This window comes from Protopterus annectens, chromosome 5.part0 (assembly GCF_019279795.1).
Source record: "Protopterus annectens isolate FY-2018-M chromosome 5.part0, PAN1.0, whole genome shotgun sequence".
NCBI classification, from domain to species: domain Eukaryota; kingdom Metazoa; phylum Chordata; order Ceratodontiformes; family Protopteridae; genus Protopterus; species Protopterus annectens.
The window spans coordinates 1,519,552,715-1,519,624,803 of record NC_056735.1 but is presented as its reverse complement, the minus strand read 5'-3'; positions in this window follow the sequence as shown (position 1 = coordinate 1,519,624,803).

Here is a 72,089-nt window from a genome sequence, read left to right as displayed (position 1 = left end):
AGGAAGGTGTTGAAGAGGCTGCAAAGGGCAGGGATGACCATTAAGGCCAACAAGTTTTAGGTAGGTATTGCAGTGATATCTTACCCAGATCACAGAGTGGGTAGTGGACAGATATGGCCAGAACCTGACAAAGATGAAACTATTTGGGCAGGCTTACCTCTACTACCAAGAAACAGGTGAGGGCATTCTTAGGGATAGTAGGGGCAGTATAGGAGATTTGTTCCTCACTACAATAAGATTTATTTGTTTATGTATTTACAATTTTTTTGCCAGAATAGTCCAATTGGGCCACAAGGACCCCATTTTCAATGGAGTCCTGGGGAGAAAAGCTCCAGAAAAATACAAATGCATAGTACACATTGCACATTTACATTACAGATTATCTCACAGGAATACAAAGTAAATATAATAAGAAAAGGTTAACAACGATAGAATACATCAGTATAGTTTGTAAAACAGCAATAAAAAAAATTTTTTTTTGGGTAACTTAAGTAGTTGGTGAAACAGTTTAATACTGTTGTGAAATTATAGGAGGCAGTGATGGTGTATTTAGTTCTAGGAGAGTAGGAAGTGGTATTAGAAGGATTAGGTAGGATGGGACCAGGAGCACTTCCACTGTGACGTTAGGTGTGAGCGCAGGAAGGTTTTAAATGAGGAGAGACTGCTGTCGATGTGGACAGGAGATGGTAGAGAATTCCAGAGGCATGCAAGAGAGAAGGACATTAGGTGATTACCAGCTGGACGTGTGGGTTTGTGCAATTTAATTAGTTTTTGAGAATTAGATCTTAGAAGTCCTTCTGGTTCATGCATTTCAAAGGTAGTGGGTAGGGGGGACAAAGAGAGGGGTTGTAAATGAGTTTGTGTGCTTGGATGAGTTGGGTATAAGTGAGGAGGTTAGATAGCTCTAGCCAGTTTAGTTGGTACAGAGGATTACAATGGTGAGAAATGTCTCTGTGACCTGCTGCAAATTTTGATATCTTCTTATAGCAAGAGGAGAGTTTTGTTTTTATGGAGGATTGCAGGTTGGTGAGGATGGATGCACCATATAGGAGGGATGGGATGAGATAAGTATTGGCTAGTATGAGCCTAGTGGAAGGGGAGATACAACGATTATGGCTGTATAGCATACCAATTATTTGTGGGTTTTTTTGATATTTACTTGTAAATGTCAAATTTTAGTTGATCATCTATGAGTACTCCTAGTAGTTTAGTGTCAGAGAATATTTCTAGGGGAGTATTTTTTTGCTGGTGATTATGAGTGTTTATCTAGGGAGAAGGTTCCAGAGGCAGTGAATAACGTAAGTTTAGTTTTGGTTGCATTAAGAGCCAGATGGTTATCTAGCATCTACTGCTCAGTAGAGGAGAAGGTGGTTTGGGTAAGCTTATTTAGAGTTGGGATAGAAGGGGAGGAGCAGATAATGGTACAATCATCTGCATATTGGATGAGCTTGGAGTTAGAAATGGCTTGGTAGAAGTTGTTAATGAATATGTTGAATAGTAGGGGGCGTAAAATGAAACCTTGGGGGGGCACCTGTGGAAGTACTAAGGTAGGGTGAAGTGGCTTTATTCCATTTGACTGCTTGTTGTCTGGTTGTGAAGTAGCTGGAGAACCACTTGGTACAGGAAGAGGATAGGTTTAGTTTGGAGAGTTTATTAAGAAGCAGGTTGTGAGAAATTTTGTCAAATGCCTTGGAGAGGTCGAGGAGAAAGGTGGACATGAAATGGTTGGAATCATGGGCTTCATTAATTGTTTCAAGGAAGGAGAGGAGAGCAGTGGAGGTGCTATGTCCGGGTCTGAATCCATGCTGTGTGGGGGTAAGAAGCTGGGTGTTGATGAGATAGGGTAAGAGTCGTTGGTGGATACATTTTTCAAGAAGCTTAAAAATAGGGGATAAGACAGCAATACGGCAGAAGTTTGGAATGTCATTATTATTACCTCCTTTATGTAGAGGAATAATAAAAGCTTTCTTACAGACCTGGGGAACCTAGCTTTCTGAGATAGACCAATTAATTAGTATGCTGATAGGGAGAGCAATGGCTTCTGTGGCTACTTTTAGGAAGTAGGAGGGAATTAAGGGCATTGGAACCAGGTTTTAATTTTAGGAGAAGTTTTTTTATGGTGGATATAGAGATGAGATTGATAGAGAAAGGTGGAGGTTGGGGGCAAGGGATGCTAGGGGAAGAAGGGATGGGTGCATGCTGAGTAGGGGTTGTAGAGGTGTTGGTGAAGGATGATGTTAGCTTGCTTAATAACTTTGTGAAGAAAAAGTTAATTTGGGCAGCTAAGTCCATGTCAGTGGCTTCTGGGTTGGAGCAAGGGTTTTCTTTTTTTTCCCTGGGTTGAGGAGAGATGAGATTCCTTTCCAAAATAGTTTGGGATTGGTGTTGTGGTTGGTTTGGAGAGTAGAGAAATAGGCTTTACGGTCTGAGGTGATAAGTTTTTTGACTTTATTTCGTAGTGCTTTATATTCGTTTAGGGTGATAGTGGTTTTATTTTTATGGTAACGTGTCCAGGCTTTGACACTGAGTCGCATGATAGCTAAGGTGTTTTTTGGTTAACCAGGGTACAGGGTTACATTTTATATGTTTTGTTTTTAGAAGGGCAAAGGCGTTGACCAAGTTTGTGAAAGTAGAGTTAAAGTACGAGAGACCATTATCTAGTGGAAGAGTCTTTAATGGGTTCCAGTTTGTGTTTTTTAGTGCATTTGAGAAGGTTTCAGAATTGAAGTTCTTTAGGCAGTAAGTGGAAATATAGGTGTGAGTTAGTTGTATGGAAGAGGGGAGACGGTGGACAAAAGTGGGGAAGTGGCCATCTAGTGGGTTTGGGAGAATACCACTATCAGAGATATAGTGAGGATGGGATACTATAATCCAGTCTATTGTACTTTCAGTAATGGAGTTCTTGGAAGGCCTGGTAGTGGAATTGATTAGTTGTGTAAAGTTATATAAGTTAATATTGAGTGAGTTAGTGGGAGACTGGACTGTGGCCCTGTTTATGTTCACAGCTCCCAGGATTATGGTTTCGTGAGTAATACTGGTAGAGACCCAAGAGAGAGTATCTTCAAGGGATACAATATTGCCTCCAGGGTAAATATAGAGGGAGACAACAAATATGAGTTTATGCTTGTTTAGGTAGAGTAGGGATGGTATTATTTCTGCCTTGCCAAATTTTGGAAAGGGTTTGTATGGGGGGGGTGGTGACTAAGAGGGATGCCGAGTAAAGGAGTACTACACCACCCCGTTTTTGTGTTCTGTCATTCCTTAACATGTGGTAGTTGGGAGGATAGCTGGGAGGATTGGGACATAACTGTATCTGTTGTAAAGGGAGTAGCTATCTAGACTCCATCTTGTGAACAAGTATTTCAAAACTTAAGAGAGGCTTTGAGTCAACCACCTGTACTAGTTAGTCCTGATGATAGTCAAGAATTCATTCTGCAAGCCAGCACTGTGGCACAGAAGGATGAAGCCCTAACTAGGGCCCAGGTGACCCAGATTCGATTAATGGCTTTGATGTCTGAGACACTGGCAAAGAGGGATGAGTGTACCCATCCTGGTAGGGAAGGGTGCTTGTTAATTACACTCCTTGAGGGGGGAGGTGTGGTCCAAAGATGGGAGCAGCCCTTGGACATGAGTCAACAAGTGCAGGAGAAGGGGTAGAGAAAATGGTAGGTCATCACATAAAAAAAATCTCCTGGATGATGGTTGACAGCAAAGATGGCTAGATGCTTCCACCTATGGAATGGAAGCTGTACTTGGCTATGTCAGTATGTACCCTAGTATGTTTACCCCCACTATCCTTGACTCATCATCTATACAATGTCTCTCTCACCCTTCTAACTTCAACTATTATCTACCTACCAGCTGTTTCACACTCCTTACCTCTACTTTATTTACTCCTAACATCTGTACTATAACCCTCCTTATCCATGTCTTATAGGTTGTATCTAACATTTGCTAGTCACATACTTTGCATATGAACTGTTCACATACTAAATGCTTTATACTTTGAATTTAAACTCATGTACAATGTCACCAAAGCAGAAATACCTATTTTATCTCTGTTGAAATACCTGTTTTATCATTGTATAGTGTCACTACCAAACAATTGCCTGTTTGTATTTAGAAGCCTTTTTTTGGAGTCCTCATTGGGAAATCATTGTAACTGGCCTGGCTCTTGATGCCTCATGTCAGTGCCAGCTCTACTAGCTTATTTCTTGCCCCCTTGCTTACTCCAGTATAGCTCAGCCAGTCATGGATCCTAAGGGCATCCTTGGGGCTCGGACCTCTCAGCTTCATCCTGGGAAGGGTTGCTTACATGCCTTACTCACTCCTTGCCTTGCCTGATATGCTTGTTGATTACATTCAAGGGTAACTCCACTCTTTGAAATATGCCTTCCCTAAGGGAAGATCATTGACAAGTGTCCTCACACCCAGAATGGGCATGCCCTTCCCAACCTGCTGCTCCATAAGTCACCTGAGCCACTAATCAAACACAGGTCATCTGAATCATAGTCAGGGCTTTATCTCTCTCTGTCATAGAAGTGGCCCCACTGTTATTTAGATGTCTTAAGCAATAACCATATAATGTACATTTGTAAATAATTTGATCTGTCTTGAGTATCTTAAATGCATCTCCTAGAACTTTTCTCCCAGAGTCTCTACTGAAAATGTGCTTTACCTAGTCGGACTTCCCAAGTCAAAAAAATCAAATAAATAAATCATTAAATAAATAAATTATTCAGATTTCCTCAGAGGAGGAAGAAAAAAAACATATAGTGCACTTGAGATGCAGATTTCAACACTACGAGAAATGCAGCCATTGACAAAAAGTGTATGGTCTTATTATGGGCTCTGCAAAGCTAATATCCTACCTATATGGCAACACGTTCACTTGTAGTCACAAACCATGATCCTTTAAAGTGGTTACAGAGTGCAAGTGGGCACAATGGACAGCTTTTTAGATGGAGTTAAGCTTTGTAGTTTTATAACATGCCTTTCCATCACAGGAGTTTTACTGCTAATGCCAATGTTGATTGTCTTTCTAGAAAGAATATGGTGTTTATCAAACAAATCATCCTTGTCTTACACTTTGTTTTTTAAGGGAAGCTTCCAGAATAATTGTAAGAGTTTTTTTTTTTTTTTTGTGGGGGTGAGAAGAATTAGGGTACTGGAGGATGCCATACTAAAGAAAACTGACTTGAAAATGTGATGCATTTTTTCTCTTACAGTAGACTATTTCCACTTCTGTAAACTATATTAAATCTATGGTTTAATCTGCAATATGTTTGCTTATGTGGTCTGAGAACATGTGGCCCTTTCTCTTTTAAATCAAAAAGTAGATGAAAGGAAGAAAAATGCAAAAAAAATGTTTTTGAAATGTAAAGTGTAGATTGCTGCAGCTTCTTGGGAAAGACTTGAATGCATGTATATAATTAAGTCATACAAGGTATGACATTCCTCCTCTGGGCCAGTGATCAAGGAGCCTCAATCCTCACCACTGACACTGGTGGGGAGCATTCACTGAGAAAAAAAAACAGACACACAGTATTTTCAGATGCAGCTGTCTGCAGCAAGTACAATTTTACCTTAAGAGCACACAGGGAATACACCCTCCAGTCTTGGGGCGGGGTTTCTCTCAAGGTCCCAAATAAGACTGCCCACTAACCACTACAGAGCTAAGTCTTTATCCAGGTGTTTCAAGTCAAGTCCTCCACCACCCTGTCTGTGAAATAGGTGCTCTCAGTGTCCCTGTTCAAACTAGATGTCTGTCACACACACTCTCTTTTGAGATATAAATTTTCACACACACACACACACACACACACACACACACACACACACACACACACACACACACACACACACACACACACACCTGGGAAATACTGACACAGCTTACCCACTCTGACACTTCACCCAGACTATAAGGTAGATTCACTGCCACCAGAACACCAAACACCTGCTACTTTAAGGCTCTTAAAAGGGTACCCAATGACACTTAGTAAAATTAATACTTATACAAATGGTAGTGTTAACCAAAGCAGCAAGACTTTCAGGAATGTGGAGCCACAGTAGCACTAAATAAATGCAAGTACTTTCAAAGGTTAAATATTTTCAAAAAGACCAGCCACAATGAAGAATTTAGATACATTTAATAAAAAAAATACTGAATATCTACTTACAATAAAAAACAGAGTTTCAGAGACAGGAAATATAAAAAAACAATGCAGATGGAAAGTCCGAGACAGATACAGAAAAAAAACTACATTTAGCTAATCTCTCTGTATTTCTCTGACAGAAGAATTATTGTTGCCTAGCTACTAACTAAAGCAAAGCACATGAAGGTGGATGAGTGTCTTTGTCAGGTCCCAAAAACAGAGTGCACGTATCACATCTCCCACCAGTACTCAAATACAATTTCAGTGCTGGTTACAGAATTACATCACATCTGGTCACCTGACTTTGTGGTTCCCACAGTATCCCGTCACTAGAAACTGAGCCAGGACATGGCACTAATGTGACATGTGACACAACACACACACAACTTTAGTTAAGGTTTATTACAGCATCTGGAATCTGTAAAACAATTCCAACACTTCCACCCTTCCAGCAGAAACTAACATTCTCTGGCAGCATTCACACCTCCGAGGTAAAATCTTTATGCCCTAAACTAAGTAATTTAATTTCGGGCTACTTTTCTTACGGTTAGCGGCCTGAGCGTAACCTCTTCCCTTCAAATATCATCAGCATCGACAAGCGTTTCCATGTATGTGTGCCTGTTTCGTAGATCGGACTACAGTGCGGGTAAGGGAAAATTCCCTTTTCCCCACTGTAGTGCGATCTCAGAGTGAGAATAATAAAGTAGAGAGGGTGTGGGAGATGCAGGGGGGTGAAGCTCCCCTACAGAAACGTAGATTTTTTTTTTTGAACTACACATACAGGCGCTTTTGATGTTAAGCTTTCGTATGTGTGTTCGATGTTTTGTGATTTGGACATATGCTAGTCGAGCATGTGTCCTAGACCCATATATATATATATATATATATATATATATATATATATATATAAAATGTATGGGTCTATTCGTCGAAAACGCATTTGGTCGAAAGTCAGTTTCCCTAGCACACTTCACTGAAAGCTCACTTCATGGAAAACTAATTTAGCTGAAACTCATTTCGTCAAAAGTCATACATGGCCTTTTCCCCACTGTAGTGCAACCCTGGAGTTAGAATATTAAGTAAGAGGGGTGTGTGGGGCACAGCCCCCCGCTTTGGAGGGTGTGGGAGCATAGCCCCCCACATAGTTGAGTTATACGTTGTGTTTTGGAAAGAGTTATTTATTAAACTTGGAGGTATCCATATCTATGGTTTAAAACCCTTACTTAATATTCTAACTCCAGGGTTGCACTACAGTGGGGCAAAGGCCATGTCTGACTTGACAAAATGAGTTTCAGTGAAATGAGTTTTCGATAAAGTGCGCTTTCAGTCAAATGTCCTGGGGAAACTGAATTTCGACCAAATGTGTTTTCAAGGAAACAAAGTAGAGCCATACACACACACATATGTGTGTGTGTGTATATATATATATACACACACACACACACACACACACATACATACACGTGTATATATATATATAATATATATATATATATATATATAATATATATATATATATAATATATATATATACATATATATATAATATATATATATATATATATATATATATATATATATATATATATATATATATATATATATATATATATATATATATATATATATATATACACACATGCATACATCTCGGACCGAAATGAGGGAACTGTCTTGGTTTTGCTGAAGACACTGATGTGATCACTTCCAAGTAACTCCTATATATCATTTCTTCCTTCTGTACTTTAGAAACTTAGAACACTAAGGGTCCAGCACTCTAAGAGCTTAGAACAGAGCTTGGCGAAACACACCTGTGCCATTGGACCTCAAACACCCCTAGGTGGGTGTTTCTTCCCCAACAGCACCCACCCTGTCAAGCATTATTGCTTGCTTTGAGTGAACTAGTTTACATTATCAGCACATATTCCACATTTTGTTTGTTCCACAATTTGATAAGTACAGTTTTACATATTGTAGATAGTTTTGTTTATAAAACAAAGTATAAAATAAAATCACATGCAACCTGCAAGGAGCTTGTTTCTGCGTGGACTGGATGTGCTTCCATCACTGCCCCTATGAAGCACGTGCACTTGAAAAAGGTTAATGTTCACATTTTTTAATTGTTTTCTCGTTATTCAAACAAGCAAAGATCAGCAGATTTCAATGTTTCAGTCTTCATAGCCACGTTATCCACTCAGTGTAGCTTACACACCCCTGTTAAAATGCCAGCTTTTTGGGATATAAAAATTGAGACCACAATAAATCATTTAAAAACTTTTCCCACCTTTAATGTGACTTATAACGTGTACAATTCAACTGAAAAACAAACAAATTTGTTGGGGGAAAAATTTTAAAAATAAAAAAAGTACAATACGATACTTGCATAAGTGTGCACACCCTTAAACTAATACTTTATTGTGTGTACATACTTTGTTGAAGCACCTTTTGATTTAATTACAGCATTCAGTCTTCTTGGGTAGGAGTCTATCAGCATGGCACATCTTGACTTTGGCAATATTTGCCTACTCTTCCTTGCAAAAGCACTCCACATCTGTCAGATTGCCAGGGCATCTCTTGTACACAGCGCTCTTCAGGTCACCCCATAGATTTTCTATTAGATTTAGGTTTGGGTTCTGGCTGGGCCATTCCAAAGCTTTAATTTTCTTCTGGTGAAGCCATTCTTTTGTTGATTTGTATGTATGCTTGTGGTCATTGTCATACTGAAAGATGAAATTCCTCTGTCTTCAGCATTTTAGCAGACGCCTGAAGGTTTTGGGCCAAAAGTGACTGGTATTTGGAACTGGGCATAATTCCTCCAACTTGACTAAAGCCCATTTCCAGCTGAAGAAAAGCAACCCCAAAGCATCATATTGCCACCACCATGCTTTACTATGGGGATGGTGTTCTTTTGGTGATGAAGTGCTGTTTTTGCACCAAACATACCTTTTGGAATTGTTGCCAAAAAGCTCAATCTTGGTCTCAGTAGACCATAACACATTTTCCCACATGCTTTTAGGAAACTTGATGTATTGTTTTGCAAATTTTAGCCGGGCCTGGATGTTTTTCTATGTAGAAAAGGTGTCTTACAACCCTACCTCATAGTCTAGACATATGGAAAGTACGGGAGAATGTTGTCACATGCATTACACAACCAGTACTTGCCATAAATTCCTGCACCTCCTTCAGTGTTGCTGTAGTTCTCTTGGCAGCCTCCGTGACCAGTTTTCATCTGGTCTTTCATCAATTTTGGAGAGATGTCCAGTTCTTTGCAATGTCACTGTTGTCCCATATTTTCTCCACTTTTTGATGACTGTCTTCACTGTGTTTGCTGTAGCAGGCAACTGAGTAAATGTCAGGAAAAACCTACTAGGACAGTTGAACTTTATTTGGGGTTAATCAGAGTCTCTTTACGTTTGTACTTTTTATTTTTTATATTTTTCCCCTAACCAGGGGTGTGTACACTTTTTATATCATGTGTGTGTGTGTGTATACATATATGTCTACTTTCCGTCGAAAACACATTGGGTCGAAAGTCAATTTCTCCAGCACACTTCACTGAAAGCTCACTTCATCGAAAACTCATTTCACTGAAACTCATTATGTCGAAAGTCATACATGGCCTTTTCCCCACTATAGTGCAACCCTGGAGTTAGAATATTAAGTATGGGGTTGTGGGAGCATAGCCCCCCACATAGCTGTTATAAGTTGTGTTTTGGAAAGAGTTATTTATTTAACTTGGAAGTATCCATGTCTATGGTTTAAAAAATTCCATTTTGGGGGGCTGTGCCCCCCACAACACCCTTACTTAATATTCTAACTCCAGGGTTGCACTACAACATACATATATACACACATAACTACACACACACACACACATACACATATATCTGGGACTGAAATGAGGGAACTGTCTTAGTTTTGCTGGACACTGATATGATCACTTCCAAGTAAAGTACAGTTGTGTACACTTAACATAAATGTAGATGTTTGAGTGTATTCACTGTTGCAGTCATTACATTTGGGTTATCTGCTTGCAGGTAGCCCTCAGTCGGCCTGATTAACAAAGTCTTGGGTCCTGCATCGGTTGCTGTCCCTTCTTCCATGACGCCAGGTCGTCAGGGGTATAAAACATGCAGCCGACACCATTACATCAGTTTTTCTTGCCCCAGATGTCAGGTACCCCCCTAATGGGAAGCAATTAACTATAAAAGTACAAGGATATACCTCCAACAGAAAAGCAAATACACCAAAAAGGCTTTTAAGCATAGTAAAGGAAAGTAGAGGTATAGGTCAAAAGAGGTTAGGGGGCTGGAAGGAGGGTAACCAGGACGGCAACAGTGAATACACTCAAACATCTATATTTATGGTAAGTGTACACAACTGTACTATGTTCTTCGTGTTTCACTGTTGCAGTTATTACATTTGGGTAGATTCCCAAAGCTATGGTTGGGAGAAGGAATTTAAATAGCATTGGGGCCAGCTATAAGGCCCTGCAAGACTGCAGTGGCAAAGCCAGCTCTGGATTTAGAGAAAATTGGCAAATGATAATGCTTGGTGAAAGTATGTACAGAACTCCAGGTAGTAGCTTCTAGGATGTCCCTGGTAGGGACGCCTCTGAGAAAGGCTATGAAGGTAGATGCAGCCCTGGTGGAGTGAGGTCTGATCCCCTGGAGGATAGGTTTTCTATGGTGCTTATTGCCGAAATGAATGCAATGGCTTATCCATTTAGAAATGGTTTGCTTTGAAATAGCCTTCCCCTATGCCCCTGCAGCAAATGCCACCAGCAGTTGTTCAGATTTCCTTTGAGGTTTAGTCCTGTCCAAGTAGAATCTAAGTTGTCTGTGCACATCTAAGGAATGCAGTATCCATGCCCCTTTATTCTGCGGATTGGAAAAGAAGGTTGGCAAATGAATGGACTGATTAATAGCCACGCTGGATACCATCTTGGGCATGAAGGATGGATTGGTTCTGAAGGACACCCTGTCCACATGAAAGGGGGCCATAAGGGCCTGTAATTCAGATACCCTTCTAGATGAAGTGATTGTTAAAAGGAAAGCTGTTTTCCAAGAAAGAAATTTTAAGTCTGCAGTAGCAGCTGGCTCGAAAGGAGGTAGAGTGAGTTTCTCCAAGACAAAGTTAAGGTCCCAGGCTGGGGTTGGAGCTCTCCTGGGTGGTCTCAAATTTTTGGCCCCTCTGAGGAACTGCTTGAGCAGTGGATGAGAGAAGAGGGGAGGTTCTGTGTTATAAAGAGCTGAAATGGCTGAGGCGTAGATTTTAATGGAGGAAAAAGACAGGCCCTTGTGAAGCATCTCAGTTAAGTATTGCAAACTCCGAGGTAAGTTGGGCGCTGCTGTGCTCATCCCTTGAGATTGGTTCCAGGCACAGAATCTTTTTCAGCATAATATTTTCTAGTACTAGGCCTCCTTGCCTCTAAAATGATATCCATCACAGGTTTTCTGAGGGATGGTAAAGGAGAGATTAAGTAATTAGCCAGGCTGCAAGGTTCAGTGTTAGAAGCGGAGGGTGCAGAATCTGGTTCTCTTGCTGAGACAACAGGGAAGGAGTCTGAGGCAGGTGCCATGGAGATAACCTTGACACACTGCGCAGGAGGGAGTACCAGTGTTGGTGCAGCCAGTCTGGAGCAATCAAAATCATCCTTGGTTTGTCCTGTTTGATTTTTAGTAGTACTTTGGAGAGCAGAAGTGGGGGGGGGGGGGCACAGACTGATAGGTTTTTCCAGCTGAAGGGCAGAGCATCCACTTTCCAGGTTTGTTTGTGGGGAGTCCTTGTGCAAAATTTGTCCAATTGGTAGTTCTGGGGAGAGGCAAACAGGTCTATATATGGGCTCCCCCATTTGCTTGTCAAGATGTTGAAAATCCTTGGTTCCAGTTTCCACTCGTGGGTCCATGAGTTTTCTGCTTAGTCCGTCTGCCAGTGTTTTTAATTTTCCTGGCACAAATTGAGCTTGTAGGTGCACTTGGTAGCTCAGGGCTGTGTTCCACAATGCCATGGCTATTCTGCAGAGGGGGTAGGAATGTGTACCCCCTTGCTTGTTTATGTACCACATAACAGTGGTGTTGTCTGTCTTTACCCTTAGTTGTCCTGGAAGAATGTGGTCCTTGAAGGCCGTCAGAGCATTCTGTACAGCTAACATTTCTTTTTGACTGATATGCAAGTGCATTTGACTTGGGTTCCATTTGCCCTGAATGCACTTCCCTGCCAGTTGAGCCCCCCATGCATAGTCTGATGCATCTGTTGTTAGGGTTTGGGGCGGCAGGGGGTGGTGTGAAAGGTAGTCCCTTGTTTTGGTGGCAGGCCTCTGCCCACCAAAGGAACTATAGGCGTAGGTAAGGTATGATAAAAATCATTGTGTCTAGGTCTTGAGAATGTTGACACCATAAGCGTTTTTGGATACCACTGTAGTTTCCTCATATGCAGTCTTGCATATGGAATTAGAAGAATGCAGGAGGGCATGAACCCAAAGGCTTGCAGTATTTGTCTTGCAGATAGCAGGGTTTTAGTGGCCACTTGTTTGAAGTAGGTTGTCAAATAAATTTATTTCTCAGGCGTGAGGTAAAACATCTGGGAAATTGTATTCAAGCTTGCTCCCAGGAATATAATTTGTTGACAGGGTACCAGGTGTGATTTCTTTTTGTTTATGGTGTACCCCAGACAAGTTAGAACCCTTTGTACATAGGCCAGATGATTCAAAAGTATGTCCTGGCTTTCTGCCTGACTTAGACAATCATCCAGGTATGGGTATATTTGAATATTTATTTGCCTGCAAAATGCAATAACTGGAGCTAGGCACTTTGTGAATACCCTGGGCGCAGTAGACGAGCCAAAGGGCAGTGCAGAGAAATAGAAGTTATGTCCTTACCATAACGTTCCATGTGGAGTGTTCATCTCGCCTTTGTTCTTACACATGGGTTCGGAGCCGATCCTCAGCTCCGTGTCGGCCGCTTGCAAGCTCTGCATCGAGAAGAAGCTCGAGACAATCTAATACCCACAATCCCCCTCTGCCTTTACCTCAGATCTAGTTTGCAAGCAAACCAGTCTCTAGAGAGAGCACACTCATGCTTACATCACATATGCACAGAACTAAGAGTCTATATATATATACATGTCAACTATGTACACAACACCTGCAAAGCAGAAGCAGAATGCCCTAGGCCAGGCACCAAAAACTGAACGTTCTTCCTAAGGGCGGGAAGGTGGGAATGTAAGAACAAAGGCGAGATGAACACTCCACATGGAACGTTATGGTAAGGACATAACTTCTATATGTGATAGTGTTCAATCTCGCCATTTGTTCTTACACATGGGTAGCGTCCCTAGCTCCTTGTTCCTGAAGAACTCACGGAAGGACGTTCTTGAGCACAGTGGAACCAAAGGTTGCCCTGTCCCTAGAAACCTTGTCTACCTTATAATGAGAAATTAATGTATGTGGCTTAGACCAAGTAGCAGCCGCACAAATAGCGTCTAGTGGTAGGCGGGCTGCATGAGCCAGGGATGTAGACACTGACCTTGTGGAATGTCCTTTGGGTTTGTGTAAAAGAGTTTGATTTGAAGAATCATAGACATAGATTATACAATCCGTTAACCACTTAGAAAGAGTTCTTTTGGTAACCGCTAATCCTTTCCTGTTATCAGCAAAGGCCACAAAAAGTTGATCAGTTTTCCTGTGATCTTTTGTTCTATCCAAGTAAAATCTTAGCTGTCTGTGAACATCTAATTTGTGCAACATATACTCCATTTTGTTGGAGTGATTCTTGAAGAAGGTGGGTAATTCAATGGACTGATTAATATTGTTAATAGAACAAACTTTAGGGAGGAAGGATGAATTAGTTCAAGAGAAACTCTGTCAGAGTGAAAGATCAAATAAGGGTGCTTGATGGAGAGAGCTTGAAGTTCAGATACTCGCCTAGCGGATGTAATGGCTACCAAAAGAGAGTCTTCCAGGACAAAAATTTCAATGGGCAAGAGGAGGCTGGTTCAAAGGGGGGCAACATTAATTTAGATAACAACAAGTTTAGACTCCAAGGTGACGTAGGAGATCTAATTGGTGGTCTAATATGAAAACCCTTTTAAAAGGCTTTACAAAGTCTGTGGGCCATAACAGGAGCCCCACATTCTTCCACATGGAAATTAGAAATGGCAGCCAATTGAACTCTTAGTGTGGCAGGAGAAGCACCCTGATGGAACAAGTCCGTTAAAAACTCTAATATTTTATTCAAAGGAGCTATAAAAGGATCCACTTGCTGTGTATTCGCCCAGAATACAAATCGCTTCCATTTACTAGAATATGTTTTAGTAGTGGAAGCTTTATGAGAAGCCACCAATATATTCTGAACTGCCGGTGAAAGAAGATCAGACCTGGCTAAGTTGGGAATTGGAGCAACCAAGCTGCTAGGTGGAGGGACAAGAGCTGGATGGGGAGCCCTGACGAGTGAGTCAATAGATCTGGCTCTGGGTCCAGAATCCAGGGTCCCCGAATGCAGTGTGTCTTCAGGAAGGGAAACCAAATTTGACGAGGCCAGAATGGGGCAATGAGGATTATTGTCCTGTGTAGGTTTCTGGCTTTCTGGAGAAACTTTGATATCAGGAGAAATGGAGGAAATGCGTACAGGAGTCCCGGGGGCCAATCGTGAATCAGTGCATCCCTGGGGACTTCCCCTGGAGGGGGTAATAGGGCAAAGTAGCTCCTGCATTTGGCGTTCATTGGAGACGCAAACAGATCGCAGGAAGGCTGGCCCCACGTGCGAAAAATCTTTTTCGCCACTGACTGTTTTAGGGACCACTCGTGCGGTAACAGAATTGCTCTGCTCAGCCTGTCGGCTATGACGTTGGATGACCCCGGGATGTGCGTTGCTATTAGAAAGCGACCCGTGGACTCCGCCCATTGCCAGATTCTCATGGCCTCTCTGCATAGCTGATAGGACTTGGTTCCCCTTGCTTGTTTATGTACCAGACTACCGACATGTTGTCCGTCTGAACTGCAATAGTTCCCAGCGGAAGAAGGGGAGCAAAGTGTTGCAACGCTAGAAACACTGCCCTCAACTCTAGAACATTGATGTGCAGATTGTACTCCAAATTGGTCCATTCGCCTTGGACTGTCTGTCCCTGAAAGATGCCCCCCCACCCTATCAGGGAAGCGTCCGTGGTCACCGTAACTGTAGGCGGGTAGCACAAATGGTCTCCCCTTGGAAAGGTTGCACGTTTGAAGCCACCAGTTTAGGTGTGTTTTGCATGTGTTCGTTATAAGAATCTCGTGTGTTAGAGGTAGCTGTTGGAACGACCATTGTGCAAACAGTAGCCATTGTAGGACTCTCATGTGCAGCCTTCCCAAGGGTATTGCAATAAGAAAAGCTGACATGAGTCCCAAAACCTTCAGTACCAGTTTTGCTGGAGATTTCCTGGACAAGAGAAGAAGACGTATGTGAGTCTGAAGTGAAAGTATCCTTTTTGGAGGAAGTCTTAGAATTAACTGACGTGTGTTTAATTCCGCTCCTATGAACAAGATACTCTGTGATGGCTGAAGTAAGGATTTTCCGAAGTTTACGGAAATTCCTAGGTGAACACACAGTTGAAGAAGAGTATAGTCTCTGGCCTGTAGTAGTTGACGCTGGGTGGTGGCAGAAAGGAGCCAGTCGTCCAGATACGGAAACACCTGGAATCCTTGGCGTCTCAAGTGAGATGCTACCACTGCCATGCATTTGGTGAAGACCCTGGGTGCTGAGGTCAGACCAAAGGGCAGGGCTCGAAATTGAAAGTGACTGGCCCCCAGCCGGAAGCGCAAATGATCTCTGGATGCCCTGGCCATTTCGATGTGGTAGTACACATCCTCCAGATCTATTGAGCACATCCAGTCGTCCTTCTGTAAGAATGGAAGGATCGATTGAAGCGTGACCATTCGGAACTTTTCTTTCTTGACGAAGGTATTGAGGTCGCTTAGGTCCAGAATGGGCCTCCAGTCCCCTGTTTTCTTTGGAACTAAAAAGAACCTTGAGTAAGTCCCGAATCCTTGCTGGTCCGCTGGGACTGGTTGGATGACTCTTTTTTCTAGCAGCTTTGAAATTTCTATAGCTGCTGGCTCTCGGAGATGGGGCGGTACATCTGGGAGTCTTTTCTTTGGAATGGGATGGGATAGAAAGGGTATGTTGTAACCTCTGGTAACCACGCGTTTTACCCACTTGTCTGTAGTTATATTTTGCCAGGCCTGAGGGTATAAATCTAAGCGACGCCCGACTGCCTCCAGAGCAGGACAGTCGGGCCTCCTCTCAGGAGTGCTGGAAAGGTTTACCAGGGAGTGTATCCCTGTCACCTTGATGCTGCGGACCCCCTCTGCCGCCAGGGCGGCGTCTTCCACCTCTGCCCCTCCTCTGCCTCTAGAAGGGCATCACCCTGTGTGCCTGGGAAAGATCCTTGGGGTTTTCAAACCACATTTTTCCACCACGTTGCCCTTTGGGGTACGGTCTGGTTGGGGTGGAAAACGGACTCCGACAGCAGACAGAGTCTTTCCCTCCTGTTCACACCGGTAAGGGTCTCCTTTACTTTGGGGCCAAAGAGAGTGGCACCGTCAAATGGGGCGTTAGTAAAGGAAGACTTGAAGGCTTCCGCAAATGAACATAAGCGCATCCAGGATTGTCTGCGAAGAGCAATCGCTGAAGCTGCTGCCCTACTCGAACCTTCGCCGTAAGAAATCAGCCTCATGGACGAGTTCACAATGGATGTAAGGGTATTAAGTTGCGCTGTCACTTTCTCTGAGACAGCAGCATCTGTAGTACCCTGGAGGGTATCTCCCAACTCTTTGACTAGATCCCTCTGTAGTCGTGTAAAATGGGTCAAATAGTTCAGGGATCGCATGGAAAAAGACGCTGAACTAAAAATGCGCTTCCCGTACCTGTCCATAGTCCTAGAATCTTTATTAGGGGGATGGACAGATGAGGAAGATTCCGACATCTCCTTTTTCGTGGCCGCTGCCACCACCATAGTGTCCACTGGAACTCCTTTTGTTAAGTAGGTCTTGTCCTGAGGTGCAGTGATATACTTATTGGGTTTCCTTGGGACTGGTTCCACTGTGTCAGGAGCCTCCCGCCTTCGAGCAATAAGTTCCATTAATTCGTCGAAGGGCGGAGTGACCCAGGAGGAAGAAGGGCGAGCACCGAATGCCTTCAGCAAAACTGACTCATCCTCAGAAGGGGGAAGGGAGTGCCAGTCACCTCTCTGTTTCAGGATCTCCAATATGTCCGAAAAAGAGACATCTTCTGAAGGTGACTTAGGGACCCTTCTGACTCATCTAAGTCAGTATCGGATGTCAAGGATTCTTGTGGAGAATCCAAGTGTCTCCTCTTACACAATCTTTTCCTAGGGACTTCTTCGTGGGGAGCATCCAAGAAGCCTCCGAGGAAGAGGGGCACCTCCAGGGGTGGCTGAGACACTGGTGCTCGACGCTTGGATGTGGCCGTGGGTGCAGAGGAGGATAACGCCCTTTATGGGGAGGAGAGGTTGCTTCCACTGATGTGGTTGTCTGGGTAGACAACACCTTCCTCATTAGGTCGAACGCCCGGTCCCGAATCGAAGAATCTCCGGTTCAAGAAATGGGAAGAATCCCAAACAGGCACGAAGGCATCGACCCGAGGACGGAGCCGAATCGATCCGCCGAGGCCCGAGGGAAGAGTCAGAACCGGAACGCCGGTTCGACTCTCGCCCCGGAACCAAGGACAGATCGTCGGCTCGAGACTCCGGTACGGTCCGGAGTCGAGGTGAGAGGAACAGACCGAGAAAAGGACGGTTCTGGACCCGAGGGCTCCACAATCAGAAGATCAACCTCTTCCGGCTCCAAAGACTGGACAGGTCTCGGAGGAGGAATGGATGGAGACAATGGGAGGCCTTCAAGTTTCGACACCAACTGGGCGGAAACTGAAATAAGTTTGGACAGGGCTGAATGCTCCAATAACTTCTGCACCACACGATCCACATCGACATCGGAGAGTTTGGAAGAAGAACGGGTCGAAGGAACCGAAGACGGAGCCGACCTCAATAAAGTCGAAGGAGGGAGCTCCATCACCGGTTCCAAGACTCGAGGCTCAGGAACCGACACCAGTTGAACACTCGGCCCCGAAGTCTGTGGAACCGGTGATCTAACTTTACTCGAAGAGCTCGGAGCCGATGACTTGGGCTCCGACGTCTTCGATTCCTTCGAGGATTTCGATGCCTGGTCAGAAGCATCCAGAGCCTCCTGAAAGGAAGGTTTTAATAAACCTCTGTCCATGAGTTTCCTGCGCCTATCTGTCATGACCCTCCCACTAAAAGAGTGACAGATTGAACAGTCCTCTTGTAAGTGGAGAGGGCCAAGGCAGTAGACGCAGGAACTATGGTTGTCAGTCACTGACATTTTTTGGCCACACTGACAACGCTTAAAACCTGATTTCACTTAATCAGACATTTTACAAGTAAGATAAGAGTCAAGTCCAGTATAAGAGTCAAATCCGGTGAAAAAAAGTCAAATCCGATTTAAATGTCAAGTCCGGTGTCAAATTTAAGTAGGGTTGGTAGGCCCCGAAAAACTCTAACCAATTAATAAACTTAACGGTACCGAGAATTCAACCTACTCAAACACACATACACTCAGTATATCAAAAATTACTATGAGAACAAATTTTCCAATAAAATATAACAAAAATAAGTTATATCTTAACTCAAGATGCTCGAGCTAGCTCCCAGTGATGCGAACGCAGCAGCGGCAAACTAGATCTGAGGTAAAGGCAGAGGGGGATTGTGGGTATTAGATTGTCTCGAGCTTCTTCTCGATGCAGAGCTTGCAAGCGGCCGACACGGAGCCGAGGATCGGCTCCGAACCCATGTGTAAGAACAAACGGCGAGATTGAACACTATCACATCTATAGTGTGTGTAGCCTGCTTTGAAGCATAGGTATCTTCTGCAAGATTCCCTGATTGGGATGTGCAGGTATGCTTCTTTTAAATCTACTGTTGCTCACCAGGCGCCTTTGCCTAGCATAGGAAGTAATTGGTGAAGGGTCAGCATCTTGAATTTTGGAATCTCCAAAAAGGTGTTTAGAGTAGACAGGTCCAGGATAGGACACCATGAGTTGTCTTTTCTGGGTACCAGGAAAAGTCTCGAGTAGAAACCTTGTCCCTTTTCCTCTTCTGGTACCAGATGAATAGCCCCCATGCCTAGGAGAGAAAGTACTTGTTTTTGGTACTCTGCCCACTGATTTGGGGGTAGGTCCGGCCACCTGCTTGGTGTTGGCAACATGCGGAAGTGACATCTGTATCCCTGGGACACTATTTAAAACCCATTTGTCCTGGGTAACGAGTTCCCAATTGTTTGCATGAAGAGCAATTGTTCTCCCCAAAGGGGCAGTCAGTTGAGAATTGTTTGGAAATTTTAAAAGGAAGTCATTGAGACAGTTTACCATAGGGGGGAGTCTTATTATTCCCAGATTTATAAATGGAGGCCCGCCCCACTGCTTAGTTCTGTGTGTCCCCTGGGACTGAAACCTGGGGTTTTTGCTGTGTCTGGGTTTGGCTTGAGAAGACCTGGAAGGGGCTGTAAATGACCAATTCTTAGAGGGCCAGTGCCTACTAAATCAAGGAGGCTGAACTTGTAAAAAATCTTTCACAGTTTGCATAGATTTAGCTTTATCCTCCATCTTTTTAAGAACTTCCTCAGCCTTGTTACCAAACAGGCGGTCCTGATTTAAAGGAGTATCCAACAATTTAGCTTTAACATGATCAGGCAAAGATTGCTCCCTAAGCTAAGCATGCCTTCTGAGCACAGACCCAGTAACAGTAGCCCTGCAAGAGGCCTCCAATGAATCAAAACCACATTACAAATTATGCTTTCCAACTTGTTCAGCAGAATGCATTAAATCCTGTAATTCTTTAATTTTCCACACAGTCAGGAATCAACATCATTTTCTGTTTAAGCAGTCCAATAACATGTTGCTGATACTTTAACATATGAAACTGGCAGTTTAAAGCTCTAATGGCCAAGGTTGCAGAAGTGTAAACCTTCTTAACCCATCTATCCACCGCCCTGGAGTCTCTATCAGAAGGGGTAGGATTTTTAGCAGCAGAAGCCTTAATGCCCTTGAGCCCCTGTGAAATAGTCTCTGGATCTGCAATAGGATTTTTAAAAAGAAACTTGTGGGACTCAGGGACCCTGTAGTATGTCAGGTTTTCTGGGAGCAGGAGGCAGGGTATCAGGGGCCAAACTAGATTCCTAAAAAGCATCATCAACAATGTCTAGTACAGGAGGAATAGCTAAAGACCTATGCTGAGGTAGGAGAAGTAAATCCATAAGCCTCTTTTTTGAATAAGAAAAATCCTGGCTTTCCCAGTGGAAATGCTCCCTTACAGTATGTAAGGTTTCCCCCAAAAGAAAAATCCTCAGGAGGGGAAGCAGAGGGAATGGAGTCCTCTGCATCAGAATCTTCATAAGTAGATAAGGGCAAATCCAGATAATCAGAAACAGAATCCTGATCAGAAGATTCATAATCAACTTCAGTCCTAGGCCTCTTAGAAGGGGGGGGGGGGTTGGCTACCCCTGATTAGAGTTATTAGATCTTCAGCCATCCTTATCATTTGTTTTTAGGCATAAAGGCCTGAGCATGTTGCCTGGGCGTCGTTTTTTAGGCATGGATCGAGATTTACGCCTAAGTAAAGAAGGAGGCGTCGGTTTAATATGCACGTTCATATGCCTGAATACACCCTCAGAAGCTGGTGCCTGCACAGTGGCTCTGGACCCATCCAAGGTAGAGACATCCGCGGGTTCCATAGTTGAAGCATCTCATGGCATACCAGACTCCGAATGGGTCTCAGTAGAGGCCTGCAAATCAGAAGTAGTGGGTATCAGGGGCTGCAAAAGCGCCTCACCGAGTACTGGCAAACTGGCGACTAGCTTAGGAGAAGCGTCATTGGCAGTTTTGGACCTCAGCAGCCTGTCTCTGTCTTTATCTTTGCGTTTTTTCGGAATGCCGGTAGTCGGACGGCTAACCAATGACATTTCTGGATAATTAAACTGAGAACAGGTATATTTAGAGGTGAAAATATACTGACAACGGATAGTACGCTGATTAAATAAAGCACAAAACCGACAGCAAGGTACGTCGTGGTCAGGGCCAAGGCAAGGAATTCAATACGAATGAAAATCTTTATGAGGTATTTGCTTTCCATAAGTAATGCAATTATTAACTTTTACTGACATCAGTAAGGAGCAAGAAAAAGTTTCCCTAACGGGGTACTTAGCTTTAGTTGAAGACTTCAGTACTGAAATTCAAAAATGAAAATTTCAGGAGTCGGCCGACTGGCACTTGCGAACTGCTTTTGCTTTGGGCACTGCATAGCAAGAAAGACTGATGTAATGGCATGAGCTGCATGTTTTATACCCCTGACGACCTGACGTCATGGAAGAAGGGACAGCAACTGACGCATGACCCAAGACTTTGTTAATCAGGCCAACTGAGGGCTACCTGCAAGCAGATAACCCAAATGTAATGACTGCAACAGTGAAACACGAAGAACATCTGCTATATATCATTTCTGCCTTCTGTACTTTAGAAACTTAGAACACTAAGGGTCCAGCACTCTAAGACAGAGCTTAGAACAGAGGTTGGTGAAACACACCTGTACCATTGGACCTCAAACACCCCTAGGTGGGTGTTTCTTCCCCAATAGCACCCACCCTGTTAAGCATTATTGCTTGGTTTGAGTGAACTAGTTTACATTATCGCCACATATTCCACATTTTGTTTGTTCCACAATTTGATAGGCACAGTTTTACATATTGGAGATTGTTAAAGTATAAAATAAAATCACATGTAACCTGCAAGCAGCTTGTTTCTGCGTGGACTGGATGTGCTTCCATCACTGCCCCTATGAAGCATGTGCACTTGAAAAATGTTAATGTTCACATTTTTTTAATTGTTTTCTCGTTATTCAAACAAGCAAAGATCAGCAGATTTCAATGTTTCAGTCTTCATAGCCATGTTATCCACTCAGTGTAGCTTTAATCCATATGAATTAACACAGCTTATTTCCTGTTTTTAATCTTTACATGGACATCACTGTAGTTCTATGTGGACTAACACAGTTAATTTTCTGTTCTTAATCTTTACAAGGATACCAGAAGAAAGAAAGAAAGACAGACTTCCACTGTGTATCATTTTTCACACTATTGCATGACATCCCTCTAAAATCCATTTAAATAAACTGACTTTATGTGGTTAACAACATCATTAACCGCAGGTAGTCTCAATTATTCTTATTCTAAACTGTCAGTTGACTTAATTGGTTAATAACCACTCAAGAAAGCAATTACATTCATTATAGCTGAGAATATAACAAGGAACAATCTAAAATACATAAATACAGTGGCTATAAAAAAGTTTACACACCCCTGTTAAAATGCCAGGTTTTTGTGATATAAAAAATGAGACCACAATAAATCAATTCAAAACTTTTCCCACCTTTTAATGTGACCTATAACCTGTACAATTCAATTGCAAAACAAACAAATCTGTTAGGGGAAAATATAAAAAGTGAAAAACGTACAATAAGCTGGTTGCATAAGTGTGCACACCCTTCAACTAATACTTTGTTGAAGCACATTTTGATTTAATTACAGCATTCAGTCTTCTTGGGAGGGAGTCTATCAGCATGGCATATCTTGACTTGGCAATATTTGCCCACTCTTCCTTGCAAAACCACTCCAAATCTGTCAAGATTGTGAGGGCATCTCTTGTGCAGAGCCCTCTTCAGGTCACCCCACAGACTTTCTATTGGATTTAGGTCTGGGCTCTGGCTGAGCCTCTCCAAATCTTTAATTTTCTTCTGCTGAAGCCATTCTTTTACTGATGTGGGTGTATGCTTGGGGTCATTAGTGTGTTTAAATGTGAAATTTCTCTTCATCTTCAGCTTTTTAGCAGATACCTGAAGGTTTTCGGCCAGAAGTTATTGGTATTTGGAACTGTTCATAATTCCCTCCAACTTGACTAAAGCCTCAGTTCCAGCTGAAGAAAAGCAACCTCAAAGCATGATGCTGCCTCGACCATGATTCACTGTGGGGATGGTGTTCTTTTGGTGATGTGAAGTGTTATTTTTGCACCAAATGTACCTTCTGGAATTGTGGCCAAAACGTTCAACCTTGGTCTAATCAGACCATAACACATTTTCCCACATGCTTTTGGGAGACTTGATGTATTGTTTTGCAAATTTTAGCTGGGCCTGGGTGTTTTTCCTGTGTAAGAAAAGGCTTCCATCTTGCAACCCTACCCCATAGCCCAGACATATGGAGAATATGGGAGATTGTAGTCACATGTAGTACACAACCAGTACTTGCCATAAATTCCTGCAGCTCCTTCAGTGGTGCTGTAGGTCTCTTGGCAGTGTCCAAGACCAGTTTTCATCTTGTCTTTTCATTAATTTTGGAGGGACATCCAGTTCTTTGCAACATCACTGCTGTCCCATATTTTCCCCACTTTTTGAAGACTGTCTTCACTGCGTTCCATGGTATATCCAGTGCTGTAGAAATATTTTTGTACCCTTCTCCTGACTGATATCTTTCAACAATGAGATCCCTTTGATGTTTTGTAAGCCCTCTGTGAACTATGGCTTTTGCTGCAGCAGGCAACTGAGTAAATGTTAGAAAAATACTACTAGGACAGCTGAATTTTATTTGGAGTTAATCAGGGTCTCTTTAATTGATGGCAGGTGTGTACCCAAAAACACTGAATGCTGTAATTAAATCAAAAGGTGCTGTAACTAAGTATTAGTTTAAGGGTGTGCACACTTATGCAACTAGCTTATTGTAAATTTTTTATTTTTTATATTTTTCCCCCAACTGATTTGTTTGTTTTTCAACTGAATTGTACTGGTTAAAGGTCACATTAAAGGTGGGAAAAGTTTTGAAATGATTTGCTGTGGTCTCATTTTTTTATATCATAAAAACCTGGCATTTTAACAGGGGTGTATAATAGGGTTACCACCTGCCCCATTTTGTGAGGGACAGTCCCTGTTTGGGCAGTTGTGCCCTGCAAAAAAAGTGAAAAAATGGCAACTGTCCTGATATTTTAGGACAAAAATATTTCCTATATTTTCTTTAATAGTTGCATAAAATAGTTATTTTGTATCTGAAGCACCTAAATATTATCAGAACTAGAATAAGCAACTAAAATGCTACAAGAATAAGCTTTTATTTTGGCAAAAACGTGAAGTTCTGTCCTTTATACTGGCCGTGGGTATGTTTTGCCCTGAAAAATCTGACAGTTTTACAAAAAATGTCCCACTTTGGGCATTTAAAAAGGTGGCAACCCTAGTGTATAAACCTTTTATATCCACTGTAGTTTGCTTTAATTACTCACTATTAAGAAATGAGAGAAATCAAATTCCCCACTGAGTTAGCTGCGCTTTGATATTACAGACAATGAAAAGGTTTAGTTATAGAAAATGTTTTTCTCACAGTGAGCATCCACTGTTCAATACAAACATCAATAATGCAGTAACTAAAACATAAGAAGAATGTCTCTACATCATGAAATCCTGATACAAAAGTCAATTTTGTATGTGGGATTCTTAAAGTCATATGGTTTTGTATTCAGAGAGTGGTATTCATAGAATCTTATTAAATAAAATTCTATGAATATCAAAAATACAAAGTATGAAATGTATCACTTACTCGAAACTTTCATTTGTTTCACTTTATGTATGAAATGGAACTGAAAACAGAAAAAAATGGCTGTTGGGGAGAACCCTCCATAATGTCCTTTATTATATATTATCAGTTAGTAATATTGTATAAATAAAGTGACCAAGTGCAAGTTGGCAAAACTTATGGTCACCCTCTCTTTGGTCACATGCTGTCAGTGTATTAAAGTATTAGGACGTTTGCTGCCAAAGATTTCTTATGAATCTCCTCAGGGTTGTGCACAGCATTTTGACTAGTAGCTGCCAATTTATTGTAGTCATTAACTACAGGTTATCAGAATATCTTGGGGACAAAGAATGGCTGAGGGCAATTCTAGTATGGGATCTGTTAGCACTCATGAAAATAATGCCAATGTTAGAACATTAATGCATGTAAAAGGGTGCAGTAATGCCAAACCGTAATGCTACAATGACTATTAAGAAGGGGGAACGGATTCAGATGAAGGCTATTGCACCATCAGACACTGCAAGCAAAGTACAGTTGTGTACACTTACCATAAATGTAGATGTTCAAGTGTATTCACTGTTGCAGTCATTACATTTGGGTTATCTGCTTGCAGGTAGCCCTCAGTCGGTCTAATTATCAAAGTATTGGGTCCTGCATCGGTTGCTGTCTCATCTTCCATGACATCAGGTAGTCAGGGGTATAAAGCATGCAGCTGACGCCATTACATGAGTTTTTCTTGCCCCAGATGTCAGGTGCCCCCACAATGGGAAGCAATTATATATATAAGGTTACACCTCCAACAAAAAAGCAAATACACCAGAAAGCTTTAAGAGTAGTAAGCAAGAATAGAGGTATAGACAATAGAAGTCAGGGAGCTGGAGGGAGGGTAACCAGGACTGCAACAGTGAATACACTCAAACATCTACATTTATGGTAAGTGTACACAACTGCACTATGTTCTTCGTATTTCACTATTGCAGTCATTACATTTGGGTAGATTCCCAAAGCTAAGGAAGGGAGGAGGCAATTAGATAGCATTAAGACCAGCTATAAGGCCCTGCAAGACTGCAGTGGCAAAACCAGCTCTGGATTTAGAAGAAATTGGCAAGTGGTAATGCTTGGTGAAGGTATGTACAGAACTCCAGGTAGCAACTTCTAGGATGTCCCTGGTAGGGACACCTCTGAGAAAGGCTGTAGAGGTAGATGCAGCCCTGGTTAAATGTAGTCTTATCCCCTGTGGGGTAGGTTTTCCGTGGTGCTTATAGCAGAAATTAATGCAATGGCCTATCCACTTAGAAATGGTCTGTTTTGAAATGGCCTTCCCCTCTGCCCTGCAGCAAATGCAACCAGCAGCTGTTCAGATTTCCTGAGAGGCTTAGTCCTGTCCGAGTAAAATCTAAGTTGTCTGTGCATGTCCACGGAGTGCAGTATTCGTTCTCCTTTGTTCTGTGGATTAGAAAAGAAGGTTGGCAAATAAAGGGACTGATTACGGGCCATGCTAGATACCACCTTGGGCATAAAGGAGGAATTGGTCCTGAGGGACACCCTGTCCTCATGAAAGATGATGAAAGGCTCCACTGCCATGAGGGCCTGTAATTCAGACACCCTTCTTACTGAAGTGATGGCTAGAAGGAAAGCTGTTTTCCAAGAAAGGAATTTCAACTCTGCATTTGCAGCTGGCTCAGAGAGGGAGAGTTAGCTTTTCCAATACAAAGTTCAGGTCCCAGGCTGGAGAAGGGGCTCTCCTGGGTGTTCTTAAGTTTTTGACCCCACTGAGGAATTGCTTTAGCAGTGGATGAGAGAAGAGGGCTGGCTCTTTATTATAATGGCAGGAACTGAGCTTGTAGGTGCACTTGGTAGCTCAAGGCTGTGTTCCACAATGCCATGGCTAGTCTGCAGAGGGGGCAAGAATGTGTACCCCCCTGCTTGTTTATGTACCACATAACCGTGGTGTTGTCCGTCTTTACAATTAGTTGTCCTGGAAAAATGTAGTCCTTGAAGGCTGTCAGAGCATTCTGTACAGCTAACATTTTTTTTTTATTGATATGCAGGTGCATTTGACTTGGGTTCCATTTGCCCTGAATGCACTTCTCTGCCAGGTGAGCCCCCCATGCATAGTCTGATGCATCTGTTGTTAGGGTTTGGGTGGCAGGGGGTGGTGAGGAAGGTAATCCCTTGTTTTGGTGGCAAGCCTCTGCCCACCAAAGGAACTCTAGGCGTAGGCAAGGTATGACAGGAATCCTTGTTTCTAGGCTGTGAGAATGCTGACTCCATAGGCTTTTTAGATACCACTGTAGTTTCCTCATATGCAGTCTTGCATATGGAATTAGAAGAATGCAGGAGGCCATGAACCCCAAGGCTTGCAGTATTTGTCTTTCAGATAGCAGGGTTTTTGTGGCCACATGTTTGAAGTAGGTTGGCAAATGAATTTGCTTTTCTGGCATGAGGTAAGCCATCTGGGAAGTTGTATTCAAGCTTGCTCCCAAGAATGTAATTTGTTGACAGGGTACCAGTTGTGATTTCTTTATGTTTATGATGTACCCCAGACAAGTTAGAACCCTTTTTACAAAGGCCAGATGATTTAAAAGTATGTCCTAGCTTTCTGCCTGAATTAGACAATCATCCAGGTATGGGTATATTTGAATACTTCTTTGCCTGCAAAATGCAATAACTGGAGCTAGGCACTTTGTGAATACCCTGGGCGCAGTAGATCAGCCAAAGGGCAGTGCAGAGAACTGACAGTGCGTGTAGCCTGCTTTGAAGTGTAGGTATCTCCTGCATGATTCCATGATTGGTATGTGCAGGTATGCTTCTTTTAAATCTAGTGTTGCCAACCAGGCGTCTTTGCCTAGCATCGGAAGTAATTGGTGAAGAGTCAGCATCTTAAATTTTGGAATCTCCAGAACGGTGTTTAAAGTAGACAGATCCAGGATAGGACAACATGATTTGTCTTTTCTGGGTACCAGGAAAAGTCTCAAGTAGAAACCTTATCCCTTTTCCTCTTCTGGTACCAGTTGAATAGCAGTCATGCTTAAGAGAGAAAGTATTTGTTTTTGAGCCTCTGCCCACTGATTTGGGGGTAGGTCCGGCCACCCATTTGGCATTGGCAATGTGTGGAAGTGAAATCTGTATCCCTGGGACACTATACTTAAAACACATTTGTCCTGGGTAATGAGTTCTCAGTTCTTTGCATGAAGAGCAATCTTTCCCCCCAAAGGGGCAGTCAGAACATAAGTGCTTGGAAATTTTAAAAGGAAGTCATTGAGACAGTTTACCATAGGGAGGAGTCTTGTTATTCCCAGACTTGGAAGTGGAGGCCCCCAACTGCTTAGTTCTGTGAGTCCCCTGGGACTGAAACCTTGGGTTTTTGCTGTGTCTGGGTTTGACTTGAGAAGACCTGGTAGGGGCTGGAAAGGACCAATTCTTAGAGGGCCAGTGCCTACTAAATCTAGGAGGCTGAATTTGTAAAAAATATTTAACAGTTTGCATAGATTTAGCTTTATCTTCCATCTTTTTAAGAACTTCTTCAGCCTTGTTGCCAAACAGGTGGTCCTAATTTAAAGGAGCATCCAACAATTTAGTTTTAACATGATCAGGCAAAGATTGCTCCTTAAGCCAAGCATGCCTTATAAGCACAGACCCAGTAACAGCAGCCCTGCAAGAGGCCTCTAAAGAATCAAAACCCCATTGCAAAGTATGTTTTCCAACTTGTTCAGCAGAATGCATTAAATCCTGTAAGTCTATTTTTCACACAGTCAGGAATCAACATCATTTTCTCTTTAAGCAGTCCAATAACATGTTGCTGATATTTTAACATATGAAATTGGCAGTTTAAAGCTCTAATGACCAAGGTTGCTGAAGTGTAAACCTTTTTACCCCATCTATCCGGCGCCCTGGAGTCTCTATCAGAAGGGGTAGGATTTTTAGCAGTAGAAACCTTAATGCCCTTGGGCCCCTGTGAAATAGTCTCTGGATCTGCAATAGGATTTTTGAAAAAGGAACTTGTGGGACTTAGGGACCCTGTAGTATCTGTCAGGTTTACTGGGAGCAGGAGGCAGGGAATCAGGGGCCAAACTGGATTCCAAGAAAGCATCATCAACAATGTCTAGTACAGGAGGATTAGCCAAAGGCCTATGCTGAGGTAGGAGAAGGAAATCCCTAAGACTCTTTTTTGAATCAGAAAATTCCTGGCTTTCCCAGTGAAAATGCTCCCTTAAAGTATGTAAGGTTTCCCCAAAAGAAAAATCCTCAGGAGGGGAAGCAGAGGCAATAGTGTTCTCTGCATCAAAATCCTCATAAGTATGTAAGGACAAATCCAGGTCATCAGAAGAGTCAGAAAAAACAGAATCTTGATCAGAAGATTCATAGTCAAGCTCAGCCCTAGGCCTCTTAGAAGGGGGGGGGGGGGTTGGCTACCCCTGATTAGAGTTATTAGATCTTCAGCCATTTTTATGATTTGTTTTTTAGGCATAGAGGCCTGGGGATGTGGCCTGGGCATCGTTTTTTTAGACATGGGTAGAGATTTAGGCCTTAGTAATGAAGGAGGCATAGATTTAATATGCAAGTCCATAGGTCTGAATACACCCTCAGAAGCCGGTGCCTGCACAGTGGCTCCGGTCCAAGGTAGAGACATCCGCGGGTTCCATAGTTGAAGTATCTCACAGCATACCGGACTCCGAATGGGTCTCAGAGGCCTGCAAATCAAAAGTAGCGGGTATCAGGGGCTGCAAAAGTGCCTCACTGAGTACCGGTGAACTGGTGACTCACTTAGAAGCATCATCGGCAGTTCTGGACCTCGGCAGCCTGTCTCTGTCTTTATCTTTGCGGGTTTTTTTTGGAATCCCAGTAGTTGGATGGCTAACCGATGACATTTCTGAATAATTAAACTGAGAACCGAAATATTTAGAGACAAAAATGTTCAAATGATGGATAGTGCACTGATTAAATAAAGCACAAAACCGACAGCAAGGTACGTCGTAGTCAGAGCCTAGGCAAGGAATACAGTTGTTGTTGTTGTTTGTCTTTTTGGCTTTTCCCGGTTAGGGGTCGCCACAGTGCAACTCCGGTCCGCTAATGAGTGGCAGTGCGAATGAAAATCTTTATGAGGTATTTGCTTTCCACAAGTAATGCAATTATTAACTTTTACTGACATCGGTAAGGAGCAAGAAAAAGTTTCCCCAATGGGGTTCTTAGTTTTTAGTTTTAGACTTTGGTTCTGAAACTCGAAAACGAAAATTTCGGGAGTCGAACTACCGGCACTTGTGAACTGCTTCTGCTTCGGGCACCGCACGGCAAGAAAGACTGATGTAATGGCGTTGGCTGCATGTTTTATACCCCTGATGACCTGATGTCATGGAAGAAGGGACAGCAACTGACACAGGACCCAAGACTTTGTTAATCAGGCCAACTGAGGGCAACCTGCAAGCAGATTACCCAAAAGTAATGACTGCAACAGTGAAACACAAAGAACATTGGAGTCCTTTACATCAGAATCCTCATAGGGAGATAAGGGCAACTCCTGGTCATCAGAGAAAACAGAAATTTCAGAGTCCTGATCAGAAGAATCAGAAGGAAAATCAGTTCTAGGTCTCAGAGGGAGAAGGGTGGCTTCCCCTGATTAGAGTAATAAGGTCTTCAGCCATTCTTATCATTTGTTTTTTTAGACATAGGGGCCTGACCATGCGGTCTGGGCGTCGGTTTTCTAGGCATGGATCGAGTTTTAGGCCTTGAAGAAGATGGCATCGGTTTAATATGCAAGTTAGTAGGCCTGAATACACCCTCAGAAGCCGGTGCCCGCACAGCGGCTTTGGACCCATCCAAGGGAGAGACATCTGCAGGCTCCACAATTGAAGACATATCTCACGGCATACCGGACTCCGAATGGGTCTCAGTAGAGGCCTGTGAATCTTAAGTAGTGGGAATCAGGGGCTGCGAAAAGTACAGTTTTGTACCTACCATAAATGTAGATGTTCGAGTGCTAATACAGCTGCAGTAATCACAGATGGGTTCTCTGCCGTCAGGCGGGTCCTCGGTCGGCCGAATTCCAAAGTCTAGGTCCGGCGTCGGTTGTTGTCGCTTTCTCTCCTGACGTCAGTGAGGCAGGGGTATATAAGACACAGCCGACGCCATGTTCTTCAGTCTTTCTTGCCCCAGATGTCAGGTGCCCCCAGAAGGAAGGCAATACATAAATTATATTTATATACATGCAATGCAATATAATCCAAAATCAGTAGTTGCAAGCAAATATACCATAGAAGGATAACCCAATCAGGTTGTATGAAAAGGGGTTAGGCCCTTGGCCTTTACCAAGAGGGGAAGGAGGGAGGGGAAAACTGTACTGCAGCTGTATTAGCACTCGAACATCTACATTTATGGCAGGTACAAAACTGTACTATGTTCATCGTGCATACAGCTGCAGTAATCACAGATGGGTAGAATCCCAAAGCTACGCACAGGGTGGTAGGCACTAGGTGGAACTGGGTTGAGCCAGAATGCCCTGCAACACAGCAGTGGCAAAGCCTGCTCTAGTTTTGGAATATAAAGGCAGGTGGTAGTGTTTTGTGAAGGTATGCACAGAACTCCAAGTGGCTGCCTCCAAAATATCTTTGGTAGGAACTCCTCTGAGGAAGGCTGTGGAGGTAGCTGTGGCCCTGGTGGAGTGGGATCTGATGCCTGTAGGGACAGATTTTCCATGATAGGAATAACAAAACCGTATGCAGTGGCCTATCCATTTTGAAATTGTCTGTTTGGTAACTGGCTTTCCTTGAGCCCCTACAGCATAGGACACAAAAAGTTGTTCTGATTTCCTGAAGGGCTTTGTTCTGTCCAAATAATAACGTAGCTGCCTATGGATGTCTAAGGAGTGTAGCAGCCTTTCCCCTTTGTTTTGAGGATTGGGGTAAAAGGTAGGTAAGTGTATGGCTTGATTTAAAGCTACCTTGGATACCACTTTAGGCATAAATGATGGGTTGGTTCGAAGGGAAACCCTGTCCTGATGGAAGATGAGAAAGGGCTGCACAGCCATGAGGGCTTGTAGTTCCGAAACCCTACGAGCTGAGGTAATGGCCATAAGGAAAGCTGTTTTCCAGGACAAATATTGCAAATCTGTTGAGGCAGCTGGTTCAAAGGGAGGCAATGTTAATTTTTCTAGAATGTAATTAAGATCACAGGCTGGTATTGGTTGTTTCCTTGGTGGTCTTATATTCTTATCCCCTCTGAGGAACTGTCTTAAGAGTGGGTGAGAGAAGAAGGGTGGATCCGTGTTGAATTCTGCAGAAATGGCTGAGGCATGGATTTTTATGGAGGAAAATGAAAGCCCACTGTTCAGCAGCTCAGCTAGATACTGTAATACCTGAGGCAAATTCAGTTTTCTAGGGTCCTGGCCTTTTTTCTCATTCCAAGAGCAAAACCGTTTCCATTTTGCAGAGTAAGCCTTTCTAGTAGATGGCCTTCTGGCCTCCAAAATGACATCCTGCACCTCTTTGGGGAGTAGGGTCTGTTGTGGTGTTAAGGAATTTTCCATGCAGCGAGATTGAGTGTTTTCAGCTGACTGTGAAGAGTTTTGTAGCTGTGCTGAGTCAGCAGAAGAGGCATTAGAGGTAGGGACCAGGGAAGAGTATGTGTTAGGCTCCTCAGGAGTGGGTACCACTGTTGCCTTGGCCAGTCTGGAGCAATCAGTATCATCTTCGGTCTGTCTGCTCTTGCTTTCAAGAGCACCTTGGGCAGAAGAGGCAGAGGTGGGAAAGCGTAAACTGTCCATGCTGTCCAACTGAATGAAAGGGCGTCCACTCTCCAGGCCTTTGGATGAAAGGTCCTTGAACAAAACTTTTCCAATTGATGATTCCTGTGGGAGGCAAAGAGATCTATGTCTGGCCTCCCCCACGTTTGGATTATCTTTGTAAACACTTGAGGATGCAACTTCCATTCGTGTGGATCTGTCATATTTCTGCTTAGATTGTCTGCCAGCGTGTTTTCCAAACCTGGCAAGTACTGTGCTTGAAGTTCGATTTGCCATTCCAGAGCCAAGTTCCAAAGTGTCATGGCTAGTCTGCACAGGAGGTATGAATGTGTTCCTCCTTGTTTGTTTATGTACCACATTACTGTGGTGTTGTCTGTTCTTATCAGTAATTGTCCTGGATGCAGGAGGTCCTTGAAAGCTGTAATTGCATTGATCACTGCTAGCATTTCTTTTTGATTGATGTGAAGGTGCTTTTCCTTTTGGGACCATTTGCCCTGAATGCACCTGTCTGTCATGTGCGCCCCCCAGGCGTAATCTGAGGCATCTGTTGTGATGACTTGATTTGCTTGAGGTTTGCAGAATGGGAGACCTGTGTTTGTTTGACATGCTTGGGCCCACCATAGAAATTCCTTTTGCAAACATGGAATTATTGGTACTATTGTTTCCAAACTGTGGCTGTGTTGAGACCATAGGTTTTTTAGGTACCATTGAAGTTTCCTCATATGCAACTTTGCACATGGGATTAAAAGAATGCAAGATGCCATGTAGCCCAGAGCCTGCAGGATTTTCCTTGCAGTAAGCCTGGTACATTTTGCTAGTATTTTGAAGTACTGAGTTAGTTGTTCCTGTTTTTCTGGCGTAAGATAGGCCATCTGGGTGTTTGTGTCCAAGTTGGCACCCAGGAAAGTTATTTTCTGAGATGGTGTTAGCCTGGATTTCTCTTTGTTGATTGTGTATCCCAGAGAATGCAGTAACCGTGTTACATAAACCAGATGTTCCAGAAGTATGTGCTTGCTGTCCGCCTGGATCAGGCAGTCATCCAAATAAGGGTAAATTTGTATCCCTTGAAGTCTGCAGTAGGCAATTACTGATGCCAGGCATTTCATGAATACTCTGGGCGCAGTAGATAAGCCAAAGGGCAATGCAGAGAATTGATAGTGGATTGAACCTGCAAGAAATCCGAGGTATCTTCTGCAGCTTTGTCTGATTGGGACATGCAGGTATGCCTCCTTGAGGTCCAATGTTACCAGCCAAAACTCCTTGCCCAGCATGGGAAGAAGCTGCTGTAATGTGAGCATCTTGAATTTTGGTACGAGTAAGAATGTGTTTAGGATGGATAAGTCCAAAATGGGTCTCCAGTCGGTTCCTTTCCTTGGTACCAGAAATAGTCTGGAATAAAACCTTGACCTTGTTCGTGAGTAGGTACCTCTTGAATAGCTCTCATGTCTATGAGCTTTGAAATTTGTAGTTGTGCCTCTGCCCTTTGATTGTGTGGCAGGTTTGGCATGCCTCTCATTTTTGGAAGAGTGTGGAAATGAAATCTGTAGCCTCTGTTTATAACGTCCAGGATCCATTTGTCTGTTGTGACAATATGCCAATTTCTTGTAAATAATGCCAGCTTTCCTCCCAAGGGTGCTGCCAGCTGAGACTTGCTTGGCATGGAAAGGAGGGAGTCATTGGGTTTGTTTCCTGCATTGTTGTGCACTGTCTTCACCACCTCTTGGTGCTGGAGTTTGCCATTGCCTGCCTCTATATGATCCTTGTGATTGTCCTCTGCCCCTTGTGCGCCTGTATCTACCTCTTTGGGGCTTGTCCGTGGCTGGAAAGGACCAGTTTTTAGAAGGCCAATTTCTGCTAAAACGTGGTGGATGAACCTGTAGAAAAGCTTTGACAGTTTGCATAGATTTGGCTTTTTCTTCCATTTTCCGTAATATCTCCTCAGCATTAGTACCAAACAGCATATCCTTTTGTAAAGGAGCATCTAGAAGTTTAGCTTTCACATGATCAGGCAAGCTTTGTTCTCTAAGCCAGGCATGTCTACGAATGACTGATCCTGTAACAGCAGCTCTACTTGAGGCCTCTAGGGCATCATAGCCACATTGTAAGGTGTGTTTACCCACTTGTTCTGCACTATGCATCATATCCTGCAACTCCTTCAAATCTGGTTGTTCAGGTTGAGACATTTTATTCCTTAATTGTGATAACAGAAACTGCTGATATTTAAGCATATGAAACTGACAATTTAAGGCCCTCATGGCTAGGGTGGCCAAGGTATATACCTTTTTACCCCACCTTTCTAAGGATCTTGACTCTCTTTCGGAAGGTAGTGGATTCTTAGCAGTAGAGGCCTTCATTCCCTTGGGGCCTTGAGAAATGGTTTCAGGGTCAGCATTATGGCTTTTGTAGAGAAATTGGTGAGAGTTAGGAACTCTGTAGTACCTATCAGGCTTGACTGGGGCAGGAGGCAGGGAATCCGGATTAAGGCAAGCCTCCGAATAAACATCATCAAGTATGTCCAAGACAGGAGGTATCGCCAGAGGTCTGTGTTGAGGTAACAAAAGAAATTCCCTAAGCCTTTTCTTGGACTCAGAAAAGTCTTGGCCTTCCCAATGGAAGTGTTCCCTCAAAGTGTGCAAGGTTTCCCCCAAAGGAAAAATCCTCAGGAGGAGATACAGAAGGAATGGACTGCCCTGCATCCGAATCTTCAAAAGGGGAGTAAGAGTGTTCCTCTACATCAGAATGCTCTGAAAAAATGGAGCCCTGATCAGAAGAGGGAGAATCTTCCTCCACTCTAGGTCTCTTGTCTGGAGGGGGCTGGGAACCCCTGATAAGAGTAATTAAATCCTCAGCCATTTTAAGCATCTGCTTTTTAGGCATGGGGCCTGGAGATGGGCCCTGTGCAACAGGCCTCTTGGGATGCCTGGCTGATTTGGATTTAGTAAAGGCCTTAATGGAAAAGGAAGATGAGGGTCTAAAGACACCATGAGTGGAAGTGAACCTGTCCACATTAGGAGGCTCAACACTCACAGTGGCTTCAGTGGTTGTAGTCTGGGTAAGGGCCGAGGTACCTGCGGTCTCGGTTACAGAAGACACCGCCAAAGAAGTGTCGTCGGTAGTCAGGGACTGCATAGGCGTCTCGCCGAGAACCGGACCACGTGTAGCCGGTTTTGGCGTGGTGTCTGTGGGGACCGTGGACCTCGCGTGTCGGTCCTTGTCCTTGTGTTTTTTGGACAAAACGGTAGTCGGAGTCTCCGACGACATTTTATAATCAAAGGATTTACCAAAAAAGTGTTGGGCGAACTCCGCCCGACGCTTAATAGTACGTTTATTGAAAGTAGAGCAAAAGCGACAGCCCGAGACGTCGTGGTCTGGGCCTAAACAAGGTATGCAGAGGGAATGGAAATCCTTATGCAGTATTTGCTTCCCACAAGAAATACAATTGTTAACTTTTTCTGACATCGGTCTGAGGCAAGAAAAGTTTCCCCAACGGGGTACTTAGCTTTAATGAAGACTTCGGTTTCCAATTTTTCGTAAATTCAGGAGCTGGCTGACTGGCACTTGCAAACTGCTTCTGCTTCGGGCACCGCGCAGCAAAAAAGACTGAAGAACATGGCGTCGGCTGTGTCTTGTATACCCCTGCCTCACTGACGTCAGGAGAGAAAGCGACAACAACTGACGCCGGACCTAGACTTTGGAATTCGGCCGACAGAGGACCCGCCTGTCGGCAGAGAACCCATCTGTGATTACTGCAGCTGTATGCATGATGAACATCCACCTCACTGAGTACCAGCAAACTGGCGACTAGCTTAGGAGAAGTGTCGTCGGCAGCTTTGGACCTATGCGGTCTGTCTCTGTCTTTATCTTTGCATTTTTTTGGAATGTCGGTAGTCGGGTGGCTTACTGAAGTCATTTCTGGATAATTGAACAGCGTACCAAAATATTTAGATGTGAAAATGAACTGACGACAAATAGTTTGAGGTTTGAATAAGGCACAAAACTGACAGCGAGGTACGTCGTGGTCTGGGCCTAAGCAAGGAATGCAGTATGAATGAAAATCTTTATGAGGTATTTGCTTTCCACAAGAAATACAATTGTTAACTTTTACTGACATCAGTTTAGAGCAAGAAAAAGGATCCCCAATGGGATACTTAGCTTAGTTGAAGACTTCGGATCTGAAACTCGAAAATGAAAATTTCAGGAGTCGGCCAACCGGTACTTGCAAACTGCTTCTGCTAGGGGCACCGCACGGCAAGAAAGACTTATGTAATGGCATCAGCTGCATGCTTTATACCCCTGACTACCTGACGTCATGGAAGATAAGACAGCAACCGATGCAGGACCCAAGACTTTGATAATCAGGCCGACTGAGGGCTACCTGCAAGCAGATAACCCAAATGTAATGACTGCAACAATGAAACACAAAGAACATCATCTTGTTACATACACCACTAATGGAGTGATATCTAAATAAATAAGTAAGGGTGAGTTAAGAGACGTGGACTTTCACATAGGTGGTATGTGTGAGTGAATACAAAATGCACTAAGGAAAATGAAATCAGGGAAGGTGGCACACTCAGATGAAGTCAAGGCAGAAATGATCAAAATGTTGTGTGCATTAAAGGTGAAATGCTTTCTGGGGGTACTCATCAGAGTATGGAAAGACAGAAATATCTGAGATGAATAAGCATTCAAGTGGCAGTGTACAGAAATAAAGAGGATATTCACAGTGCAAATGATAAATGAATAAGTAAAGTAAAAATGTAGATGAGCAGTTTGGATTCAGATCAGGATGAAGTACAACCAAATGGATGTTTGTAGTAAGACAGACAGCAGAAAAGAAGTTGGAGATGAGGAAGGAGTCCAAATGGATTCCTAGCATTGGAGAGAGCATATGACAAGGTCTGAGTTAAGCTGATTTGGGAAGTCCTGTGATAGTTCAACTTCCCAGAAACACCAACTGAATTACTGCAGGCCATGTACAAGGACCTAACAATACAAGTACAAATCAGTACTTGAACTCAAAGAGAAGTTTCCAGTGGGAATGGATTTTCATCAGGGTTCAGTTTCAAACCCACTTCTATTCAAACCGGTAATGGACTATATCAGCAAACTGGTTAGTGAGAACAGATCAACAAAACTGCAGTATGTAGATGGTAGCACTACAGGCAGACCCTGAACAGGAGCTTCACATAAAACTGAAGGCCCACTGGACAAAATCAAGGTAAAGGTAAGACAGTGGTCATTGCAGCAAATGGAATCAAAATTTAAAAATCAAGAGAGTACGGAAAACAGTGGAGCAGGTTAACAGCTTCATGTATCTGGGATGGGAGGTTAAGGAGAAGGGAATACTGAATCAGGAAGCCAAACCTTGAATCAGAGGTACTGCAGACAAATGGCATAAAATGTCTGGGGTAATGTGCAACAAAAGAATGTCAAAAAAGCCGAGAAGTAAGATGTATGAAACAGGGATGTAACCACTGTTTCTACACGGCAAAGACACATTGACAATGAAGCAGAGCAGCTGATGGATATGAAGTGCCTGAAACAAGCAGCATGATGCACACTGTGGGGCAGATGAAGAAATGAGGACATCAGAGTCGAAGACGAAGTAGTCCCTACTGCAGTGAAGGTCAAAGAGGACAGATTACAGTTTTTGGTCATGTTTGCAGAAAAGCAGATATTTTTTCCCTTCTATCTGTGCTGTGACAGGTACAAGTACATTGCTAATACGGAGTCACCCCTCTCATAATAAACAATACAGAGTGAGTGTTACATAAAATAGAAGTTATGTCCTTACCATAACGTTCCATGTGGAGTGTTCATCTCGCCTTTGTTCTTACACATGGGTTCGGAGCCGATCCTCGGCTCCGTGTCGGCCACTTGCAAGCTCTGCATCGAGAAGAAGCTCGAGATTACCTAATACCCACAATCCCCCTCTGCCTTTACCTCAGATCTAGTTTGCAAACAAACCAGCAGCCATAGAGAGCACACTCATACCAAAATTTACACAATCAAGAAATGCTCTATATACATATATATATATATATATATATATATATATATATATATATATATATACACCTGTGCATCATAATAATACAATTACTGCAAAAAGCAGAAGGAGAATACTCCAGACCAGGCACCAAATAGAACGTTCTTCCTGAGGGTGGGAGGGTGGGAATGTAAGAACAAAGGCGAGATGAACACTCCACATGGAACGTTATGGTAAGGACATAACTTCTATATGTGAGAGTGTTCAATCTCGCCGTTTGTTCTTACACATGGGTAGCGTCCCTAGCTCCATAATCCTGAGGAACTCACAAGAGGACGTTCTTGAGCACAGTGGAACCAAAGGTTGCCCTATCCCTAGAAACCCTGTCCACTTTGTAATGAGAGATAAATGTATGCGGTTTAGCCCAAGTAGCAGCTGCACAAATCGTGTCTAATGGTAGGCGAGCTGCGTGAGCCAAGGATGTAGACACTGATCTTGTAGAATGTCCCTTAGGTTTGACAGATAAGGTTTGATTTGAAGAATCATAAACGTATATGATACAATCAGTTAGCCATTTGGAAAGGGTTCGTTTAGTAACCGCTACACCTTTCCTGCTGTCAGCAAAGGCTACAAATAGTTGATCAGATTTCCTGTGATCCTTTGTTCTTTCCAAATAAAACCTGAGTTGTCTATGGACATCCAATTTGTGTAACATATACTCTAACTTATTAGTGTGATTTTTGAAAAAGGTGGGTAATTCAATGGACTGATTAATGTTATTGGTAGAGCAAACTTTGGGGAGAAAGGATGGATTAGTGCGAAGAGATACTCTGTCAGAATGGAAAATCAAATAAGGATGCTTAATAGAAAGAGCCTGAAGCTCAGACACTCGTCTAGCGGATGTAATGGCTACCAAGAAGAGGGTCTTCCACGATAAAAACTTCAATGGGCAAATGGAGGCTGGCTCAAAAGGGGGCAACATCAATTTAGAAAGTAAGAGGTTCAGATTCCAAGGTGATGTAGGAGTTCTAACTGGTGGTCTAATATGAAAGGATCCTTTTAAAAAGGCCTTACAAAGTCTATGAGCCATAATAGGTGCTCCACATTCTTCTACATGAAAGTTGGAAATGGCAGCCAATTGTACTCTTAAAGTGGCAGGAGAAGCTCCTTGATGGAATAATTCTGTTAAAAACTCCAGGATCTTGTTTAACGGAGCTATAACCGGGTCCAATTGATGTGAATTCACCCAGAAGACGAAACGCTTCCATTTACTGGTGTAGGTCTTTGTAGTGGAAGCTTTATGAGAAGCCACTAATATATTCTGAACTGCCGGTGTAAGAGAATCAGACCTGGCTAGAAAGGGAAGCGGAGCAGCCAAGCTGCTAGATGGAGTGATTCGAGAGATGGGTGAGGAGCTCCTGACGAGTGAGTCAGTAGATCTGGCTCTGGGTCCAGAAACCAAGGTCCCCGAATGCGGTGTTGCAATAGAAAGGGAAACCAAATCTGACGAGGCCAGAACGGGGCAATGAGGATTATCGCCCTCTGAAGGTTGTTGGCTTTCTGCAGAAACTTTGCAATAAGGGGAAAGGGAGGAAAAGCGTACAGGAGACCCGGGGGCCAATCGTGCACCAGCGCGTCCCTGGGGACTTCCCCTGGAGGGGGTAATAGGGCAAAGTAGCTCCTGCATTTGCATTCATTGGAGACGCAAAGAGGTTGCAGGAAGGCTGGCCCCACTTGCGAAAAATCGTCTTCGCAATTGACTGTTTGAGGGACCACTCGTGAGGCAATAGGATTGCTCTGCTCAGCCTGTCGGCTATGACGCTGGATGACCCCGGGATGTGCGTTGTGATCAGAAAGCGACCCGTGGACTCCGCCCATTGCCAAATTCTCATGGCCTCTCTGCATAGCTGATAAGACCTGGTTCCCCCTTGCTTGTTTATGTACCAGACTACAGACATGTTGTCTGTCTGAACTGCAATTGTCCCTAGAGGAAGAAGGTGAGCAAAGTGTTGCAACGCTAGAAACACTGCCCTCAACTCCAGAACATTGATGTGCAGATTGTACTCCAAATTGGTCCATTCGCCTTGGACTGTCTGTCCCTGAAAGATGCCCCCCCACCCTATCAGGGAAGCGTCCGTGGTTACCGTAGCTGTCGGCGTGGGTAGCACAAATGGTCTTCCGCTGGAAAGGTTGCAAGTCTGAAGCCACCAGGTTAGGTGTGATTTGCATGTGTTTGTTATCAGAATTTCGTGTGTCAGAGGTAGCTGTTGGAATGACCATTGTGCAAACAGTAGCCATTGTAGAACTCTCATGTGCAGTCTTCCCAATGGTATCGCAATGATGAGAGTTGCCATGAGACCCAAGACTTTCAGAACTAGCTTTGCTGGGGATTTTTTGGATGATAGAATGAGAGAAATGTGGCTTTGTAGTGAGGCTATCCTTTCTGGAGGGAGCCTTAGACTTAAATGATGCGTATCTAATTCCGCTCCTATGAATAAGATATGCTGTGATGGCTGTAGTAAAGATTTTTCGAAATTTACGGAAATTCCGAGGTGAATACAAAGTTGTAGGGTGTACTCCCTGGCCTGTATCAGTTGACGCCGGGTGGTGGCAGAAAGGAGCCAGTCGTCCAGATACGGAAACACCTGGAATCCTAGGCGTCTCAGATGAGACGCTACCACTGCCATGCATTTGGTGAAAACCCTGGGGGCTGAGGTCAGACCAAAGTGCAGGGCTCGAAACTGATAGTGACTGGCTCCCAGCCGGAAGCGCAAATGATCCCTGGACACCCTGGCCATTTTGATGTGGTAGTATGCATCCTTCAGATCTATTGAGCACATCCAGTCGTCCTTCTGTAAGAATGGAAGGATCGATTGAAGCGTGACCATTCAGAACTTTTCCTTCTTGACAAAGGTGTTGAGGTTGCTTAGGTCCAGAATCGGCCTCCAGTCCCCTGTCTTCTTTGGAACTAAAAAGAACCTTGAGTAAGTTCCGAATCCTATTTGGTCCGCTGGGACTGGTTGGATGACTCTTTTTTCTAGCAGCTTTGAAATTTCTATAGCTGCTGGGTCTCGCAGATGGGGTGGCACATCTGGGAGTCTTTTCTTTGGAATGGGAGTGGATAGAAAGGGTATTCTGTAACCTCTGGTAACCACGCTTTTTACCCAGTTGTCTGTAGTAAGATTCTGCCAGGCCTGAGGGTATAAAGCTAAGCGACCCCCGACTGCCTCCAGAGTAGGACAGTCGGGCCTCCTCTCAGGAGTGCTGGAAGGGTTTTCCAGGGGTTGTATCCCTGTCACCCTGGTTTTGCGGACCCCCTCTGCCGCCAGGGCGGCGTCTTCCACCTCTGCCCCCTCCTCTGCCTCTAGAAGGGGCATCACCCTGTGTGCCTGGGAAAGATCCTTGGGGTTTTCGAAACCACATTTTTCCACCATGTTGCCCTTTATGTTACGGTCGGGATGGGGTGGAAAAACGGACTCCGACAGCAGGCAGAGTCTTTCCCTCCTGTTCACACCGGGTAAGGGTCTCCTTTACTTTGGGGCCAAAGAGGGTGGCACCATCAAATGGGGCGTTAGTAAAGGAAGACTTGAAGGCTTCCGCAAATGAACATAAGCGCATCCAGGATTGTCTGCGAAGAGCAATCGCTGAAGCTGCTGCCCTACTCGATCCTTCGGCTGCGTATGATATCAGCCTCATGGATGAGTTAACGATGGATGTAAGGGTATTAAGATGTGCTGTAACTTTCTCTGAGACAGCAGCATCTGTAGTACCCTGGAGGGTATCTCCCAACTCTTTGACTAGATCCCTCTGTAGACGTGTAAAATGGGTCAAATAGTTCAGGGATCGCATAGAAAAAGCCGCTGAACTAAAAATGCGCTTCCCGTATCTATCCATCGTCCTAGAATCCTTGTTAGGCGGATGGACAGATGAGGAAGATTCCGACATCTCCTTTTTCGTGGCAGCTGCCACCACCATGGCGTCCACTGGAACTCCCTTTGTGAGGTAAGCCTTGTCTTGGGGTGCAGTGATGTACTTATTGGGTTTCCTAGGGACTGGTTCCACCGTGTCAGGTGTCTCCCACGCCCTTCGAGCAATCAGCTCCATTAACTCATCGAAGGGCGGAGTGACCCAGGAGGAGGAAGGGCGAGCACCGAATGCCTTCAGCAGGACTGACTCATCCTCAGAAGGGGGAAGGGACTGCCAATCACCTCTCTGCTTCAGGATCTCCAAGATGTCAGAAAAAGAGACATCTTCTGAAGGTGACTTTGGGGACCCTTCTGACTCATCTAAGTCAGTATCGGATGTCAAAGATTCTTGTGGAGAATCTAAGTGTCTCCTCTTACACAATCTTTTCCTAGGGACTTCTTCGGGGGGAGCATCCGAAGAAGCCTCCGAGGAAGAGGGGGCACCCTCCAGGGGTGGCTGAGACACCGGTGCTCGACGCTTGGATGTGGCCGTTGGTGCAGAGGAAGATAATGGTCCTTTATGGGGAGGAGAGGCTGCTTCTACTGATATGGTTGTCTGGGTAGACAACACCTTCCTCATGAGATCGAAGGCCCCCGGGTCCCGAGTCGAGGCATCTCCCGGTTCCGAAGAAATGGGAAGAATCCCCGAAACAGGCACTGAAGGCATCGACCCCGAGGACGGAGCCGAATCGATCCGAGCCGAGGCCCCGAGAGGAAGAGTCGGAACCGAAACATCGGTTCAACTCTCAGCCCCGGAACCAAGGATGGATCTTCGACCCCGAGACTCCGGTACCAGATCCGACAGAGTCGAGGTGAACGGAGCCGACCGAGAAAAGGATGGTTCTGGCACCGAGGGCTCCACAATCAGCAGATCAACCTCTTCCGGCTCCAAAGACTGGACAGGTCTCGGAGGAGGAATGGATGGAGATAATGGAAGGCCTTCAAGTTTCGACACCAACTGGGTGGAAACCGAAATAAGCTTGGATAAGGCCGTATGTTCCAATAACTTCTGCACCACACGGTCCACATCGATGTCGGAGAGGGGCCTGGAAGAACGGGTCGAAGGAATCGAAGACGGAGCCGACCTCAACAGTGTCGGGGGAGGGAGCTCCATCACCGGTTCCAAGACTCGAGGCTCGGAAACTGACAACAGTTGAACACTCGGCCCGAAGTCTGTGGAACCGGTGATCTAACTTTGCTGAAGAGCTCGGAGCTGATGACTTGGGCTCCGGCGTCTTCGATTCCTTCGAGGATTTGGATGCCTGGTCAGAAGCATCCAGAGCCTCTTGAAAGGAAGGTTTTAACAAACCTCTATCCATTAGTTTCCTGCGCCTATCTGTCATGACCCTCCCACTGAAAGAATGACAAATAGAGCAGTCTTCTTGCAGATGGAGAGGGCCAAGACAGTAGACGCAGGAACTATGATTGTCAGTTACTGACATCTTTTGCCCACATTGGCAACGCTTAAACCCCGATTTAGCCTTTTCAGACATGTCACTAATAAAGGGAAAAAAGTCAAATCCAGTAAAGTAGTCAAGTCCGGTAAAAATGTCGAATCCAGTAATATGGTCAATCCGGTTGTCAAGTCAAGTAAGGGGTGGTAGGCCCCGAAGATAACTCTAAGTTTAAATAAACTTAACGGTACCGAGTATCCCTGAACGTTACCACACACACACAAAATATCACTAAACAACTTTTTGTAATAAAAGTACCAAGAAAAAAACAAGAATAAAATCTCAATCTTATCTTAGGTGCTCGAGCTCGACCCAGTGATGCGAACGCTGCAGCGGCAAACTAGATCTGAGGTAAAGGCAGAGGGGGATTGTGGGTATTAGGTGATCTCGAGCTTCTTCTCGATGCAGAGCTTGCAAGCGGCCGACACAGAGCTGAGGATCGGCTCCGAACCCATGTGTAAGAACAAACGGTGAGATTGAACACTCTCACATTACAGCTTTACCCCAACAATGTCCACACTCTCATACAAAATGTGTGGAGTAATAAAACCCTTGCCAATGATTTCTAGAATATGCAAGAACAAGCCTCAGTGGATTTCCCTCAGCTCACTTACTCTATGTATACCCACGTCAACAAATCACAAACAGCCACTTTGCTCCCAATCAAGTACTCAAACTATCTTCTGACAAAAATGTTTCAGTGATTGGTGACTCAATTCTTAGGCTTACAGATTTCACACTTAATAGGCAAGATAAGGACAGGGTTACTGTCAGCTGCCTTTCAGGTGCCAGGTTAACAGATATTACAAGGACCCTTTCATGAGACAAGTAAGGCTACAACATAGTAGTTGTCCACGAGAGAGTGAACGATTTGGGATGCAAAACCCTGAGGGATATGCAGACTGACATGCCAGAGCTTTACTAACATGTGACAGACACAGATGAAGTCCTGACTGGAATCCTTTCTTCACCGAGAATAATGCATAGGTATAAAGAGAAAATAATTGGCCCTAACAATAGGCTTACCAGTCACTGTTATTCCAAGGGGTACCAGTATATGTCAGCCTGGATGGAGATATCTGACAGTCCTACTTGTTTTGCAAGAGATGGCTTGTACCTCTTGTTCAAGGGTTTCTGCACACTAGCAAAAGCCTTTGCTGTCCCACAGTGCCTTCTTATGCAGACTCCATCTAATGGATATCCCAACTTAGCAAAATCTTCTAGCCCTAAACTGTACCGCATTTATTTATTTATTTTTTTACCAGGGTAGTGCACTGATCAATACTGGCCAACGTCAGGCTCAGCCCGGGTGAAGTACAAAACATCTCACAAACAAAAAGTACACAAATGTAAGCAGTAACAAATAGTTCAGACTAATTACATAAACTGTGTATATATGTTACAGTGAACAAGTCCAGAACACTGTGCAATCAAGCAGAGTGTAATATACAAACTTACACATTAATTTAGAAAGTGGGTCAATTTTCAGTGAATCTTGAGAGAGAAAAGATTCTGAAAGGAGATAAGTTAGGTGGTAGGTCATGTGTTGAAGCAGGAGCATTTGGCTTGGGTGAAGAAGTGCTTTTTGAGGTGCATTCTAAATTTGAAATAAGTGCTGGCTTTCTTAACTTCAAAGGGTAGAGCTTGCAAGAGTAGATGCCCCAAAGAAATCATGTGCATTGCTGTGGAGCTTGGTAATGAGAGTTGTTGTGGCTTGTGAGTAGCGCCTCAGGTTGTAGGAGTTTTTTTCAGAAAGTCTAGCTGCAAGAGGAGTAAATGTGAAGTCGTTTGTAGAGCTGGGACTTTAAAAGTAAGTTAAATCTTTGTTTTATGGCCAGCCATTTTTTTTTCTAGGGTGACACAGTGATGCCCAGTTTGTAATGAATCTGCAGATGCTGTTACAAACAGTCTGGAGTGTGGCAATCACTTTCTTGAAGGCATAAGCAAAAACTGGGAGGCCACATTCAAGCTGAGAAAGGATAACTCCTTTATCAGTGGCTGCTCTAGCTGGCTGGAATAAAAAAGGGAAGCTGTTTTTTGGACCAGAAAAGGAGAAAGCTTCTTTTGGCTCTCAAGTAGTCTAAGTGGAAATAGAAGCTTAGTGACTGATCAAGCCATAATCCTATGCACTTGAATGTGGAGGCTGTCTCTATGGCATGGTTGTGTAGGTCAAAGATGGTTAAAGAGTCAGGTGCCTGGTGAATTTTCTGTGGAGTTCCAAAAGAACAGTTTTTGTCTTGGTGGGGTTGAGAAGTAATTTATGGTTTATGAGCCACTGGTGTAGCTCACATAAGGCTAACTGGAGTTGGCATTGAATGTTGGTGTGTGAGTGACCTGATCGATAACTTACCATGCCATTAGCATAGAGGATAAGGAGGAGATGGGAGAGGTCACCAGGAAGTTTGTTAATGAATATGGAGAAGATGGGGTGGGGGGTTGGATCCTTGTGGTACACTTTTGGTAACACGTGCAGATTTATAATGGAAGGCTCCAATTTTAACTCTGAAGTGTCTTACAGTGAGGAAGTTTTTATACCAGGAAGTGGTGTCTGGACTGATACCAATTGTTTTGGAGAAGACAGTGGTTGAGGACGTCAAATGCCTTTGTCAGGTCTATAAACTGGGCACCTGTAAGGAACCCACTATCAGAGTTTACCAGGATGTCATCAGTTACGGCTGTCAGAGTACTCTCTCCAGGCTGGAATACATGTTGTTTGGAGGACAGTAGGTGGTACTGCTGGATATAGAGGTAGAGCTGGGTGTAGACTATCTTTTCAAGAAGTTGGCCTAGAATTGGGAGGATCAGTACTGGATGGAAGTGAGAGGTATCTTTGGCATTAGTTTGCTTTGGGAGGAGTTTAATTAGAGCAGCTTTCCAAATCTGTGACATTATGTTTTGTGTGAGACATAGAATATATATGTGGGTGACAGGAAGACACAGATGCTCACTGCAGTGATATATAAACCAGGCGTTTATGTTGTCAGATCCAGGAGGGGTGTCAGTGGAAATATTTCAAGTAGAATACAGACATCTTTGGAACATATGTATTTGAAGTGGAAGGGGGGATGAATGGTGGCAGGGTGGGCAGCGCATGGTCTGTGGGAGGTGTGGAGTTTAATGATGGGAGATCACTAAATTCCTTACAGAAATCATCTGGAGAAAGTTTTGTTGTAACACACTGACTGGTGTTTGTAGACAGGGTATTATGAGGAGACACACTGAATGGTGTTTGTAGACAGGGTATCATGAGGAGACACACTGAGTGGTCTTTGTAGACAGAGTTTCATGAGGAGCTTTTTCTCCTACAAGTAGATTAACCTCCTTCCAAAAGTGTTTGGAGGAATGCAAAAGAGTAGTTTGTTTCATTAAAGATTTATTTTGTGCCTTCTGATGGACTTCTTGACTAGGTTACACAAGACTATAAAAGAGGTACAGTCAAGTATTAAGGTGGCTCTTCTCAACGCCAGGAGTCTCAATAACAAATTGTCTGACCTTGAGGCCCTCCTGTATTAAGAATATGTCAATCTATATATAGTTACAGATATTTCATTTGAATATAAAAATGTTGCCCCCCCCCCATATTTTGAATTTTGCACTCACCATGCCTTTAGGCCTGATAGAAACTGCAGTTGTGTCTCCATATTCATCAGAGACCACATTTCATCAGACTGATATCCAGAGACTGAAAAATGGAGCTCCTAGAACTTCAGTTTACCAAGGACAAAACAAGATGAGCTTCCAACTTAAAAGATGCTACAGAACCTCCTCCATTCCCCCCAGATGATCGTGTTGGATTCCTGGATGTTTTAGAAGAAATTCCTTTAAGCAACAACTCCATAATCCCAGAGATTTTTGGATCTGATAAATAGGAATTCCCTGGATCAAACAGGTAGTGAACCAATTAAAGGCCACATTATTCTTGACATGATCCTCACAGACATTGTCCCTTTCTGTTCCACTCCATTAGTCTCTTCTTCGCTGATTAAGTTGGACCATAACTTGTGATATTTACTCTCAATCACCATACTCCTTGTAACTAACATCTCCATGTTTAAAGACTTCAGAAGGGTGAGCCTTACACAATTACACGATGAAATATCTAAATTTACCCATGACATCTTAAGTCAAACAGCACAGCTAACTCCAGAACAAGAGATCTGAACCTTCATCAACAGATAAACAGAACGCAATGCAGAGATAGACTCATTACCCAGTATCAACAGCATAGCAAGGGTGGAGCAAAGGGGCAATTGCCCTGGGTGCAAAGTATCAGGGGGCATTACAGAGCTCTGCAGTATTTTTCTGAACTGAACTGCTGGTACAGAACGTCACTTGAGTTCCATGTTTGTTTTTGGCTGGGGTGGCTCTGGAATGGCTGCCATACTGCAGATAGGTAACCAAATGCACAGTAAGCCAAAGACGTTATTATTTTACTTTTTATTTTTTTGCTCTTCACTTGGTGAGCTGAATGAGAGGGGTGCAAGTTCATGGGAGTGGCACAGGGCAGTAGATGAGACAGCTATGGTGCTGCCCAGGATCACTCCCCTTCTCTGGAATAAACTTCCTCTGCAGTTTAAACAATGTGATTCAATACCTTCCTTCAAATTAAACCTGGATGACTGGATGGATACTCTCAATTTTACCCTAGATCTAAATGGCATTTCCTTTCTTGAGAAAGGAGATAATGCCTAGTAATGGGTATTGGCAAGGTGTACATAGTCATTAGAATAAAACAGACATGAAACTTCTATGCGTCCTATGAAATTTGGGAAAGCAAATTTAGGAGAGAAAGGAAAAAGAGACAAAAGCAGACAAGGGCCCCTGCCAAAAGATAGATGGCTTGCATAACAGAAGACCTGCCAGAATCCAGCAATTAATAGAAGAGTGGCTCTGAATCATGAGAGGTGATGACCATTGACAGAAAACTCCAACCCCACATAAAAATGGTGAAAAGGGTAGGGCTGAAGATGATGATCATGTGACTGAGTAACCCTGTCTCATTCTTCACTTAGAGATGTGCCTTCAGAGAAATAACATTTAGTTAGATTTAGTCAACAAACCTTATGTCGTGTGCTGTTACCGAGACTTGGTTTTAAGCTACAGAAAGTACCTAGCAGTTGAAGACTACAGTGCCTTCCACACATTTAGACCAACAGTAGAACAGGCAATGGCTAAAGGTAGAGGTGTCTCAATCTACATTAGCAGCAAATACAGCTCTAGGGTGGTTAACAGAACGATGCCTTGGAGTTCATCCATGTCCAAGTCTCCATAGACAAGGTTCCTTACCATGCCTAGCCAGCTACAGGTTGTCCTCTATGACCCACAAAGATCACAACTCTTAACTAGACCTACTAGATGTGATCACCATCCAACCAAATACTCCATTCATGGGCAACTTTAACTACTCCTCTATAAACAGGGAAATGTATTCTGCCTCTAACTCACAGGCACAACATTTCCTGAATTTTAACAACACAAACACCCTGGCCAGATAATGCAACCTCCCACCAGCAGATAAAACATATTAGACCTAGTACATACCATCATGGGAAAGCAGTGCACCCCCCCCCCCCATATCACATCCTCATTGGTGAAGCCAGACAACAAAGCTGTTCCCTCTAAATAAAAATCAACCTGGAAAACCCAACTAAACCCGTAACAGTTAGGAACTATTCTAAAGAAAATTACAGCCTGTTAAGAAACAGTCAAAATTCACAACTCCCCAACGCTGACAAAACAGCTAACGATTCTGTAAATGATTCTGCATACCTATACAAACATGTAAATGGCTGCACTGAGACTGCCTTACACACCAGACGTAAGCCCAAATCTAATATCAAAAACAAACCACACTGGTGGAATCCTTACTTCGACAGGTTATGTGAAAAAAAAAAGGAGTCAAGACCAAAATCAGAAACAGCAACTCTCACAGAGACAAAAGCTCCCTGGTTAACTAAACAAGAAACTAAGAGGTTGAATAAAATGCAACAAGGCCAATTATGAGGTCAGAACAGCCTCCCAGGCCAAGGACAATCTCAATGCATTCTTTAGCTATGTCATTGTCATAAACCTTAAAGGCAATACTCAGCAGTGTGCAGAACTGGTGGTAAATGGCACAACCTTCACTGACCAGGGTGACATAGCAAATATACTAGCTAATAAATTTAGCTCTAACTTCACCCCCAATCCCCCATCAACTAACCATTGTGAATTCCTTTAAGTACATTCCCCCAACTACCAACAGAAAGCAGGTCCTGGAGGCACTTGCTAAGGCCAACACACTGCTTTAATGGGCCTAGACAATATTTCCAGTCACCGCCTAAGCAGCCTAAATCATGAACCACAAGGACCACTTCAGGCACTCTAGAACGGGTTCCTATCACGTAGTCGAACATTTACAAGTTCGAACCTCATATGGTCGAGATCTTAAGTTCGAATTTGTAAAAGTTCGAGCATCTGAATGGAAATCTCCATAAGTGGAGGTTTCCATTTTGTTCAATGTGGTGCGATCTCGGAGTTGGTATATTTAAGTAGCATTTGTTTCCCCTTTTTTTTATCCATATTCAAAGTTTTGTAACTTCAAACATAATGGTTCGAACATTATGTGTTCAAAGTTATAAGACTTTGAGTATGTGATATAGACCCCTCTAGAACTATAGCTTCAAAACAGGTTACATTCCAGGTGAACGGATGGCCACAACAGTCATCCCTCTTTATATAACAGTGGACCATTAACTGACCCTGGGAACAAAAGACACATCATTCTGATAAGTCTAACATGCAAAGCCAAGAAACAAATGATCATGGAAATGATCAACAAGGAAACTGGCAACCAGCAGACAATGGCCCCATCCCAGTTTGACTTTGTTAATGGAAGCTCTTGCCTACTTAAACTGGTAGACATCCTTGAAAGGGTCATCATGGCTATGGATGATAGGAAAACAGTGCATACCACCTACCTTTACCTGGCCTAGGCGTTCTATACAATAGCCCACACAGGTATTGTTGACAAACTCTCAGAACCTGGCTCAAATCCCTACATAACTTGCTGGATTGTCAGCTGTCTCACAGATATAACCCAAGAAGTCAGGATCGGTGAGACCACCTCCACCAAGAGAACAGTCACCAGCTGAGTAGCCCAGGGCTCTGTGATGGACCCACTCCAGTTTGGAATTTACTTCTTAGAAGATGTCAAGGCTAATGTCAAAGGCCTCTGGCTCACCAAGTTTGCAGCTGACTGTACATTGGGAGCTATTATACACCTCCCCCATATGACAACTACATCCTATAAGAGGGTCTAATACAAACAAATGACTGATTTGAAAGACACAGATTAAAACTCAATGCAAAGAATTGCACTATACTGCCCTTTGGGAAATCTTTCACCCAAGCTAATTATTTCACCTATAAACCCTACCTAGGAGTTGACCCAATAGGTAAGGATCTGAGAAACTTTGTAGACAGTAATCAGGCGTTCAACTGACACATAGCCAAGATCGTAAGAAAATCATCCTATGTCACCCAACTCATAAGCAAGGGTATGGCAACCAGGTCCAAAGAACTTACAGAACCACTCTACTCAGCCTTTATTAGACCCATCATTGAGTACAATGCCCCCTTTGGCATGTAACTAACCAGGTACTCACAAAGCTGGAATGCTCTCACAGGTTCCTCACCAGGAGAATCCAGGGTATGAATACCCTGTCATACACAGATCGCCTTAAAGTCCTATGTACTCAGTCTGGATATCTTGCACCACCACATTACAAAAAGCAGCAGAAACATTTGATCGAAGGACTTGAACTTTGCTTGCAACATAAACAGAAACTGCTGGATGGACTGATATGTGACTCAAAGGATGCCCGCTCTGTGAAATAAGCTCCCCATCTATGTGAAGCAGAATTCATTCCTACTCAAAAGAAACCATAATCATGGGTTGGAAAATCACAAATTAATCCTCCTCTCTGGCCCCCATGTCTCGACAGTTAGTAAATTAATCCCCACACACACACACACACACACACACACACACACACACACACACACACACACACACCCTTAGCTACCTCTTTACTAACATACCTCACCATACAGGTTTAAGGACCTCTGAGACAAAACTGTGTTGGAATGGGTTTGTAAGGCTAGGCTTGTAAAAACCCTGGTGGTCATTAGCCTAGTATAAACAAACAAATGAACCTATAATCAAAGTTGAATTCAGCAAATGGATATTCCAGTAACATTTGCAGTGTAAGTAAGGAGATGCTACACCCTGTAAACCTAAGGGCAACTTACGCCATCCTTACACTGCATCATGGCAAAGCATGTTTTGTACCCTATTTAGAAATTAAAATAATTAACTTCATTTTCTACACATTTAGGTGCACATGTCTTGTATCCTGTTTAGGAATTAAACTAGTTTAATCAGCTTCACCTTTCTACACATTTTAAGCATGTACACTCCCTTGCATTAGATTTACTCTTTCACACTTTCTGATTTTTGTATGAAAGAAATGCATGAGTTGATGCATTGTTCAAGCTCTCCAGGAGCTACACCTAACCGTCACTTTAGTAACTATCAATAATCTGGGTCCATTAACAAATAAAGGTATTCAAGGAAAAGGTTCTCTAACTCAAAAAAGATGAAGTTCCCTTATCAGCTAGTTATATCACGTACTCTACAAGAAATCCTCATCTTAACTATTGCCAAGACTAGAGTGTCTCCTTGATGTGACAGAGTATTTGCAACTAATGCATCAGTTTTACAAATGCATATCTGTGGCAGCTTTCCAAGCAAAAATAAAAGCTTATCTTTAAGTTTAAAGCTCTCTTCAGCAATTTCTTAGCACTTAAGCTTGTCTTGATACTGTTCAGCTGAACCATAAGTTATTGGAGCTTACTCAACATAATTCTAATGATGGCTTTATCCAGCAAATCTTAGAATTTTCAAATGAGCTCTTTGTTAACAAATAAGATGCCGAGAACTTTATCAAGGGGCAAAATCAGAACATCACTCTAGTTAAGTGATTTGATTGTGTCACTCAGCATGGAAGATCAAGCTATAGGAATAAGTGAGAATCAAACCCAAATCTATAGGATAACATTTTTTTATCGTGTTAACTCTAGTCAGCATGACATGCTGTCACCTGCTGCACTATGTTGAGTATACATCTCAACAGTCCAGATGTATACCTCATAAAACTTGTTTCTGACAAATCATTGAGGAATGAAGTCACTAAATAAAAAGACATATTGAGTTTCAGACTTCATGCCCTTCAGAAAATGCAAGCTAATGCAAAACCCATTATTCTCGTAACTAGAATCTAGAGTTTTAAGAGCTACAACTAAAATCTGTCCCCGATACTGTGCTGCACATTTTCTCATGCCAGTAATGGAGGTCCTAGATATGTTTATCATTTGGCTTCTGGATCGGGCAAAGAGAGTAATTTACAATCTTATGACAGTTTTAATTTTACAAAACTGGAACTGCTCATCTGGTATATACAGATAAATTCTGTAACTAACTAAACAGCAGACTTCCCAAGCTTTTAGTGCTGGAATTCTGGACAAAGCCAAAAATAATGGGAGAACTAAGATCTAAATCAAGAGTTAAAACTGAACAAGTCTGCTATTGTGTCTTTCGGCCTATCCCGGTTAGGGGTCGCCACAGCGGAACTCCGGTCCGCTAATGTTTGGTAGTGGATTTTTACTTGCCAAGTTACCAGCCCTGATGCACAACCTTCAACGAAGGCACGCCCATTCATGCATGCCTCCACACAGAAGATGCTCTAGCTGAGAATCGAACGGGACAACGTATTGCTGTGAGGCGACAACGCTACCACAGCACCACTACCGCAGGGTAAGAAACATAATCAGGGTACACAGGCACAACTGCAAAAGTCAAGTAAGCCCATCAATCCTGCACTGGACCTTAACCTCTCCACTTTCAAACTGAACAAGTCTGTAACCAGTGGAATATGTTCAGTAGCCAAGATGTTCCGTTTATATTACAATGCTACATTTTAATCCTAAAATCCCATTTTATTACTTTGTCCTCACTGTAAAATGGGTATGGATGGAATGATGTTTATACTGTAGCATTACACCAATACAGTTTTTTTTTTTTTAGTACACTAAAGCGTAGCTAATTTGTTAGTAATTTAATGAAACAGGATGTAAACTGTCCCAAGAGCTGTAATTAACCCAGGTAGTCACCTTTAAACAAAGCCTCTACCTCATTTAAATGAAGTCCAGGCCAGCTGGCACATTCTCTGTCCCCAGTCGCACAGCTGCAGTCTCCTATAAATGAGGAACAAAGGGACTGAAATTTCAAAGTGATAATATATGAGTGCAGAGATTAGCACTTTTTTTTTTTTTTTTTGCTAAAGAGAAAAAAACACTTCTCCAGCAAATAGGCTCTGATCATGGTTGCTATGGCTGTGGATACAGAAACTTGTTATTGACACTTAAGTCACACACAAAAAGATTAAATCCAGTAGTGATGCTCTTACATATATATATATATATATATATATATATATATATACACACACACACACACACACACATGCACGGACACACGTATGTATGTATGTATATGTATATATATATATATATATATATATATATATATATATATATATATATATACACACACATATACATACACACAAAGCTTATATATATATATATATATATATATATATATATACACATATACATACACACAAAGCTTATATATATATATATATATATATATATATATATATATATATATATATATATATATATATATATCCACAGCTGACCCAGTGTTCCTCATGGTCTTCTGAACATTAATTTGATATCATTTTTAAAGCAGCCCTTAATTTGTAAAAAGCAAACAATATTTCTGATTACTTTTCATGCAAAACTGACAAAAATAAAACACAAACATTTGATTTCAGCAGTTCAAATAGACTACAAACTACTGCTCTAAGTAGAGAGTCAGTAATCAGCAGAAAACGTTTCATAGTCCTTGTACTGCAGCCTACACATATAGACATTCAAGATAAGTGAGACAGTTACACAAATATCACACTGCTTCCTCATCTTCCAGCCATGCAGCAAAAAGTGAATGCTGCACCCATCAACCTTCCCATTTCAGCATAATAGAAGTAAGAACTACAAGCCATGGAGGAGACCACACAACCTGAGTCTGTAGAAACACATACCTGTAGCACAGCAAATGCTTGTTTGGAGCATCCAACCTTCAGAATATAACTCAAAGAGCTCAACAGATGTGCTAAGACCAACAACTGACAGTCTCACATTAATGAAGAGCATAAAGGCTTTTTATCTGCATACACTCTGAAATGATCCACGTGAAAAGGTGAGTAAGACTTAACAGGTGCAGCTGCGTGATGCTTCTGTACTTCTTTTCTTAGAATACTTGCTTATTCCCAGCAGGTGAAGGGATACTGGTGGTGAGACTCACTCCAGGGACTGTCTGCAGCCTTAGCTCCTCCCTGACAAACAATGCCAAAAGACATGGAAACAAAAAGGCACATTCATCTACCTAGCCAGTTCCTAACAAAACAACAACAGTAATTCATTCCGACTTTACTTTGGAGAGAGAGGATGGAGGAGAAACAGTCACGTTATACAATGTAATCACTCAGTTTCTCCTGAGTTCTAACTTCTATCTTGAAAACTTTCTCATTTGCAAGGTCATGGTACAACTTATTCACATTAGCTAAGCCAAAAAAACTTCTGAATTATGCATATATAAGTAGTACTTTATTTTACTTTATGCACCCATTTATGGATTTATTGACTTGAATGTATTCATTTGATAATTGTTTGTATGTGCTAGCAAATTTTGATCCTATTTAACCATGACATTGACCCTAAAGTTTCAGTGAGTTACAAGATTTCCACAGGCCATTTCTTAAACACAAGTACACTTTTCAAATAAACAAGTACCAAACTCTAGAGAATGACAAACCTGGCAATGTCACATTATCCAAATTACTTGCTTTACTTCCCATTCCATTGCAGAACCTCTTCCACTGTCAGCAGTCCAGTCACTATGCACTACTGTATATGTATACCTATATTTAGGGCATTTATACAGTTGGCCTACAGTGTACATACAGATGTGTAAGAACTTAGCATAATAGTAGATGTCCTATGTTTACTACTACAGTATTCCAAACAGTTGGTTATCTCGCCACATAACCTAGACATTTGGACAGGGTACCAATGCCAAGACCTTCTATAGCCATATGTCTTGCATATAACATTAGCCCATGGGCATAAAGGTGCATAAGCAGATGTATGAGCGTGAAATCTCAGACTATTTCAATGCCAGTCTGAATGCAGGTCTCACACCCATCGGTCTGTTCTACATAGGTTCAGAGGTTCATAGGTGTGTACTGGGCTAACTGATATTTTAAGCCTACCCAATAACCTGAAGTTAGAATCAAACCCTGTACCTTGTGTCTGTAAGGGGAAGACCCTAACCGTTATGCCAAATCCAACTGTACCAATCACATGATCACTGGTACCACTGGCCTTCACTGGTTCAGATAAGTGCTCTTTTGAGGAACCTTCCTTGTTTTTCTTTATACCATTGTTGTTTGTTGCTCTAATAGATGTCAGCTAAGGAGGGGAAAGTGCAATTGAGGTAGGCAGATTCCCTACAAGGATCTCTACTCCCAGTGCCTTTTCTGTTTAGGTGCAGAGCAAGATTACAAGAGCTGTTCAATCTGCCTGTTCTTTTTCCCTAAGACTTTATGAATGAGACATTTGTCGGTTAACTCCTTCTTGGACACCCAGCGTTTGGTGCTTTTCTCCCAAGGCCTCCACTGAAAATGGGTTTCTACCCAGTCGGACTTTCTGGGTAATCAAATGTCAATAAATAAAATTAACAAATAAGTGTCCCACCCAATCAAAGATGGCAGGCCCTTCCATCCCTGATGTTCCATCTGTTCAAAAGAAAAAGAGAGGCCTAGGCCTGATGTTAGGACTGCCCAGTCAAACCTGAACATACCTGCTGAGGTTTTGGATCCCTCAGTATGCCCTATTGGTGGCCAGTATGGCATTTGATGTCACACATCCAAAACAACTCATGCTACCCACAAAGGTGAAAAGGGAGAACCCTGTTTAATTACCTCCAAAGGACACAAAGGTATTCCACAGAGAGGAGGTATATCAGGGATCACAGCCTCTATGCCTAGTGGAAGTGGACATGGAACCAAGAAAGGAAAAACAATGGAAACATTTCCTTTCCTCAGACATCTAAGGAAAATCAGTGGATGGATTTTCCACTAGTCCTGTACAAGGCCATCATGGCACTCAAGCCACCAACCTTTGCAGGGCCTACTCTCACTACTGATACTCATACCACACCTCAAAAAGAGGCAGTTACAATCATCTTCTGAGGATGAGGAGGCAGACTCAGATTCTGATGAGTACCCCCTGTCCCACTCTTCTCAGATCCACTTGCCAGGTCAAGTGGCTTCTGATGATGAAGACGATTCTCCTAACTCTCCTCTTGAAGAAGTTCATTTGGGGGAAACAATTTCCAGTATGATGAACCACTTTGAATGAGAACAACTGAAGCAGATTTCTGATGTGTAAAAAAGATATTATAACCTTTTGGAAATAGACACACTGCTTTGCACCTCTTCTTCCAGTCCTGAAGGCCATTTTTTATGGCTTTGCATCCACTTCCACTGCCCCTGACTCTGAGCCATCAGACCCTAAAAGGCCTGATACACATTGAAAATTCAACCTCATAACCACATGCATATCACCTTGTATGTTCAAGAGATACTATAATCCCTAGACATAACAATGCTTTGTTTGCAGCAAAACAGAATTCACAAATAAACTTACAAATGTCTACAACGCACGTCCATTCTTGTTCTCTGTGACTCAGGCTTGTGAAAGAAAGAGGCAATAACAAAAGCATACGGAAGGAAAAAAACACAGCTGTATGTGGTCCTCAGCATAACTGTAAAATCATCAGCAGACAATTTAGTCATTATCTGCTGATATTTACAACATTACTGCAATCAGCATGAAGGTATACTTTGCTTACAGACTCTTCTCTAAATCTGTACTTAATGTTGTACCACATTCATTCTTTACTGTCACTGACAATAATTTGCATTTTCTGTAATTAATGTCTGTACTCATTAGGCAGTTTCTTGTGTAGTAGCCAAGTGTTTCAGCATTTCGTTAATGATAAATTCATATCTTCTGATTTTTGCCTTCTCTTGTTGTTGCATCATTGTATTGACTATCTCTAGTAATTGTTTTTGTTGTATTTTTGCTACTGTGGCCACTGTCATGACTGAAAAGGACCTGAAAAACAGCTCATCTGGCCAGTTACAGACATGAAAACAAACAAATAAAGGACTCAATAAAGCCATGAAGTCTTATAACAGTATCATTACTTTCTCAGTGCCCTTTTATACTCCTGTTTTGTAGCTTACCTGCTATAACTTTTACTTTAGCTACCCCCTCTTAAAATATTTTCAGAATAAGATCGTCAAACCAACTTCATAACCTTTAGAATAAAATCACTGTGCTTTGGGACAGTTAGCAAAGGAACTGTTTTCTATTAATTCTGATGGATAAGTGGGTATTGCCCTTTACAAGTACCTGGGACAGAGGGTTAAGGGAATGACAGAGCCCCATAAAACTGAAATTAATAGAAAATACAGTCTGATAAATTTGCTTGCTTTGACATAAAAACACAGTCTAGGTTGGGAGTCAGAATACCAAAACAACACCCTTACAATTTAAAAAACAATCATAAAATATCATATATTAACAATTCAGTTAAATTAGGCATGACTAATCTGACATAACTACTGATATCCTCTGTCAACTACTTCAGTTATGCGAGTTGTTTAATGGGACTAACTGCAGTAAAACCTTTTCAAATCTCTTTTTGTACCACTGGGTTAGCAGTTAATAAAAAATATGCAGTCGTGAAAACAATTTTTTTTTCACTCTGAGATATAATTCCCACATTAACAGTGTACTTTGATGAAATGCCTTTATTACAAATCTGATACCAGATTCTGAAAATGTTGAAAGCAATGAGAGGACATTTACCAAATTAAATAGAAGCGGATGTCTTGATGATGATTACCTGTCATTTTTAGTGAACTGAACAAGTCTGGGGAATCTAAATGGACAGCTATCATCTCAGTTATCAGTCATCCAGCATGCTGTTCCAAATGGCAAATACCTCAAACACAGATGGCATGCCCTTTTAAAAAGCTAGACTCAAGCCAAGTCAAGGTTGTGAAAAATCACTGGAATTCCTCAAACCCCTACTTCACAAAATCCTAGCAGCCAGCTCCTTTTTTAAATAGTTAACTATTAGTCCAACTCATAGTCTTATGAGTCTTCTATAAGAATAAAAACATTACACCTTGTTAGACTGTGTTCAATAGGCGACTTCAAACAGCAAATATTTCTTACTTTTTTTGGCCTTTGTCTTAAGAAATGACAGTTGTCACACTTTTGGTGTATTCTGAAAAATTACTGTACTACACATTCATTGCCACAATATAGGAAAATCAGCTACAAGGCAATGTCCACCCAGCAAATGCATCTTTGTTTGCTTGGCAGCTCACAATATGTTTGCATGAAGTTTAATGGCTTGTGGAAGGGGAACCTACGAGTATCTGGAAATGGAACCTTGACAATGAAGAACTGGTCACCTTTCGGTTTTACTTGCATGAGTTGCAGGTAACATATTCCTTTATTCTACTGTTAAAACACTTTTCTATTTAAAGCACCATGCTCTGGGAGACCGGTCACAGCTACTAGCGTAACATTATGAACCTAGGATTAAGCACACACTATCCATACTGTGCACACTGGCTTAGTATGTTTGTGTAGAGAGGTGGGAAAAAGGTTACATGTTTCAGAGGAAAGCTGTGAAAGAAAAATGGAATAGGTTACACACTTCAGAGGAAAACTATGAAAGAAAAATGGAATAGGTTACACGCTTCAGAGGAAAACTGTGAAAGAAAAATGGAATAGTCAGCCTTACAATTTCCCTAAAAACACTAGACAGTTTTCTTTTTGGAGCTTGACAGTAGCACACTGGACATTTAGGGTCACCCAAATGCAAGCCAGAAGGGATAGGGCATCACCAGTGTCATCACTATGTGTGTGTATGTGTGTCTGTGTGTGTGTGTTGGGAGGGGGGACAGCTGGAACACTGATGGCTGTTAAGTCAGACTTTTAGGTGGACAGTGACACAATGAAAATTAATCTGCCCATCAGAAAAGTTCACTCAACTCAAAAAACAAGAAATCAAATCAGTGAAGATCAAAACGTTGGTGTTGATGCTTGTCTATTCGGACAGTCTCAGGGGTGACAACCTACATCACTTGTAACCTTGGTTTTACTAGTAAACTGGATGAAGAAAAGCCCAGAAAGGGATTGCAAGGAATGAAAAGGCCATAGGTCAAATTTCCTTCTATGAAAATTAGAGAAAGGTAGAATTTATTTTGAGCTTATACAACATTCTTTCCATTACCTGTATACTGCAACCTACTGAAATGCTGGCACTCATAACTATGAGCAATGACACCAACAAAAAAAAGAGAAAAAAAAACAGGAGAGAGGTGTATATCAAATATAGGTCTTTTTTTTTTTTTTTTTTTTTTTTGCAGTGAGGGCACACTGACATATATCAACTCTGAGATCACCATACCTTGAAGGAAAAACAGTATAAAGGATTACACCAGATAAAATTACTTTAACTAGCAGATCTAAGAGACTCTCTTTCTGAAGCCCATCCTGCAGGAGGAATAAAAGTGCATTGTTGAGGTTTTAACAAGTTTATACAGTTAAGTAGATAAATGGACAAGTGTTCATCCAGGTCACAGGTGGGATACTAGACCTGACTTGAGCTTTCTGTATTACCTTTGATTTGATATATTGAAGAAAAGGGAATATTAGAAGAAATGGCCATCTCAGGCTTGATATATGCAAGCCTGTTTTTTGGCCACTCAGTCTCTGTATTTCTACACTTGGTGAAGCAGGTCTTGATATTTCAAATGGTTACCCCCTGGCCTACTAGTCTGGTATGACCCATGGAGACAAGGAATATGGATGTAGACAGTTCACATTCCATAGTCCAGCAAGGCAATCAGCACAGTTTTTGTATGACATCCTTTGTGACCAATGGGATATTTGAATGCTAGAACTACAACTTTCCAGTGCTGACCATCAAATATAATGCAATGCCTGCTATACCAAGTCTAGAACAGGTGTGTCCTTCTGCACATTGACAGCACTCCACTAAACTGCGAGTAGTCCTTATGAGCTTACACGTCTGAGTCCACATGCATATGAAATGCGCTTCAGAATCTTCCTCACCCTCACAGAGCAATGCTGTGACAGGATTTAGCAAACCCCCTCCTGGCTAGGATAGTTCCACCACTGTTTGCCCTGCTATCTTTTCCCTGCTGATGCAAAGCTCCCACTGCTACTCTGGCCCTCAAACCTAGGTTATACGGATCACAGTCTGGGCTTTGCCCATAGCACAGAGGTAACACTATACACAACTGCACTCTTGCAGTCTGTTCCCTAAAGATGGAGAAATGCTAGTTCCAGGCAAAAAAAATCAAACAATGTGTGTGGTGTAGTTCTTACTGGTGTTGACCTTTGTGATAATGTTAGTCTCCATTCATGAAGACATTGATAAGTATTATCCAGGGAATGGTTAGTAAAATGTACAACTAAGTTCTTTGTCAGCAAATGTCCAGAGAGTCACTATCTAGAATGACCACTGATCACCTTCCTATATAGGGCCACACAGGCTTAATGCTACTAAAAGCATTAGAAAAGGCTTTACATCTATTAAGCTGTTCTAGTGTAACCCCTTCTTTGAAAAGCTAAGAGAAGTGATCTGGAGGTCTCAATAGTTTAGTCACCCCCTAGGTCTCTTGCTCTTCATAGAGTAAACTTTTTTTGACAGAAATACTTGATACTTTTACACTTCCTATACACTTTCGACATTTCCTAACTCTGCTTTCAAATGCTAGAGATACAGTACAGAGAACTAGGTTGTCTGTATTTCATTTATTTTGTTCTAATATCCCTGATAAATAATTTTAAGCAAAACATTGGCAAATTTTCTTTTACTGTTTTGGCCAAACGGGATTTGTTGAGCAGCATTACTTTTTAGGATTTCCTTTCATGATTTAAAGGGTTAGTGGGAAATATGAGATACGTTCATCTAATCAAATTAGCAGTAAAAAAAACAAAATGGCAGTAAAAAAAAACAAAATGGCAATCAGTCTGCCCCTGTATAATCCATAGTATGACCACAGTTTTAAAGAATTGGTACCTCTCCAAACTATTTCCTATCCAGCTAGCACTGAAACATCGCCTGATAAGTCAGCCCCCTTCCTTCATATTGCAAGCATGATGTACATCTGGACCTTCTTACTATGATCTTTGCCTCACATTCTTCGCTCTCTTAATTTCTCCAAGTCTTTTGGGTTTCTAATACCATGACGAGAATGGACCCCATTCCCAAGTCAAAGTATGATTAAAGTTCATGAAATTAGTATTGTTTCAATCTTTGATATAAGCCAAAAGTGTGCCCAGTAATGACTCCTCCTGCAATTCGTATGGAGTTACATTTATTGGTAGCATATCTACATACAATTGTAGATTCTTTTTTATAAGACCCGTTACTCCTACTACTACTGGAACTGTCTGGATATCTTTCTTAGTCATGGCTCTCGTTTCTGCCTGCAGATCCTGAAATTTTAGGACTTTGTGTCTCTCTGTACACAAGACAGTGTAGTCACTGGGTGTAGCGATTTCAATAATCAATGCTACTCTTGTCTTCTTTTCTTGGACCACTATATCCGGTTTTCTAGTATCTATCTTTTGAACTGCTGGTAATGAGTGATCCCATGTGATGTAAACTTAATCATTTTCTGTGATGCTTTGTGGCTCATGTTTCCAGTGTTTTTCAGTCACTTCAATATCATAAGGTTTGCACAATCCCCAGTGCAACAGTCTCACCACATTATTATGCCTTTCAGTATACAGTCCTCCGCCTTTAGTATGTCACAACCAGCAACAACATGTGCAGCTGCTTCCAATTCAGTTTTACAAAACCTACATTTGTCTGTTTCTCCCACCTGTTCGTTGGACTTTGTAAACCAATGTGTATGTAGCCCACTATCTTGCACCGCTAATATTAACCTTTAAAGGCGGTTTAAATTCACCTCTCCTTAACCATTTCTGCATTCGTTCCTGATCAACATGAGGTTTTTCCAGACGTTTTCTATACTTGCAACTATATTTATGCTTTTTCCACATTTCTTGTTTACTCATCTGGTCCTTCTCCACATATTCTTTCTTTTGTTTTTTGGTAATTTCAGTTGTTGCCTGATTTTTATCTACTTCTGATTTGATTTCCATTCCTGCTTGGCGTTTACATGCTTCTGCTAAATTAAGCAGAGAATTCATCTTAGATTTATTCTCCTCATGTCTAAAAACTTCACTACATTTGGATCTTGTGAGGTCAGCAGATATGTGTGGAGGCCCACAACTGCAGATCTATACACGTAATCAATTTCAAGGAGGCCCATCCCTCCTTCGGAATGGGGAATATATAATCTTGGCATACACTGATTTTTATAAATCATTTGGTGAGCATGAAGCATCCTTCTTGTTTTCCTATCTAATCTAATCTATCCAATACGTTTTAGGGCCAGTCAATCACTCTAAAACTGTAAGTTAGGACAAGAGGAGCAAAGTGGTTTACAGCTTGGATTTTGTTCCTGGATGTCAATGCTGTTTTCAGAATTACAAGTCTTCCGAAGTATTCCTTACTAAGTTTTATTTGCATTTGTTTGTGTTTTATTGTTGACCTTTCATCACTTCACAATTCACAATTATTTATATACTCCCTCTTGCTCCAGTTCTTTTATATCACATTTTTGTCCCAAACTGATGTTTTCCTGGTGCTGCAGTTTTCCTGCTTTAAAGGTTGCTTTTGCACACCTTATCAAGACCAAATGACATTCTTATATCATCTGAAAAAGTTTTAGCAACTTGCAGTTGTGCTTCCAGTTCCTCATCTGATGAGATATACAGTTTTAAATCATCGACAAAGAAAAGATGAGAAGTCTTTATTTATTTAATAACTTTGTTGTTTTCTAGCAGCCAAATTATAGCCTTGGCCTAAGCTGTTAAATGGACAGCTCAATGTGGTAAGGGCAAGGCAGAATAGCAGCAGTGACAAAGAGTCACCCTGGAATAACCCCCTTTGAATTTTTATCCCTGGAATAATAATTTGTCCTTTATCATGGCTTAATTGCAAAGTAGACTGCCACTGTTTCATGGTCACTGTAATATACTCGATCAGTGTAGGGTGTATCTTATACATTTGTAAGCACTCTTATCTATGAATGTGGGATACTATCAAATGCTTTTTGTAGTCAATCCATGCCATACTTAGATTTTTTCCCCTTTTTACAGTTCTCCACTATGACTTTAACAACAAATGATCCTTTGTTTCATATGACTTTCTTTTACTGCCCTTTTGGTTCTACTTCCATAATTGAGTTTTCTTCAACACTTGAGGTATTAGAGATGCAGTCTCAGATTACTGTAGAATGAAGCAAATCAACTTCATACAGTGGGACTTGATTTGTCATTATGTACGACTCTCCCTCAGGATCATATACATCCAATACAACTCCATCCTTGTATTATACTAGAGAGAGAGAGAGAGAGAGATGCCAGAAAGGTGTCATCATGAAATCTTACTGAAGCTTCTTTGCTGAGGCATTGCTATGGTTAGTCATAGCATCCTTGAGAATGTTTAACCTCCCACCTGAAAATACCTCTCTATTGGTTACAACTGTGCTTCTTTTTATTTTACAGGTTGTACTCAGTTAAGCAGAGTAAACTCAAAACAGCTGAATAGCTTAGTTCTTCCTTTCACCTTTTGCATTTATGCTTTCATTCTGTGCTAGATATGTTTGCTGATGCGAGTTGCAATCCTGTAACTTTTGCTTTCATACTTTTTCTCCTGTGTGATATTTTTCTACTGATGCACAAATAAAATGTAAGCTTCCATGCATATATATATTTTTTTTTTTCAAAAGTACTTTTAAAATGGAAAACATGAAGAAGATTATAGCAAATGTGGGTATCTTGCAAGATTATGCCCTGTGCTGTGACCTATTAGCATTTGCTGTGTTTGGATATCCCATAAGTTGAAGCCCTGTGCTGTTAACGGTTAGCTTTTGATAAACCTTACTGGACTTCCAAGGCTGACTGGCAGAAGGTAATCCCCACTGGATAGAAGGAAGCCCTGTCAGAGACAGGTGGTGTTCAGGCACAAGCTAGCCGAGAAAGTAAGGGTCTCAGATGGACAGGATGTGAGCTGCAGGCCTAAGATCAGGAAGGCTTCTGAACCAAAAAAAGAAAGAGAAGAGAAAAAGCCAACTACTACTAGTGGTACAGAGCTGTGTACCTCTTTTGGTCATAGTTCTGTAAAGGTGGGAATCACAGACTTCATTAACATATTACATTATTATATACTATAAGCTGTTTAACAGACAGTATCACTTTACCTAGGACAAGGATTTTAAAAGCAAAAATGAACATCTGTTTTTAATTTGAAGTCTACATTGTGGGATTATGAAATATTCTCTTTTGATTGATCTTCCACATGAAGAACATACATATAAATGTAAACCTACAGCATGTATTTGTTAGCTCTATTCAGCTTTAACCCATATCATTTTGATTCCATTTACTGCTGCTATACAAAGTATTACTAATGTTGTGTTCATATTAAAGTTATCTACGATGTCTTATGTTAGCCTCCAGTTCTATGTATTTAATGGATTTGTGCAAAAGGTGTACCAAGTTTTTCCTCATAAAATCCTTAGTGTACATGGAGTTTATGCACTCCAATGTGAACCTATACATTTTAAACTGGTTTGTGCCATGCCAATAAAATGGGCAATGAAATACAAAACTGCAGTAATCAGTTGATCATAATGAAGTTCCTTATGACACAAATAGGCAGAATACAAAATGCGTGTGTGTGTGTGGGGGGGGTTGCCCATCCACAATAAAGATATACTTAAATCTGAGGTCAGGATGACAACAGTTTTGTGCTACATGTTGAATCTGAATTGGACAGGAGGCTTCTTTGCAGTAGCTCAGACACAAGAAAGATACCCGGACTGACTGGGCAGCAGTGAACAATCATTCAGTGCAGTGGGGAGACTTTTCTTAGAAGGGCTTGTGTGAATCCTGTCTAACATATGTACCCATACATATATAGTATTGATGTTGTAGCTGCTACGTTAAATGTAAGTTACCAGTAGTATCACAGCCATGTGCAATAGTAGCCTTACTCATTTTTTTGATTTATAACAGATGAGAAGTTCGGGATTTCACATTTGTGTGGATTTCTATAGTATATATGTTGAAGCTCTGCAATTGCATGATACCACAAGTCATGGTGCTGTTACAATACTGAAATCTATGCTCTCAAGGTATGGTATTCCTGTCAAAGTGATCTTAGGTGATGGTCCTCAATATGCGATTTTGGATCAGTGGAGAATTTGTGGAACAGTGGAAATTCTGTTGAAGTCCAAGATATCCAAAGAGCAACAGGCAAGTGGAACAAAATATTCCAGCACTTAAGAAGCTTATAAAAATGTGATGCTTCTGACTATTGAAACTGTTATTTTTTCATATTGGAGAGGAGAAGCATACTATCACAATCAGTAGGCTTATCACCAGCTTAGTTGTTAATGGTTAGAAAGTTAATGGCTAAACTACTTCAAGTTCTTTACTCATTCTCACAGGGAAAGTACTGCAGCAGAAGCGCTGCAAGAACATCAGAGTAAACAAGATATGATAAATCATCCAAAAAACAATGGCATCACAGCTGGGGCCTACTGATCACAGATTATAAATAATGTAAACATCAGTTAGATAGTCTATGACATTTCTCATCTATACAAGATTATCAAACATAAATGAAAGCATACAAGTCTGACAGCTAGAAGCTCTTATGGTAAGGAAATAAGGAAAGAGTATGGATGGATGCTTTGCCATATTTTTCAAAATCCCTTGAATTTTTATTAAACGAGATAGCTGAAGTGGCAACAGTTTTAATACTCTTAGAACGAAATCAAAATTCCCAAAGTCTGTCAAAATAATTACCTAAAAATTACATTTTTCAGGGGACTACAAAAATCTTTGTGGTATTCTAGGGACAGGTTTAAAAATGTCAGGGTGACATAAGATCTGATAAGACATACTTCTGAAAGACTCTACCATGGCAGGAACAGTGATTAGGCATATTAGATTAGCCAACATAGTCTAGGAATACAAAACTATGCTTCAGTCATAATAATCTTTTATGAGCACTATAATTTCTCCAAAGAGAAATCCGCAAATGGGGATTTAGAAATGTCTGTCCTTTTACTAAATCAAACCATTAATCCAGTGTTGCATTAACAACTTAAAAGTTCTTCCTCGGTGGTGCAGCGGTAGCGTTGTTGCCTCACAGCAAGAGGTTCTCCCCTGTTCGATTCTCGGCTGGAGTGCGGGGAGTGCCTTCTGTGTGGAGTCTGCATGTCCTCCCCACGGTTGGGTGGGCATTCGAAAGACATGCGTAAATGGGCGTGCTTTCGTTGAAGGTTGAACATCAAGCTGGCACCTCGGTGTTCGTGAAAAATCTACTGCCAATCATTAGCAGACCGGACCCTAACCAGGAAAAGCCAAAAGACAACAACAACATTAAGAACTTAAAAGGAAATGAAACACTGATTCTTGTTTGGGGATTGAACCTAGGACACCCTCATTCTCTTTAGTTGTCACTGTCACTGGGCCAGTAAGGACTAAATGGACAGTTAGGCACCTGGTTTCTTCCCCGAGTACTTGCGTCTCCTTTCAACTAGGAAACCACTTTTATGGTGATTCTGAACACAGAAGCATCAAATGCTGCAGAAACCAGTAACCTATTATTGAATCAAAACTGAACAGGAAAGGAAAAGACTGCAACTTCTCTGGGGATTGACACCAGGACCTCCTGCATTTTGTGTGGTTGTCATTGTCACTGGACTAATAACTGGTTCTCCCAAGTGCAGTTGTTTCCCCTTTCAGTTACGAAATCAACTTGATGGTGATTCTGAACACACAAACACCCAATGCAGCACAAACCATTAACCTACTATATTACAAAAACTGAACAGGAAAGGAAAACACTGACCTTTGTCCAGAGATTGAGGGCAGGATTCTCTGCATTCTGTGTAGTTATCACTACCACTAGACTAACAAGGAGTCTCTGAAAAGTAAGCTATGAACTTCTAGTAAGTTTTACCCTGCGGAACAGGGTTTGATTCTGCCAGTCTCCATATGCCTAATATGTGACAGAGTAATTTTGACAATATTTCTGGGTCATCCATGAAAAAGAGAGTCTTGTCCCTAATGGATTTACCTGGATAATAAACAAATAAAATGTAAACATAAACATAAAATAAATAATGTGCCCTATTGCAATTACCAATAAACTACTCAGTACAATTAGCCCAGTTTAAATAAGTAATGTCATAACTGAGTACTTTAGTCTGCACCACATTAAAAGGACTTCATCAGAATACAGGAAAAACAACCTGACCAATTTTATACAGCAGAAGTCGTGACCATATCGCATGATTAACTAAGTCCAACATCAATTTAAAATATAAATACATTTATTTAACATAATTATTAAAATAATTTGCCAATAATGTATTAATCACAACAAATACTAAAAAATGAACACATTTCAGAAAGTGACCTTCATAAAACTCAAGTGGAAATAACGCCATTTAAACCTAGCAAATGGCCAGCATTTAATCTTAGTTACCAGATTAGTTAAATGTGTCCCTAATGTATTATCCATAGCTCCTCCCCTTTTATCTCTGATATTCTGGTCCAAAACACTGAAAACAAATCTTATAAAACCTGAGCATATCATAGCATGTGTGCTCAGGAAATGTTAGTGCTCTATTTCAACATAAAATTCTATATATGTTTTAAGGATCTTTGCTTGGTTTACATATGTATTTTTATACCTCAAGTAGACTCCAAGTAATTTTTCATCGGGTAGACAGCAAATGTTGGAGGTGTGATGGGGAGGAAAGAGGCAACTGGGAACATATTTTCCGGGAGTGTAATGAGTTGGCAGACTTTAAATATTCCCTGAAGACTGCTCTGATGGAGATACTGGGTAAAAAATTGGTATCACTAATGAAATTATTTTTTTGAGCTATGACACGCAGACTTACCTAGACATAGTAAGGCCTTGCTGAGTCTAATTATAGTGGCTGCCAAAAAAGCAATTACTAGAAAATAGAAATCAAAGTCTAAACCAACTTTACTAGAAGTAGTCAATATAGTAAGAGTGAAAAAACAATTGGAATTGGGATCTTTAGAAAAGGATAGGAGCAAATTACATAGCAAAAAAGGGGAATTGTGGGAAAGTACAGTTGTGTACACTTAGGAGTGTATTCACTGTTGCAGACATCACATTTGGGTTATCTGCTTGCAGTAGCCCTCAGTCGGCCTGATTAAAAAAGTCTTGGGTCCTGCGTCGGTTGCTATCCCTTCTTCCGTGACATCAGGTCATCAGGGGCATAAAACATTCAGCCGACATCATTACATAAGTTTTTCTTGCCCCAGATGTCAGGTGCCCCCCTAATGAGAAGCAAATAGATCTATAAATATACAAGGATACACCTCCAACAAAAAAGCAACTACACCAAAAAGCTTTTGAGCATAGTAAGGAGAAAAGAGGTATAGTCAAAAGAAGTAAGGGGGCTGGAGGGAGGGTAACCAGGACTGCAACAGTGAATACACTCGAACATCTACATTTATGGTAAGTGTACACAACTGTACTATGTTCTTCGTGTTTCACTGCTGCAGTCATCACATTTGGGTAGATTCCCAAAGCGAAGGATGGGAGGAGGAATTTAGATAACATTAGGACTAGCTATAAGGCCCTGCAATACTGCAGTGGCAAAGCCAGCTCTGGATTTAGAGAAAATTGGCAGATGGTAATGCTTGGTTAAAGTATGAACGGAACTCCAGGTAGCAGATTCTAGGATGGCCCTGGTAGGGACGCCTCTAAGAAAGGCTGTAGAGGTAGATGCAGCCCTGGTTGAGTGGGGTCTAATGCCCTCTGGGAAAGGTTTTCCACGGTGCTTGTAGCAGAAAAGAATACAATGGCCTATCCATTTGGAAATGGTTTGCTTTGAAATAGCCTTCCCCTCTGCCCCTGCTGCAAATGCCACCAGCAGTTAGTTAGTTTTCCTTTGAGGTTTAGTCCTGTCCAAGTAGAATCTGAGTTGTCTGTGCACATCAAAGGAGTGCAGCATCCTTCCCCTTTGTTCTGTGGATTAGGAAAGAAGGTTGGCAAATGAATGGACTGATGGGCCACACTGGATACCACCTTGGGCATGAAGGAAGGATTGGCCTTGAGGGACACCCTGTCCACATGAAAGATGATGAAAGGCTCCACTGCCATGAGGGCCTGTAACTCAGATACCCTTCTTGCTGAAGTGATGGCTAAAAGAAAGGTCATTTTCCAAGAAAGGAATTTTAAATCTGCATCAACAGCTGGCTCGAAAGGAGGAAGAGTACATTTCTCCAATACAAAGTTAAGGTCCCAGGCTGGAGTTGGGGCTTTTCTGGGTGGTCTTAAATTTTTGGCCCATCTGAGGAACTGCTTGAGCAGTGGATGCGAGAAGAGGGGAGGTTCTGTATTATAGTGAGCTGAAATGGCTGAGGCGTGAATTTTGATGGAGGAAAAGGAAAGTCCCTTGTGAAGCATCTCAGTTAAGTATTGTAAAATCTGAGGTAAGTTGGGTACTGCTGTGCTCATCCCTTGAGATTGGCTCCAGGTACAAAATCTTTTCCATTTTTCAGCATAAGATTTTCTAGTACTAGGCCTCCTTGCCTCTAAAATGATATCCATCACTGGTTTACTGAGGGATGATAAGGTAGAGATTAGGTAATTAGCCAGGCTGCTAGGTTCAGGGTTTGAAGCTGAGGGTGCAGAATTTGATACTCCTGTTGAGACAGGTCAGAGGCAGGTGCCATGGGGCTAACAGTGACACACTGCGCAAGAGGGGGTACCAGTGTTGGCGAGGCCAGTCTGCTACAATCAATATCGTCCTTGGTTTGTCCCATTTGATCTTTAGTAGTACTTTGGAGAGAAGAGGCAGAGGAGGAAAGGCATAAACTGATAGGTTTTTCCAGCTGAAGGACAGGGCATCCACTTTCCAAGTCTGTTTGTGGGGAGTCCTTGTGCAAAATTTGTCCAATTGGTAGTTCTGGGGGGATGCAAACAGGTCTATATCTGGGCTCCCCAATTGGTTTGTCAGCATGTTGAAAATCTTTGGTTCCAGTTTTCACTCGTGTGGGTCCATGAGGTTTCTGCTTAGTCCATCTGCCAGCGTATTTAGTTTTCCTGGCAGGTATTGAGCTTGTAGACGCACTTGGTAGCTCAAGGCTGTGTTCCACAATGCCATGGTTTGTCTGCAGAGGGGGTAAGACTGGGTACCCCCCCTGCTTGTTTATGTAACCACATAACAGTGGTGTTGTCCGTCTTTACCATTAATTGTCCTGGAAGAATGTGGTCCTTGAAGGCTGTCAGAGCATTCTGGACAGCTAACATTTCTTTTTGATTGATATGCAAGTGTATTAGACTTGGGTTCCATTTGCCCTGAATGCACTTCCCTGCCAGGTGAGCCCCCCATGCATAGTCTGATGCATCTGTTGTTAGGGTTTGGGCTGTAGGGGGTAAGGTGAATGGTAGCCCCTTGTTTAGGTGGCATGCCTCTGCCCACCAAAGAAATTCCAGGCGTAGGCAAGGTATGATAGGAATCATTGCTTCTAGATCCTGAGAATGTTGACACCCTAGGCTTTTTAGGTACCATTGTAGTTTCCTCATATGCAGTCTTGCATATGGAATTAGAAGAATGCAGGAGGACATGAACCCCAAGGATTGCAATACTTGCCTTGCAGAAAACTGGGTTTTCATGGCC